The sequence below is a fragment of the Magallana gigas genome, chromosome 7 (genome assembly GCF_963853765.1).
Source record: "Magallana gigas chromosome 7, xbMagGiga1.1, whole genome shotgun sequence".
NCBI lineage: Eukaryota > Metazoa > Mollusca > Bivalvia > Ostreida > Ostreidae > Magallana > Magallana gigas.
This window is the reverse complement of record NC_088859.1, coordinates 42,015,592-42,087,680: the sequence shown is the minus strand read 5'-3', so window position 1 is coordinate 42,087,680 and position 72,089 is coordinate 42,015,592. Positions and strand designations below refer to the sequence as shown.

At 33.2% G+C, this 72,089-nt stretch overlaps 5 protein-coding genes, 1 long non-coding RNA gene and 1 other non-coding gene across 10 annotated transcripts in view; 3 read left to right on the top strand and 4 right to left on the bottom strand.

Moving 5' to 3' along the window:
* Positions 1-4,054: 4,054 nt before the first annotated feature.
* LOC105319692 (uncharacterized) lies at positions 4,055-9,060 on the top strand. 2 transcript variants are annotated; one of them, XR_010708079.1, is made up of 2 exons: positions 4,055-4,179; positions 8,856-9,060. It is a non-coding gene; the product is annotated as an uncharacterized protein (transcript). The 2 variants fall into 2 exon arrangements; XR_010708080.1 differs by having other exon boundaries at positions 4,061-4,191.
* An 8,244-nt stretch (positions 9,061-17,304) lies between these two features.
* LOC105319691 (bone morphogenetic protein 3) lies at positions 17,305-25,782 on the bottom strand. Its single transcript, XM_011417318.4, has 3 exons — positions 25,111-25,782; positions 19,479-20,401; positions 17,305-18,766 (listed from the first exon to the last, which is right to left on the bottom strand). The coding sequence occupies exons 1-3, from the start codon at positions 25,385-25,387 to the stop codon at positions 18,575-18,577; spliced, it is 1,392 nt and encodes a 463-aa protein (XP_011415620.3). The 5' UTR covers positions 25,388-25,782; the 3' UTR covers positions 17,305-18,574.
* Positions 25,783-36,412: 10,630 nt separating this feature from the next.
* On the bottom strand, positions 36,413-58,771 carry LOC105319690 (calponin homology domain-containing protein DDB_G0272472). Of its 3 annotated transcripts, none has more exons than XM_011417317.4 (15): positions 58,618-58,771; positions 56,847-56,912; positions 55,331-55,498; positions 54,855-55,047; positions 54,489-54,597; positions 51,791-51,888; positions 51,426-51,505; positions 50,201-50,309; positions 49,945-50,042; positions 49,700-49,774; positions 49,456-49,556; positions 49,153-49,280; positions 45,926-46,081; positions 43,848-44,075; positions 36,413-38,445 (listed from the first exon to the last, which is right to left on the bottom strand). In XM_011417317.4, the coding sequence occupies exons 3-15, from the start codon at positions 55,474-55,476 to the stop codon at positions 38,293-38,295; spliced, it is 1,674 nt and encodes a 557-aa protein (XP_011415619.1). In that variant the 5' UTR covers positions 55,477-55,498; positions 56,847-56,912; positions 58,618-58,771; the 3' UTR covers positions 36,413-38,292. The 3 variants fall into 3 exon arrangements, with proteins under 3 accessions (XP_011415619.1, XP_011415617.1, XP_011415618.1); XM_011417315.4 differs by lacking the exon at positions 51,426-51,505 and adding an exon at positions 51,279-51,358; XM_011417316.4 differs by lacking the exon at positions 51,426-51,505 and adding an exon at positions 51,279-51,358 and having other exon boundaries at positions 58,635-58,718.
* Positions 58,772-59,063: 292 nt separating this feature from the next.
* Positions 59,064-62,020, top strand: LOC105319689 (Uncharacterized protein C4orf22-like protein). Its single transcript, XM_011417313.4, has 6 exons — positions 59,064-59,221; positions 60,513-60,646; positions 60,760-60,850; positions 61,028-61,170; positions 61,509-61,638; positions 61,798-62,020. Exons 1-6 carry the CDS (start codon positions 59,114-59,116, stop codon positions 61,894-61,896), a joined length of 705 nt encoding a protein of 234 aa, XP_011415615.1. The 5' UTR covers positions 59,064-59,113; the 3' UTR covers positions 61,897-62,020.
* Positions 62,021-62,822: 802 nt separating this feature from the next.
* LOC105319688 (meprin A subunit beta) lies at positions 62,823-66,318 on the bottom strand. Its single transcript, XM_011417312.4, has 9 exons — positions 66,187-66,318; positions 66,021-66,099; positions 65,568-65,706; positions 65,196-65,371; positions 64,742-65,047; positions 64,592-64,612; positions 64,293-64,433; positions 63,132-63,376; positions 62,823-62,942 (listed from the first exon to the last, which is right to left on the bottom strand). The coding sequence occupies exons 2-9, from the start codon at positions 66,085-66,087 to the stop codon at positions 62,859-62,861; spliced, it is 1,179 nt and encodes a 392-aa protein (XP_011415614.3). The 5' UTR covers positions 66,088-66,099; positions 66,187-66,318; the 3' UTR covers positions 62,823-62,858.
* Positions 66,319-66,381: 63 nt separating this feature from the next.
* Positions 66,382-66,821, bottom strand: LOC136270093 (uncharacterized). The gene is made up of 3 exons (XR_010707770.1): positions 66,713-66,821; positions 66,570-66,582; positions 66,382-66,415 (listed from the first exon to the last, which is right to left on the bottom strand). It is a non-coding gene; the product is annotated as an uncharacterized lncRNA (long non-coding RNA).
* A 3,562-nt stretch (positions 66,822-70,383) lies between these two features.
* Positions 70,384-72,089, top strand: part of LOC105319686 (astacin) — a 4,344-nt gene continuing 2,638 nt past the window's right edge. The window contains exons 1-5 of the mRNA XM_011417310.4: positions 70,384-70,476; positions 70,763-70,775; positions 70,882-70,914; positions 71,196-71,242; positions 71,468-71,546. Coding sequence (XP_011415612.2) covers positions 70,420-70,476; positions 70,763-70,775; positions 70,882-70,914; positions 71,196-71,242; positions 71,468-71,546 — 229 coding nt within the window. The 5' untranslated portion in view covers positions 70,384-70,419. The remainder of the gene's footprint in view (positions 70,477-70,762; positions 70,776-70,881; positions 70,915-71,195; positions 71,243-71,467; positions 71,547-72,089) is intronic.

The window sequence follows — 72,089 nt, the reverse complement described above, 5'->3', positions numbered from 1 at the left end:
AATTTTCCTCATTTAAGTGGTAACTTTGTCTCAAAGTAAATACCCTATTCTTAAAGGGTGTTGCTAAAACGCGGAACGGAAAACGGAACGGAAAGCGGAACGGAAAACGGAAAATATCATATCACGTTTATTGCTTTAAAAGGGTATAGACTAGCCAGAAACGATTTACTTTGTATCATGTATTCATATCTAATGAATGATTATCAACATGTGGCCGCCTTATTGATATTTTTATGAAAATCTATCAAATAAAGCATTGTATTCAATTGGCTTTAGTTGAGTACGAAACGGAAAAAATCAAATGTACTGTGGTTTCATTAATTTTCGTGGGTATCAATTTTCGTGGATTTTCTAAAAACCACAGTTTCAAGGATACGTAATTTCGTCGGCAATGATCCTATCAACACAAAATGTTAGTTGATATTGAACTTCAATGAACATTTAATTTCGTGGATCAACTTAACAACGAAATCCACAAAAATTGGTATTCAACGAATATTGATAAAACCACAGTATACAAATTGTGAAATATTAACATGATTAAACGAGTAAATATGCTAAAAATATTTTACTTATTTTTCTTACATGGTATTGCTGGCATATCAGCGTAACGTACGGAGTTAGTGAAATCGTTTCATGTGTTTTTTGAGTATTTTTATATATGTTGTATATACTTTGAACATTGAATTTCCGGTGTTCTATACGATCTTAAATCAAACAGACGATATAGTATCATTGAGATGGAAAAAAAACCCGTACGACTGACGACATTCAAAATTTAAATACATTTAACATTAATATACCCGGTACCTAGTAAAACTAGTATTTTTAGCAATGCAAATTTGTTTACGTTAGCATTACTTAGCAAGCAGTTGTTCATTCCTGCAGCTATATACATATGATCCGAAGAGAGAGCTCTAGACGTTGCCTGGTTAGATTTTCCGATTATAAATTGGGCCTATAGTCTGTGGATCTCAAAATATTCATGCAGTACCTTTAGACAAATTTAAAAAAAATACACATACCTGTAAAAAATGCAGTTGAAATAGATGAAACGGGAAATATCAAACAAAACGTAATTGACGCATTATCATTTGTTTATCGGAAAATTCACAGGATCGAAAACATATTTCTTACGGAGATTTATAATGGTAAAATGTTGAAATCTTTTCTCTATTTGAAAATCACTAAGAAGACACTACTCAATTTTTCAACGTTATAATTTGGGTCTGTTGAAATGCAAAACCCCGTAGACGTCTTTATTTTTAGCCATGTTTTGAAACCAGCTGGTGAGCTAGCGAGGACGTTTTAAAGAGGAATTATTAGCATTTTTTATTCTCTATGAAAGAAAAACGCTTGAACCCTGAGGTATAATATATAAATGTCAAGTTATTCAGCAAAACGTGCATGGATCAAGGATATTTTGGGACAGAATATACTAGTCAATGCATGTACTGTTAATTTTGAGGAAATAGCTATTCTTGAATAAATAATCTAATATTGCTAATCTTTCAAAAAAAATTTGAAAATTACATAAATTATATCGTTTTTAGCATGATTAACAAATCTATCAAGTAAATAACATTAGATAAGATTTTCTGTTTTCCGTTCCGTTCCGCTTTCCGTTCCGTTTTCCGTTCTGCGTTTTAGCAACACCCATTCTTAAAATGGGCCTGTAAAACCACAAGATATATTTGTCTATGGAGGTACATTGCAGATATATTTTCATTGAAATATGATGTAAATTTTCTTAATGTAAGACAATTCCTTTTTTGGACCCTTATCCCACTTCTAAAAGAATTTCTATAAACTTATAGAAGTAAAATATACCCCATAAAACAAACATGGGACAGGTATAGAGATGTATATCAAATTTTAAAAAGGATTGTTTTGAAGTGACATTTATTTTTTTCTATGAAATTATAACGTCAGTGTGTCTCCATAGACGCAGGAGTTCTAAGTATAAACTGGACTTTTCTTGTTCTAAAAATAGATCCCATACCGACTGATAAAAATATGATACCCTATTTTGAGGCAAAGTTACAACTTAAAGCTGACATGAATTCATAAATACGCATTATTTCCCTTTTATCTCCGACTACCGCCATATTAGTTGTCGATTTCTATCGTTCTGCTCATCGCTACACACCCCCTATATAAGGCCGAGAACCCTCGTCATGCTTCACCGCATTCAGGAATTTCATGCACCCGAACGCGTTACCTTGGACGAAAAGACTTGTAAAAACGCGTTTAGAACAAAAATAATATGACAACCACTTCACTGGCAAGATATATTCAATAAACGACGAAACAAGACTGACTGAAATCCAGGCGCAGATACTTCAAAAATTTCTCGATAATTGTAAACCATTTTCCTGTATATGTTATTATATCGCACATGCGCAAACCACACACTGTGGCAGATCGAGCAATGTCAATTATCGCATGGATTTTATAAACGGGGAGTTTTTGTAGGAACGGATGGAAACGTTTGTTACTTTCTTGGATTTACTATCATTTAGCTACTGTGTTGGATGTAGTGTCGCAGGAGTTTTCTAAAGATGCAGACGCTATGCACTCTGTATGAACGACACACGTGTTCGATGTGCATGCGAAGTAAGGCAGCACTGTCTGTGCAAAATAATACGGATACCTTGGACATCCTTTTACAGAATAAATATATTTTGTATTTCATTGATTGTTGTTTTCTTTATTCTTCATCACTACATTTTACTACAATTTGTAGTTCATGCATTCAGAAGTCCGTGCAACGTGAATGCCTCGATCGAAAGCAACCGACCGTAACTTTCTCAACCGGTATATATACCCCAGTGGCAGTAGAGGAGCGATCGAAACTAATATGGCGACCAAATGCTTTTATGAATTTATGTCAGCTTTAATTAAATGAGCAAAATTCAAACTTTTTCTCAACAAATGGGTGTGGAGAGGACATTAATGAACCCCCTTTTTATTTTTTCTAGATTTTTAAATCTTCAAAATAAGTCTGTACCTGTGCAGTTCGACAGCTGTTCTAAGTGATTATACATTTTGAATCTTGCACATTAATGTTGTAAATTTACCTCAAAATATGGTACCCCTTTTTCATCAGTCAGCATGGGATTTATTTTTAGAACAAGAAAATTCAAGTCTATTCTTAGAACTCCTGTATCTATGGGGACACATTAACGTTTTAATTTCATAGAAAAAAAAATAAATGTCCATTAAAAACAATTCATGTTGGATTTGATATGCATCTTTATACCTATCCTATGTTGGTTTTCTTGAGGTTTTTTTCTTCAGTTTTATGAGTATAAATTAAAGTAAATTCTTTTTAGAAGTGAGGTAGGGGTCCGAAAAAGTGATAATCTTAAATTTAATAAGTATACATTATATTTCAATGAAAATATATCTTCAATGTACCTCCATAGATAGAGACAAATATATCCTGTGGGAAATAATAGTTTTTTAGGCCCACTTTAAGAATAGGGTGCCCTCATTTAAGACAAAGTTACAACTTAAATAAGCAATCTCAGACCTTTTTCTCAACCAACCAATAAGTGTAGAGAGGACACCAATGAATCCCATTCATATTTTTGCAGATATTAAATCTTCAAAATAAGTCTTTAGCTACGTAGTTCGACAGCTGTTCTAAGTGATTAAAAAGGCATTGTCCTGTTCTTGTTTGCATACTTTTCAAACAAAATGACATGTAGGACTTCATATTTATTGCTTTTGAATCTTTTGGCAACATTTTTTACCAGTTTAGGGCTGAAACAAGCCAGTTCAAGGAATGTTTACACTCTTATTCTCAAATGTACAAGATGGCCGCACATCCCCCATACTAATATCTTGTTTTCGTTGCATTGAGGATCTCTCATTTTGGTCATTTTAATTTTCATTGACCAAAATAACGATAAACACAAACAAACATATTTAGCGTTTTTATAAAAAAAAAATCTTTAATACCAGCCACAAATGTACCTGTACATTATCTACATTATCTGACAAAGACAACCACGCCTGTGGTAGGGGTATCGGATGGTGTAGACCAAAATTTTCCACGAGAGCACTTGGACTGGGATGACCCCGTATTATGTAGGTCCTATTACTGCTGTACGCCTGGGAGGGGAAGGGGAAGCAGAGGAGGATCCAAAGGAAAACAAGGGAGCAGGAGAAGAGGTTAATATTAAAGTACGCTAAAAGCATTTGATTGAATAACGTGATAACTGATTCTGACCTAATAAATCAAATGCAAAATTTTGTGGTTTTTTTTATTCCACTTGCAAATACACATCCATCTCGAATCATAGAAATTTTTAGATATTGACTTTATTTTTTAATAGAGACAGTCCTATATTATAAATAGGTAGCTACTGTGCAATACACGGTAGTCATTATAAAGTTCATTTAATATGGACATTTTCTCCATAACGATTGAAGCGTTAGGTTGCTTGACGGGGTTGTTCCTCTTTCTATTTGATACTGCAGATTTTTCGCTCAGTTTAACTGTTTTTCCCATTGTTTCTACTGATTTACTCCCACACTTGCCTGTATTTTCTACAACACACTTTGTACCTCTTTGTAAAGAAAGCTTTATAATTTGATCAACAAAATTGTAAAATGGAAAGCATTACCAAAATGCAAAAATTGCAGATAAACAGAGACATGCGATGTGTTCTCTGTACTCTAAAATAACCTGTACTTTAGTTATCTCAGGATTCTAATGTAAAATACATATTCTTATATCTGTCAGATTTTGACATGGAAGTGGTTGTTAAACAATAACGCCAGAAAATGCACTAAAGTCCTTTTTCTCCGAAACAGATTTGAATGTCATTATGTAATTGGGAACATCTTTATTAACTAACCATCTAAATTTTAATAGAGTACCTGTTTTGTATTCTGCTATAACAGTTTTTCTTGACTCTTACTATGTACCAGTGTTATCACCAGAATATCTTAAATATACCTTGATTTTATCTACACTCGATTCTACTTTACCATATTTATTTTGTTTAAGAAAATGACACAGTATTTAATAATAGTGTGCTAAAATCTCTATTCTCTATATAGTATATGGAATTGATATTCTACCAGAATGAAGTGCAGCTGTACGTATATGCTTCATGCATGATTGAGTGTTGATGCCAATGACTTTCATGGCATCACTTCCATATTGCCAATAGTTACAAGAGTCCGACTGTCTGGCGTTGCCTTTCAGCAATTCCTAAACTTTTCTTTAACACCCATCTTGTTCCACTTATAATTTATGGTACCTTTTTAAAAATAAGAAATTGAATTTTTTACAGAATGAGCTATTACGTATAACCTGCCGATGATTTTAAATTATACTGAATATTGTACTAATCGTTGATTAAAAATAATTAAAATGACAACATTGCATCATACCGACACAACCTTAAAGAAATTTGGATACTCAATCCTTCACAGCACCAATAGTACTTTACACCAGCCTATGAAGTGGCACAGAACTGTTTTGGTGCAAGTTACCATAGCGAGGAGTTTTACAAGACTTCAAACACTTGTCTATAGAATTTCCTATTTCAGCACAAATGCTCCATGATTGCTCTTTAAAAGATCGAGCATCCATTTCAAAAGAAAATTGCCAAAAAAAGTATTAAAATAATGGTAAACATATTTGTAAAAGTTTAACTTTTCATATTTCCACATAGTAACATGTATAGGAGGCACATTATCCAAAATTTCCAATTAACGATTGATCAAAATTAATGATGTTTATAATCAAATTATTTACAGGTCTTGAGCCACCCCATATTTACAAACCTAAGCTGGCTACAAGAGGTTGCCAGGCGTTTTCCTTAAATTCTAATATACAGTATTATTTTGGATTGGGGATCTTCTTTTTCAGTAATATATGGTGTTTGAGAGATGAACAGCCACAAGTGTCAAACAACCACAATATTAGCACATTGAGTTTAATCAATTTCAGATATACAAATGAACCCACAGATGTACCGTGCATATTAAAGATATTCGAAATACATGATAACGACAAACTAAACTAAAATAGTCTTACTTCAGGAATAAAAAAAATGTCCATAAAAAAGAAGAAGATAGAATCTAGTTTTTAACATGGTTTTCGCAAATAACAACTAAAATGAATCATTGTGATAAACGAAAACAACCCAAGAAATATTAAAAGTACGACAGCCCAGTTTTAGACCTAACTGCCCACATTTGCTAATCCAGCATGAGTGTGCCCTTTTGCGTCATGTTTGTGACAGAGAGTATAGATAAATTACTTATCTACGTGTCCGCTCTTCGTCCGACAAAAAAACTTCCTTTTACATCGTCTGGTATTTCTGGATTTTTTCCCATCGTTCCATCTTCACATAAGGTACAACTGTGCTCTGCACAGTGGAATGCTTTAACGTGCCCTGTCCCCGTACGTAAACGAAAATCGTTTTAAGCTACATCGTTCGTATCAAATATTGACATAATGTCTTTTAATTTCATTCAAGTTTTATATAAGAATATGCCGGTATATTACTGAAGTCTTTGATATATCACAGTTTTTCGACTTAAAGGTTACTAAAACACTTTAAGTTACCTTAAATCATGTGTCTTAAGAGAGAATTTCAACTCATTAAAAATCTTCATTGTATTTCAACAAATCATTTAAACACCTAATTCATCAATTTTAATGTTTAATCGCATGAAATGTCAAGTATATCCCCAACCAACCCACTTAAATGTTTTGCTGTATAAAAAGTTATTTCCCTCTATCTGGTTTTACTTTTTGAATGTTAATTATACCCATTTTTGAAATCAATTTATGATAAGTTTTTTGTACATTATATAGTCTGGACATTCACTTTATCTTTGAAAGTCAATGTTTTATATATTTACGTAAAAGGACATTTGATTTATGTAAAATTTACCTGCACTTTACTTAAGGGTACACGGGAGGATTATTTTAAGGGTTATTTTAAGGTTTTACAAATGACATTCTCATGCTACAATTTACAAATATCCATGATATGTCTGTAGCAAGGCAAATCCCTTCACTGAAACCACTTTTAAGTGAAATTGTAAGAAATTTAAAATATTTTACATCTTGCAGGTATCTTTAAAATTAACACACATTCTCTGGGATAGGTTTATATGTAAAACATTGGTGCTTCAACAAAGTGATTCTAAAATTAAACACTTGATTATACTAGTCTACGATAACTATTTACTAACCCTTTTATGTCCACTGATTTTAATTTATCAGCTACGAATTAACCTGTGTACTTGGTGCAAATATATTGTTTACGACTACCGTTTAAAAATATAATAGGGCAGCCGGCAGACAACCATTGTGACGTCAGTGAGTGGAGCCAACTAATTATAGTACAGGTATTTGTAGGTGTTTTCATACAATTTTCAAGGACCATATTGACAGTTGACGAGAGAAAACATCAATATGATTTTAAAAAGTGATCGGAAATATTATTTGACACGTAAGGACAAGACAATTTCATTAAGTGTACATTATATAGTGTTTACTTAGCTTAGCAATAGTCTGTTATAGATCAGGTAATTACCACGAATTGCTCTCTGCTGAAGAAAACAACTTCTTAAAGTTTGGTCCGTATTTCGAGTTCTGTTAATAGATTAGACGTGAAGGATTACCAACGATGAAACATATCCGTGTGGTTATAAGTCAACTGATCCTGTTATATCAACAAAGCTTTGTTTGATCAATCAATCAAATTTTCTGGTGCTTAATTTTTCCAAACCTTCACCAATTGTCTATATTATTATTATTATCTGTAAATGTGTAATTTACTTCGACCCCACTTAAAACATTAAATGTTAAATCAATTTGTGAGTAAACTAAAATACAAAATTATGATTATGAGGATGCAATGTTGGTCGAAATCGTTTAACGGGAACTCGTTTAAAGCTCTAATTTGAAACACATAAAAGTTTTACTTTTAAAGTGAGTATAATTGAGTAGAAAAAATAATAGCATTATTGTGGGTCAGATTTTAAGTTCACGGTCAAACCAATTAATTAAAAAAATTAATAAACTTCAAAATGTATCAAGATATGTGTTTTATGTCTTTTAATTTTCAATTCACATTGAAAACTACGAAGACAGTTTGGGACACAATCCTATAATACATAAGCTTTCTATTGTAAGGTCAGACAAACATAAGCGATTCTAATCTTGGGTTGTGGGAGGGCAACATTCATAATCTTAATTTGGGTTTTGAAATTGTGCTATGGTTAAGATAATAGTTTTTCATACAGCTGCCCCCCAAAAAATGGGATGCTTATTTAAATTGATAGCCAATGCATACCATTAACACAGATATTAGGTTTTACTAACCCGTTTTTGTGTTTTCTACAGACCTTAGGGCACTGGTTAAAAAATTTAAAATCCCCTTTATACTTGTATAAAATCTTTTTTACTTAATGAAGACGGACTGCACGACAGTCGGATTTTTAACGTGACGTTATTTAGGAATGAAAGTAATTTATATCAGTGAGAGTTATCTTTCTTTTAAGAGGGTCAATGAACCTTAAGGAGGTTCTCTCCCTCTGAACAAGGCGTCAGGCAGGACAGCTGACAATTCGCTGACGCTAATACTACATGTTATTAGACACAAATCACCACAATTGACACGCGTACATATGTGTATTTTGAGCCGCTAGTTCTAGAGTTTCTATAATTACAAGTAATTGTTGTAGGTGAACCAAATTCAATATGTTTAGATAAGGCAAAAGAGTATGTTGTGGTTATGTCTGAACGAAAGAAAGTCGTGGAAACTACGTATCTGCATTGATAATGTTTGTAATTACACTGTGCCATTTGTTTCTAGGGAACCTTTACTATCTGGAATTCTCTGGAAGAAATGTAACATCAAAGACCCAGAGTTTACTACCGTGTCTCTCACCGACTTCATTTTGACTGCTCGTTTGACAGGTGTCGAGAAATGACCGGGAATTCAATGAAAGCCGGTGAATGTACCAGTTGACAAGACTTTTCCTTCGACTGCTAAGACCCCAGGGGTTGGTGGTTACCATTTATCAGATGGGAAAAAGAGAGAGAAACCTTACTCAGTTTGTTCACGGCCTTTTCTAATTTAATTGACAGATTTAATTCATTGTTCATATTGTTGATGCCAAACAACACTCCAATAGCTTAAGACCTTGAATCCTGGAACATTAAACCAGCAAACACATTCGCCTGTTTGCTCGTTTGAATGAATAATACGAACATTTGTGCAAACCTGCAAATAAACAATTTAATAAATGATGTATGTGGTAAAACCTGGCAGAAAACACATGCAAACATACAAATCAACATTGAATTAACTGGCCTTCAATCAGGTATACATGGGAACTTAGAGGGATAACAGCTGGATATCTTAAACAAGGTGCGATAAAAACTCTGCGAACCAGAGATGAATTATTTTACACTCTCTGCAGATAACGTCTGAAGCCCTCTGATCATGCTACCGTCTGACAAATGTTGAAAGTGATGTTATGTCAATCAAAAATCTCTCACTTTAAGCTTCCTTTCTGTAAAACAACATACTCAGCTTCAGCAAAGTATCTTCTGTTCTTTTGTTCCTAACTGCGTGAGAAGATTCATTGAAAAATCTCATAAACTTACTTTACATGTATTTTGCACACTTATATACCGGTAGTCATTTGACTTTTGTTTTAGAGTTTAAAAAAACACGTTATTTTTCAAAAAACATCTAGTTTCTTTTAGCAAGGACTTTGAGTTAAATTGTTAGTGAAACCATGCCCGCTGTAGTACTACATGACAATTCGCTATGGAAATCGTACCGTCCACTGTGACATGTTTTATTTCTTTAATAAAATCTGCTACATATGTCAAATGGCAGATTTTTTTAAAGAAATAAAATATGTCACACTGGACAGTACCTTAGTTTATAAACATTAACGCACCTAATGCAAAAATATCTCATCAAATTCATATTCTAAGCTTTAGATTTTGTTCGTCCTCACAATATAAAAGTCACAGCATTATAAAGCTATAAATCTGAGAAAAAATCTATTATAAGATGAAAAACTTTAATTGAACAAATTATCCAAAAGTGATATAAGCAGTAGATAGTTTTAAAAGAGAAATGATTTTTCTTATGTTATAAAATGCCTTTTTGATAATCATTATCATTATCACAATTCCGTCCAAAGAAACTCTATAGGAATCCTTTTCAGACACCTCGTTTTAATCTAATCATTACGTGTAGACTTTTAGTCCAGACATATTAATTTCAATTTGCAATGTAAAATAAACAGTGAAAAGGTTCATGTGCATTATCACTTTGTCTGTGTACCATTTACCTGATGCCCAAGAGCGGAGATTAACTTAACGCCAGAAGACGAATGCAATCTTTTTTATTTTGTGCGCAAACGTGCACGGATGTAATCTTAATGACATGATTATGAGCAAATAAACTCTCACTCTTAATCCGCTTCTGTTTAACACGATTACCAGCGTTTTCAATTCACTCGTTGACTTGGAAAATACGGAATTTTGTCGTCCAACTTTCAACGTAAAATGTTCTCTATCAAACGGCAAAACTCAATGATCAAAGGCCAAAATAAATGTCTACATACCTTTTCGCTTAGTGACTTGTGGCAAAGATTACGAGATATTTTGGTAAGGTTTATCCCTGTCAATCACTGCTATAAGAATGAAAAATTATGTATAATTCCATTATCTTTATTAAAAGATAGGTGGAAATGCTACTCGCCAGATTAAGCTTGTGTTTATGGTAACACAAAATAAATTAAAAGTACCATTGGTATATATTCAATTACTAAGAAATTCTACGAACCTCGATGTTCTCAGCAAATGATGCCATTGCTTTCTAGCTTAAAAAATGTTCCTTAAGGTGACAATTTTAAATACAATTAAAGCCTTGCATATATCAATGTCGTTAAATTAAAGTAGGAAATGAGGGAGTTCTTATTCTCCATTTTAAAGGGTATATATAATTGGATTACAAAAACATGGAGCAATATTCAAATTCCTGGGGAACAAATGATACTATCGAACCTACTTCAGTAGCTGATGACGCAATACTCTATATATTTCATACAAATTGTGTCTTTGTAAATCTACAATTTGTGGGGGGAAAAAGATGGTCTCTGCTGTCGTGCTAGTACCACTAGAAGACAAGATAAAATTGTAAATGAAATATCGAAGAGCGAATCCGGAGAACCCAACTTCTATCCGCATAACTACCAAACTGAATGCCAAACATTTGCTGAATTGGTAGAGCTTAAGGGATTAGCGGATTTTCTACATTTAGACATCAGCGATGTTTACACAAGAGTTAGTCTGTATGTTAACATTCCGACACTCTATCCATGCTCTCTCAAATCTACGACAGAAGGCAAACTTAAATTAATGGGAATTAGCAATTTGCGTACATAGTTTCTATTGATGAATATTTAATTAATCAATGAAATAGCAAACAAACGATTATACCATCTTAAAAGCGCCAATACGAGTAAGTCAATTTTATAACATGTTTCTTTTAATGTGCAAATGTTTACTATTTCGAAAAATTTCTGCGCAAAGAATGAAGTCAGCAAGCATGCTGAAACGTGATCTGCAATAGTATATACTGAACATGTTTTGTACTTATAAACATTAAATTACCCCCGCTCAAATTGAAATAAAAACCCAACATATTTAAAACAAAATAGTCTTCAAACAGAATGTTTAAGAGGTAAATTAAAAAAAACATTCCTGAAAGATCCATTATTGTATTTTGTGTCGTGAAGTCAGCACTACCACAGAAAGTAGTTACACATTCCTGCTAGTGACTGCGAAGACAACGCGAAAATGGAAAAAAAGGTCTATCAATTATTATGTCAAGAACGGTCAAGGGATTAACTCGAATATTGTTTTGAACTAACTGCACTCTTTCGCTTTGTTTGTAATTCCGTACAATACCTTGTTAAAGGATTATCAGAACATGGCTTTGTTTCTTCTCTTTCCATGGCGAACAATACACGTCAAATAGATGAAGAATTAGCCAGCTTATACTGTTAGCCCTAACACCATGGAATTCAGTTTCAAGTTTCTGTCACTGTGATATTAGGTTTGGCACTGTGGTGACAGTTAATTTTCTCATCCCGTTGTCTTAGGAAATATGTGGCATTGCATTACAGCCCAGTGGGTGGTAGAATGAATGCTAGGTATTGTAAATTATCGTCAAAATGTCATCGGCGTTACCAAAAAGGACTTATATCTATCGAAGTGATCGGTTTTGCGTTACAAAACTATATTTTAGTACACATAGACATATCATTTAAAATTACTAAGTTTCCGAATCTTATCCTTTTGCAGTTTTCCCAAATTGAGGACATGTTCAGTAAAATAATACAATGGTTCACAGCTAATTTATTGCATTTAATCAGAGCCAATGAGTTAAACGAGATATCTTTATAGTATATTAATATAGTATCCAATTCTTTAAAGTGCATCATTGATTATTTTAAAAAGACGTTTAACTGCTCTTGAAAGTAAAATATTTTGCCTCGCACGCAAGGTATTACTAAGAAAAGGATTAGGCCAAAACCTAATATGTACAAACAATATTAAACATTTTGTGTACTTTAGAGTAGCCACACACTACAAATGATGAGACGACGTTAAAATAGAGTCTCTAACAGGTGCTATTTCTCACTCATTGTGTTTACTATAGAAAGGTTGTACCAGTTTGGTTAATTTCGTTATGTAAGTAGCAGACAAAGGAAAAGAAGGTTCATGTGAATATGCTTGCTTCGCGCTTAGCTGTGGGTAAACATTAACTTTCCACTTTTAAGTTTCATTGATTTTTTATGTTTTGACAGAAACGTTAAAATTTAGAATTGAAAATAACCATTAAAATTTTCATTGCATAACAGTAATGCTTTTTCTATTCTGTTTTCAGTTCAAAATAGTCATTTCAACACATTTTCTTTTCTCTTTTTTACAAATAAATCGTGAAATATTTTATATTCTTAATCATATATATTATGTATCAAATATATTATAATGTCAATTGCATGTATTATCATAATAAATATTGTATCAGAAAAAATAACAATAATAATTCAGTGTTATATCTATCAAATTCTAAGACATGTTAGGCATGATATAGGCATTTTAATCAAGCATTAACTTCATGATGATTTTAGAAACAAGTCTTTAACTGTTAGAACACAATTTTATACAAAGAAAGAAATACTTCATAAGTGGATTATATTAAATGTTTTTGGGGTTTTTGTGCTTGGTTTTCTTTTTATGTCAGTCTCAAAGCATTCATAATGGTTAACAAGAAAATATTGGTGTACCATCAATTGTCGCTCGGGAAATATATTCAGTAATTACTTTGATCTTATGATACATGTAATACGTGTAATATTTTCGGTTGACATTGTTGAAAATAAGTATTGTGTAAAAATTGTGTAAATATACAAAACACATTTATGTCTTTCCTATAAAATTGAAAGACAAAAGCATTACGTATAATGGTTAAAAAGTAAAATTCATAGATTTTTTTCTAACCCATTATATGTTCTTTTTGGTATATATAAGTGTAATCCACAGGGAACAAAAAGAGTAAATGGCATTCTTGGTAAACTTTGGAATAAATTTGATACTGAAATCGGGTAGAATAAATTACAAATTCGATCAAAACCAACATATTTAATTGGTATACGATATAGTTATCATTACCCAAAGTTGTTCCTTTTGTACAAACGAAACAGCGGTAATCCGTGGCTCCAATTTTCAACCTATTACGACCTTCAATGTATTCATTTACTCCATTCCCATCAGATTAAAGCATATCTGTAAAGGGAACGTTACGAATTTCTTTAATCATGGTGACTTAACAAAAAACTGCCTTTACGAGTTTTGATGCGGTATTTAGAAAACACCCAGTCAAGAGAGATGGCAAGTGGTTCCAGAACGAGGTCAGTGATTTATTTCTCTGATAGTCTTCCGGTGGTATTGACGTTTTATTACTCATAATCAAAATGAAATTGACAAGTGATAACGGGGACTTCTGTAAGTTTCGGGAAGTAAAATGCCTCAACCTCAAGGTTGGTCTGACTGTGCAGCGCATGTCCGACAAACAAAGGGTACCAATATCAAGGTCGTTGAAATCAATGCAAAAGAATACTGGGTGATCCCTTAAAATTCAATATACCGGTATATAATATATTTGCAGAATAGGATTGGTGCAAGTCGAATTTTTGTAAAGAGTGATGAATTTGCTATGAAAATACATTCCTTCATAATGTTGTAAATATATATTAAACATCCACAAAAGTTAGGATAGTTATGTTCAACCATTTTTCAGATACAGCCAGTTGTTGATAGTTGCATTATAAAATCATATTTGATATAGTGGGAATGTTTGGTGATGAAAACATACGACTTGTTGCATATACATATATCAACGCAAACCATGAGAGATCGTATGCATGTCATAATTGTTGAGAGCAATCTTTATTCTTCTTCTGTGGGTGGAATCTTCTTTGTTCATGGGGGACCAATGTTCGTGGCTTTCATGGGTGTTATCCTTGCATTTACATCTCCATGAACGTATATACAAGCATTTGTTTAATATAAATTTACGAAATAGAACTTGCTACCAACGAAATTAAGTCCCCACAGACCAGGAAATGTTTGACTACCCACGAACATTGACCCCCGGGAATAAAAATGATTCAAAAGTATTTACTGGATTTTTGTTTTTGAAATTAATTCAGAATTATTGTGTAGTTTAATTGAAACGATTATCTTTGTTATACGATGTAATGTGGATAAAACTGTAAAAATATTTCATATACATTAATGTATTAATATCTGAGTTTAATTTGTGATATTACCGACGTTGTTTTTACTTTTTATTGAAGGATTAAAGTTATGTATACATATATAAGAAAAATCAAATATATTACAGAAGAATGTATAGAATTTAAAGAATGGTAATTAATTCGTTCTTTTCTTTAATAAAAGGGCTTTAAAGTGGATTAGTTATTTATATCACTGTGGTTTTAGCTTTTTAATCCTTTCAAGCTAAATTCACTAGAATCTATATATCTCATCTTTTTAGCCCATGATTCTGAAGTTGTATTGAAATGTCATAATTTTTTTTCTGAAAGATCTGTGATTTTATTTTGGAGCAAAGATAATCAGCGACATGTATGTCAGAATGGGGAAGCAGGGTAGGAACTATTACAGATAAAAACGAATTATATTGCAATTAGATGGAAATCCCTTGACTGGCGTTGGTTTGCGTCATTTGTTGTTTAATTACTCGGAAACGCTACATTAATTCAACTTAAGATAAAATACCTTATTTCATTTCAGATGGCGTCGAAGAATCTGTGTTTGTTGGCTAATAGTTCAGAAGGATTGTAAGATATTTCTCGAATCTTTTTTTTTTTTAGACACAAGTTCAAAAATGAACATAGTTAACGACCTCGTGATTAAATATTCTCGATTTTGATGTTGGTACATTTCAAGGGGATTTAATTTTACGGTCATTGAAAGTATTTTATTCCTTTCGATGTTAACAGTGATTTCAAACAGTATGCATTCACTATGGCGTATTATTCGGAATAGTCGTAAACATAAGTGTTATTTTAAAAAAGAATAATGTTATATGTACATGTACTGTATTCAGGATTATTTTTCGCCCTTCTACGCTTGCGAACGGTTTAGTCCTGTTTCGCCAAGACACAGTTTGAAATAAACACTCTTTTCAGTTTTGAATTCGCCCAATTACTGACAACGAGGACGATAGGGCCTGAAAGGATAGGGAACGAATATTTCTCTGTATACAGTATTTCATGGTTTTAGTAGTCAGGTTTAATTGTTTTTCTAAAGGTGACTGGACAGGTTATCAATTTTGTGTACTTGATATATATCAGTATCTGACAGATGTCAGTTGTCCTCAGCTATCAGAGTGTCAAATATTGGATCCTTTCACTTTCCAGGAGGTTTCCCATGAACCGAATTAAGAAATCAAGTATAGTATTATTACATGGACGATCTATCCGAATTATTAATACTAACAATTTTGTTGGGATCCTAGGTGTCCGGGTTATCGGGGATCCACTGTAGTATGAATTGGAAGGAAGATGTCGTTCCGCGTATAATTTAAATAGTAATACTTTAATATTGAAAACATAAAACTATAATATTGAAGATAAAACACAGCTCTTAACGTAACAGTCTTCCCCAGAGATCTAGCATTGTTGGTTTTCATATCGACAGAAACTTGCAATAGTTTCTATATTGATGAAAATTCACATGTTTTATTGTAGTATTGCTCCGGTTAATTCACGTCCAACCAAAGCTTTGATGAATAAATCATAAAATTTAAATCAAATTTTATAAAAACAAGTACCTTGATTTTTCATGATTAATGTATTTACATTTTATATTTTATGGTATTTCGAACGAGAAATTGCCTTCCTTTGTCTTACTCATCAGCAGTATGTTAGAAGTTCGTTAAATTTTTTAATCGATCAGCAGATGAAAACGGATCAATTAGACACTTAAAATTAGCAGTTTTGTCATCAATATTGAGGTAATAATGCTGGAATCAAAACAACTTTAGTGATTTATAAGGCATATCGTTGTGAATGCCATTTGATCACTCTTTCAACACAAAATAATGCACTTTAATCAAAAAGTTCCATAACATAACACTATCTAATGAGAATTCTGGGTCAGTTATGCCGCTTTCATCATGCAATAAGTCAATTTGAATTGCCGGTTTTAATGAAACGCCCTTGACTGGTAATTTATTTGATTTTCTTTCAGTAGTGTCGATTTTTTATAGCATCAGTATAAAGTGTAAATCATGTTTTTCGTTCGAGTGTTGCTCCCTGCTTGTAACTTGAGCGGATTGGATTGGCAGAAAAAATACTCTACAATCAATAGAAACTTACAAACTGTGAAATTAACAGCACATTGCGGTTACTTATTTTATATTTGTCAATATTCCAATACACGCATTTAATCAAATTTCGTCGAGTCTTGACAAACATCTAGGTCAAATATCAACAGCATTTTTTGTTTGCATAGCAAAGTATAGAAAGTATAGCCGCATCTGGGTACATAGTGGCATCGCATAATGAAGCGAGTAGTCTTCAAAAACTCAATCAGTTAGTTCAGTCTGTCGATGATTCGCTCTTACAAAAAAAATGCTGACTTCTTCGATACCTTTCCATGAATATGCATATCTATCGTTAGATTACAAGATGACACGATGATTTTACAACAATTGTTTAATAACATGGCAATTAAAAGATCAAAGTTAACTATTATATGTACAATAAAAAATAACACAACAAATTGCATGGATATTCTTGTCCCATTTAGAGTCATTTACTAACAGCCTGGAAATGAACCATGCTAACTTCATTAATGTAACAATAAAAGAAAATACTTGGTTTGTTCCTAGCGAATGTTAGCGCAAAAATACAACCTGCAAATGGTGTTAATGATCAATTTATTGATGACAATGAGGAAATGTTATATTATGATAAATAAATAGTGAGACAGGTGCGATGGAGAAAATTACCTGAAAATGACAAGACAGGTGAAAACTAGCGACAAAAAAATGCACGATAAATGTACGAAATTGTTCCAAAACATTGATAATAATATACACTGCATTGCATGGTTTGGGGGGGAAATCCTGAGAAAATTTGGATTTTCTGAAGCTTGATAAATAGCCGAGTGTTTAATTTGCCCTACAATTATCATATAGACGGCGTTTGTATTGTAAGCCTAAAGTGCAAAGAGAATTCTCGAATCTGGATTTTTGATAGCAAGATTTTCATATAAACATTTTAGTTTTATTCAACCAATATCTTATAAGCGTTGTTTCAAGAAATTTGTAGAAAATATGTTTTCCTGAGTTTTCTGGATATTATGGAGAATCTTAACATAACTTTCATTCGTCGTGCAACCAAGTAATATAAAACATAGGAATTTCCACAATACTGCACTGGACTACGAGTAGTGCAAACACTGAACATTACTCAAAAATAGGATTCCCAACACTGTTACTTATACATCTATATTCGCTAAAGATGTAGCGTCTCTTTTCAACGTCCCGTATCTCTCGGCTGGCTAGCTTTGAAGATGAGGTAGATTTCGCATACACACTGGCACTTACAGAAATTATACTGAAAAATCCCTGCGGTCCACTTCCTCGGAGAACAACTTATTTCAAGGACAATGGCCTGCTAGTTTATATACCGAACGCAATGTTCACCAGTTCGAATCTGGTATTAACTCAGCAACCTTTAAAAAAATGTTTCAAGTTGCATTGCAAACTGCAAATTGGTAATGGATGAACCTCTCCACCAGCCTTTCATCAAATGTATCAAAGTTTTGAAAGGTCGGCGGTTGGCGATCGGTTTGTTAATGGAGAAACCGACAAAGTCAAACTCGGATGGAATCATAAGACATTGAATATGCAGAATATTCTAGAATCTGTTCCCATCGAATCAACGACATGTCATTTTTTGGAATCTACCTGCATGCACACGAGTTAACTGTCATGCTTGGATAGTTTTTCAGCACAACATTTCTATTTTCATCAAAGTATAGAAGCGTTATAGAGGACAGAGAATCTGGGACACAGCACGGGGCTGGGACGTCGGTGTAGATCCCAATGGCGTGGACCATACTCTGAATGGTTGCGTGGTTCGATGGCTTCAGCCTCTGCAAAGAAATTCAGAATCATATAGAAAATTCGTTTATGAAATCTCTAATTACAAAAAACATTACTTCGTCCTCCTTTTCTTGATTTTACTTTAATGCAAGATACAGTGATTTTTACGAACTTTTTTCAATTGGAATCGGTCACGCAATTTACCAATTTATAAAGACCTTGAAAATTTGGTAAAATACAAATGTGAACGTCTAAATCTTGACAGACTTTAGAGGCGTAAAGATTTTATAAGCCGATTGTACACGATGTTGGGCTTTCACTTTCGGGGTTGTAAACAAGAGAAACAAATTAGAATTTAAAAGTAAACAAAAGTTTCCCAACCACCGATTCTAAGTGCTATCTATAATAAACACTTTGATCAGATTTCGTCCATCAAGGACCCCGTGTCCTTTCTATCAGATAAGGCAAGACACTGGTGCCATGCTTTGCTGACACGCTTTGAACATTTTACTTTACATTTCAGATTACAAATCGAAACGAGGGTTGGAGAATTCACGTTCTCTTAATAGAAAGGTGATTTATCGATCAAAGAAAGCAAAAATATTTTTTCAAAGTAACGTTTGGACAATTTACTACCTAACAGTTTATAATGTATCCAATACTCAAACAGATTGTCTACTTTGGTCACCAATGAATACGGGGCTTTGTATCGCTACATGCTATCCATAGTCGGGAACGATTAGACGGTATCAAATGTCTTACCTGGGTAAGTGGAAATGGACACGACCCCGCACAGTAATGAGCTTCAAATGATTTTGGTGATATGATCCAGTCTCCCCATCCAATGTCTGCAAAATCTACGATCAGCTTCTGACGACCACACAGTTGGCCATGTTTTCCCTCCGTAGCCATATTTTGCTGCACATCTTTCCATTCTTTCGGAAACACTTTATTCCTTCGTCTGTTTTTCCTCCGCCTGTTTTTCCGTTTCCTATTCTTCTTCCTTTTTCCTTTTCCTGGATATGGTATTAGTCTTGAACCAGAATTTTTATTTCGATTTTGTCTTCGGGTTTGGAGAATTCCTGGATGCGTTTGAGGAATGTTAAACTTTCTTTCTATGCGTTGATAATCTACTGGATTCTCCGGAATTTCATTGTCGTATATTGATCTCTTGTCTCTTAGTTTGACCCCAGCCACCTCGTCCGGTATCATTTTTTTAACCGTTTCTTTTTTAACTGGGGCGTCACTTTTGATTTTGTCTGCTAGAGAATCTAACTGGTCAAAACGATTTTCTTGAGTATCGTTAGTGTAAACAATTAAAAATGGCATGGAATGATGGCGGATGAATTTTTTTAAAGCAATGTCTTTCAATTTTCCATTTTGTTTCTCTGTTTTAAAATTCAAAGCAAATAAATGGGGAACCCTTCTTCTAGCTGCAAGACAACTGTCAATGGCTTCTGTTACGTCATACCACTGCCAACCAAAAGACTCGGCCCGCATCGTTATCTTTCCTTCCTCCGACATGTAATGAGGGGCGACCTCATACATTTTCAATTCTATGTCTTTTTTATGATTGAACCGCTTTGGTTTTCGTTTGTACAAATGAATTTCTGCGCTCAAAAGCTGTTCTGTTCGACTAACTGAGGATAGGTTGAATACAAACATAGTCTCTCCGTTGACCACAGCTGAAAAAGGGAGGAAAAAGCATGTTTAGTTTTCGAATAAATTGCAACATGTGACTTTAAAAAACCCCGAGAAAACACTTTATCCCTTTATCAAGGTGCGTTTCAAAATATGAACCGTTTAAAGATTTGCGCTAGTAAGTTTTATCAAACAGCTTTGATGTTCTTAATTTCAATTTGTCATTCCAGATATAAATGGAAGCTTTTTACTAGATGTATAAAAGTAAAGGAGAATTGTGAACAGTTTCAGATTAGAATTCAATATAAAAAAACATTAAAGGTTCGACCAAAGTCATTTGATCTCACATTAAATCCGATTTAATTTACCCTGAAAATACTAAATGAAAATTTATGTGCAATTTGACAAATATTTTCAACATCGTTGAATTTTCGGCATGATCTATCAAAACGTTATGGCAGTGCGCTAGAGGTGTGTTTTCAATAAGCAATAAGGATTTTTTAAAGCCCTGATGATGAAGTCAGTCAATTTAATGTGATAAGTCTCTGATTGCTGTTCCAGCAACAGGGGACACTTTTAGAGAGCAACACCGTGTGAGTTGCTTTTGTTAGGTTTGCAGAGATTCTTGTCAAAAGACTGGCGGCACCCTGTAATTGCCCGTTTCTACCTTTTGGAGGCTTTTTGGCATGTTGTGAGGTTGTTAAAACATCCTAGGTGATTTTCGGTACAAAGGTCACTAATTTTCAAACAGTTGAAGAACGAATTTGAACCCAGGAAATCGCGTCCGCTAACCACGGTTCTACCATGCCTTTTTAATCAAACAGCAAGTCATGCCCCGTCCTCAACATGAAATTGATATTTTTCGAGATCGTCGTAGCTGATGGCGACTGTACAGATTTCTTGTTTACCAACGGACAGGTCGTGCACACTTTTACCTATTGTTTTGAAGAATTTTTATTGTTGCCATCGCGTTTCTTGACGATAGGGAGGAATTTGAAACTGAATGCTTTTGGAAAAAAATGTTGACACCTCTTCCGAGAGGGCATGCACGCATAATAGATGTTGCTCAATTTCATGCCTGATTGTCGACATTTTATTCCTTTTTAAAGCCTCAACCTTTGTCTCGTATCTTGAAATTAAGTATTTGTGTTCACCGGTTATTTTTTATAACAAATACATGTTGAACTTTAAGTGTAAATGTTTCATAGGCATTTAGAGTATCTCTTCTCTGTCGCGTTCCAGACATTACTTTAACAGAAAAGTTGCAATGTAAGGCAATCTTTTTAATGCGAAAAGCATAACACTTATTTTTTTTTCCATTGATTAATTTTGCGAATTCTTGTACACCAATATTGTAAAGGAATGATGGATTAAAAAAAGAAATAATTACGCCCGGAAGTTCAAATCTGCGCCACTTTTGTTGCACGGCTAGTCGGTGGTTCGGGGATTTCTTACATCATTGGTGCCCCAATGTCCGGCGGTCTATTTCCTCAGTTGTGTTCGACAGTAACTGTTTTAATTGTACGTAAATCTACATAGTTAAATTGTAGTGAAGCACTATTTGGGTTTAGGTGCCTATTAAGAAGAGTCGCTCCAGAGAGAAGTGACATGCGATTAAAAAGAGATAAACATCTGCGGCGTAATCCCCTTACATTTGAATTGCTATAAAATCTGGGACACTTAGTCTACCGAATGATAAAATATTATTGTTATTGTCTAATCAATCGTTCCATCGACTGGATATAAAACGCCAATGAATGCGGAAAAGGACGAACATTTAGGTCATATTCGATGGAGTCACTTGCAAAAGTTTAAAACAAAATATTGTTGTAAAACTGTCCGTTTTACATAGCGGGGATTGTTTTTTCTTATCAATCGAAGCGTGTTCTCTTCTGAACGCATTCCTTTCACAGATCAGTCAAATCAAGCGAGCGGTCATTACGAGCATACGTACCATCCGGACTGACCACTCGTGTTGGCGCCATCTGTGACAGGGGTATCTGCGCTGTCAGCTGATTAAGTATTTATGTATCGTAATATTTATCTGATTTACAAAGTCATAGGCTCTAAGCTTATCGACCTCACTAAAACTTTCAAACAAAAATAAAAGGGCCGAAGAAAATTTACATTAACAGCTCGACCTTGTTTCAAAAGGTAACTTCAAATGGACGAGACTCGCTGTCCTCTAAGTTTGCAGACGGGAGTTAAAGTTTATTGGGGGTGGTTTTGATAGGACTTTTATTGACAGGGGTCGTTATGAATGGGATTTTTGATTTATACTCCAAAAAGAGCCCCATGGTACCCTCAAAACTCGAGTAAAATTGCTTAAGATCGCGGAACAAACAAAACGACCAAACAGTGTTTCCCTCAACAAAGTAGACAGTGGGGTTCATTATCAATTAAATTATTCACGATAAAAAGGACCATAAGTTTCGAAGACGTGCTGCAGCGAGGGTGGCGACGTGAATGCAGACAACAGGATTCTTTTACCAAACGACACAATTTCCACCCACCGCCATTTGTACCAGAAGGTAAACAATCCAGACCTTACAGAAAAGCAACGGAACAAAAGTGGAGACAGGAAATTGGTAGATGTGGAAAAAAAGGTCTCCAAAGATGTATATAGCAGACTAGCGAATACTCGACAGGTATTAGAACTGTTAAAAACCAGCGCCTAAGAAAGAGACCTGGCGACTGGAGTTCTGCAATGAGAAGCCAGAAAGAATTGGTCCCGTTTGCTCGTGGTCTTTTATTTAAAATATGGGAGTGAAAACGAGTTATATTGATCTATTTGTTGTCAAAAATATCTGTACATACAAAGAGAAATAATAAAATGGTATATACAGGGCACAGACAGTTTATTTGCAGAGGCGCGGTTTGAGAGACAGAGAAATGTCAAGTCATAAATACTTCAGATTTAAGTCCGCAATGCCGCTGGTAACTAAATAGACACCAATAATTGTGTACGTTTTAAGTGGCTAATAAAACAACAATACATTTGCCTATCTTATGTCGGTTTTAATTTTCCTGACTGCTATTTATTTTAAAAAATGCGCTTTCGTGAGTTTCTAATAAAATTTTTTTTTACAGTTTTTCTTTCTTCATATTCAGATATATGTATATGTAGGCCTAATTTATTTTATGTCCTTTTTTATTTCAAAAAGCCAGATATTTTTTTTATTGATAAGATATCAAATATAGTTAAGCATTTGCAGCATTGTTCCTGCTGACAGCGATTAAAGGGTTTCTCTCAATATAAACAAGAATTTGGGAATTAGGATATTCAGTAATTCGGCGACCTGTAATTGGTAGATAGGCATCAATTGTACAAGGTCCCGATATGCCAATAAACTCATGGGTGGTATATATATCACAGAGAAAATATCAATGACATCTGGTTTCTGCCTTTGACTGTATAAACTTGCTTATCGATATTCTTGTTTATAGACTGTAAACTAATCGTTTGTTGTGTGTTATAAAACAATTAGCAAGATTATAGATCGACTCTTGCGGCTTTTTGACCGAAGGGCTTGCCTTCGTTAGCACACGGCTGTCAGCTAGTTTATGTACGACATAATTTCATTTAGGACATCTCGTTACCCCCGCCATTGTCGACAGGTTGTACACCTTGCACGGGCAACAATACTGGAAATTGATTATGTTAGAGAATACCCACAGGTTTCACCCCGCGGGAGGCGAAACAGGACTCGGTACACCTCACACGATTTATCTTAATTATGGTGCCACTAACGCAAGGTGCCATCACGTATGTCTCAGTTCTCCTGCGATTTGTAATAAACTTTTTTGTGTTGTATAGAAAGCACTTGGTTAAAACTTGGTTTCAGTCGTTTCTTCAGTTCAAGGCAAATCCGTGAGAAAAAAAAGTGAGCATAGGATGTAAACCTGTACTGTCTATTAGCTTTCTTTGATTTATCTTTTCTGCACTGGTTTCAAACCACTGTTTTATTAACTCAGAGAAAATTAAGAGTCCATTGATAGTGGAGGTTGAGAATTTATCGCGACGCGTCTACCATTAAGGTTTGGAGCCTGCCACCATACGCCAAAACTAACATTCACATTTTTACCAATCAAACAGAGTGTTTTACAAGCCAGCCCAAGAAAATTAGGCGCCAAAAGACAAGTGCCCTTTTTCCATTTCATTGTTAAAACCCGTAGTAATATTACCTTCCGAGTTTATGTATATTTACCTCAAAAGAAGTGAATTACGAGAAAGTAGCAAAACATTTTAGCAAATAGGTAGATTTTATGATAAACAATCAAAAATAAGAACGCCCACAAAAATGACACTGATTGGAAATAATTTGGCGCAAAAATAATTTGTTCGGTTAATAAGTGTACCGACTTTAACCTTAGTTGAACAGGTGCAGTTTGAATGGGTGTCTTTCACAAGATACGGGGGCCATTGGGTCTCGGTTCATTGTCACTCAAATAGATTTATTACAAATCTAATGAGTAGTTCTGTCATTGTGAAAAATCATTTTTGACATCAATACTAAATTATAACACACGTAAAGATATCTAAAGAGTGTAATTAGAGATATGTCCATTTAGTGTCGAATCATTTTCAATAAGTAAAAAGTACCCCTGCAGTTTATTATTATGTACCATAATTTGTAAATAAGCAATCATCGTTAAAATTTCACTTTTTTGTTATAAGACATGTTTATGAGTTTGGCTTATCGGAAATGATTTCTGTTTTGTTTTTTTAAACACTTTCTTGGATTTTCCTTACCTATTTCAGCGTGGATGCTTCTGACAGTGTTTCCAGATAAGTGTCCTTTGGAGATTCGATTGTTTTTAAACTTCTCGTACAAATCCATCATATACTGGGGCGCCTGTTCCGATAAGACATTGGGAACTGTCTGTAGTTTCTGATAGCGATCCGGAGATTCTTGAAATCCCAGCAACGTTCGAACGGCCTCGTGAAGAAGCACGTTTTTCTGATCAGCTTTTCCAAAAGTCACACCAAGAAAGGTGCACATAAAATACACTAAGTTACAAAATCTCATGGTTAATTAGAGGCAGTATTTTTTGTAAATTAATCCAACAATTTCTTGAGAATCTGGTTATAAATATCGATGGATAATTGATGCATTCAAATGCTTATCCGTAACGTTCCTTGATATAAAATCGAAGCCACAATATTTTCATCTTCTAAAATACTATAACTGTATAAGCACTCTCCTCAGGTAAATTCATGTCGCAAGTTGTTTAAAAATCCTTTGGATAAGAGACTCATGGAAACGCACTTCTAATAACGCATTGTGTTTAAGTCTTACTCCAAAAATGAACAAAAAGCAACTTTACACATCTAAATGATATAAACAAACAGCGTTGTTCTTTTATTCAAAAAATCGCTTTAGATTGGGTACAATCCTTACGAAAAAGATATGTCAATAGCTTGACAAGAAAGCCCCGCCCCTTACTCTATCGAGCGTGCGCAACCAGCGGTGATTTATCAATTTTTAAATTGACGTCCTTTCATTCATACCTACATTCGCTGGAAAGCTTGATGTTCAGCAGAAATTGAGGGTAGTTTGTGTGTGTGATTCGATTTGTTTAGGTAATCTGCTTGTAATCCCGTTGATGGGTTCGGGACGGGTTTTCTGTTGCATTCATTGAAAGCTGACATCTTCAATGAGTGATAAAGGCCTTAAATTTTATCGCAGGGATCAGAGCGCTCTCAAGAGCAATTGTATACCCGGTTGCGTGATACAATACGAGTTTTCACAATTTATTTTTTGTTTTTTTTATTTTTTTAAGGAAGCATATGAAAATTCTGTGGTCATTATAGATTTAAAAAATCTTGTTGTGAACAAACAAATGGTTTGTTGTCGTCCACGCTCTGTTGTACCTACTAAGGGATTGTTCCGTCTAATACACGGATTTGTATTGTCCCTTTAGCAATAACACAGATCGGAGCCGATCGGAACAGTAAGCAAAAGTTACAGTGGAACGGTTAGCCACGAGGCACTGCGATAACAATTAGCGGCAACTAAGCCGTTTACATGGAAGAGAAAAGACTTTGCTAAACGGGTAGTGTGTGGTATTTATTGCTATGCTGAGGGCGGTTTAACTTGTAACTGATTAGCTAATGAAAGTCAAGTACTAAACTGGTCGCCAGCAGCCAATTAGCGCTCCCGTGCCTTTGTCAAAGTTAAGGTGATTGGCTCCAGTGGTCTGGACCGCTCTGCCCGGTAGGGTCCGGTTTTTGTTCATTTATACCCTTGGTGTATTCAAGTAGAGGTTATTTCAGGCAATATTGCAACTGTTCATGTAACGAAGTTACTGACCCATGAGGTAGCAAATACTACTGGTAGTCCACAACGTAAAACATAAGTGCACTGTAAAGCAAAGCATTAGTGGTCCTGTATAGAATGAACACTTTCATATTCTGAATTCATCTTTTATTTAATCGTTTTATATAAAATCATTTATCAACCCTACATCCCCCTTAAATTTTGATTCAAATAATCATCTGAAAATATTGAGACTTAATCGTTTTATTTTTATATTACAAATAACGTAAATTATTGCATTCGAGAAAAATATTGAAGAAACTGTTTGACTTCATTAATCATGTTATTAGTTAAAATGATGAATGTGTTGAATAATTTCCTTTGATCACAGAACACTTCAATAATGACAATTCATAACTGTGCGAGGCACCTGTTCATACTGAGCTATAGCTTAAAAACAATATATATCATTCCGTGTGTTTAGCTTATGAAGAAATTACCAAACAATGAAGCAATGAGTGACAGACCCTTGTATATCTGTGCGATATCATGATATTAAGATCTACCAGATGTTCGGTAAACAATTGTAGGTTCGTTGGGTAGGTGAGGGGAGTTCCATGTATTTTTTCTTTCTTTCTGAACTCGTTGGACTGAATTCTAGAATAGTATTGTTTATAAAATTAGTTTATGCTAGTACACTTTGTATCTGTTGATTTCCAAATGGGTGGTGCTTTTGAGCGGTTAATCAATGTTTAGAATTTATTCAAACGTAATTCATCAGAATATTGCTTTGTAGTTAATTTAAAATCCTAGGTGATAGATAGAATTCTGTTTCTAGTATGAGTAAGACCATAAGTTGGTCATTACGCATCTTAAAAATAAAAAAAGGTGTCACTTTTGTTAATTTATCATATTTTTCATGAATGCAAATATCACAGGGATAAAAGCTCACAAATGTGAATAATATTATGAAAGTATTTCAAAAAAAAAAATTTTTATTTTGGTCAATAGTTTATCTTTTGAAATTTGTGAAGAAACATTTAAAGCAATATGAGCTGTATTTTTTAGAATTTTATTTTGCTGCTAAAACCTGCTAGCATGATAAGTCTGCATATAACTTAAACTTTTATGATAAATAAGATTTGAAAACATCATTAATTTTTGTCAAAGGAAATATTTCTCTTCTAAGGAATATATATATAGCAAATCAATTTTTGTACAGGACGACAATAATTCAATTTTGCTACAAAAAAAGGCTTCTAAACGGCCTTTTCCACAAAAATATTGCTAACAGAAATTTAAGAACCATGATATTTTTGTCATTTTAGTAGAAAAGAACATTTTAGTAAAAAAAAAATCAACATGAAAAATGCAGCTCATATTGGCCTATAATCAGATTAATTAAAATCAATAGAGGATTAAAACTACTATTTATGCCCTCATTGATGTGAAATTGTCTTTATTACAATCATCGAGTCTTCGACATTGATATAAAAAATGTAAGAAATTTGTCGCGTTTATTTTTTTTGAAAAGAATGTCAGTAAAACTTTATCTAACTTTAATGATGTACATGCAATGGCCAAAAACTACATGTAACAGTGACCAAGAAAAGCGTCAGTGGTGCATTTCGGTTGCTTCTATAGCATGGAATGTGTCCCTTTCATCAAAGCGTTGTTGACTGTTCCTTGCACTTTAGCTTAAGAAGACTTCTGGTACCAGTTTTTGTAAAACTTTCTGAAAATGTGAGAACGCCTATGTCATTCCAAATGTCGAACACTACAAACGTATGGCGAGAATTTGTTTCTTGGAACAGTTACAAGAGCCATCAAATTCATGAACTCTTGGTTTGTACTATTTTTCCGGTTAGAACCATTTTAACAAAACCTTGGACTTTCAGTAGGACATGATTATCCATTTCTTTCGTCAAAACAAGTTAAAAACGACGCTGTTTTCAAGCGCAATATACACCGATTGTGTACTAGTCTTAGCTCAAAATCCAGAAAAATCTTGCTTATTTCAAAGAGCCATATCTGAGGACCAGCAATGAAATAGACAGGCCTACGTCATAATGCCGTTTGACACAGCTACCCAAAATCCAAGCTCTTGTTAAAATGGTTCTATTTTATTTTTTATTATTTTTTATTTTCACTTTTTGACACATATCACCGACAAAAGGTTAACTCAGTTGCAACTTTTTTTTTATATTACGCCGCACACCCAACAATGAATGGTTCTTGTGAGAAAAAAAAACCGAATTTATTATGGATTCACAAAATAGGAGTTACTCTGAAACTATTGTGGTCTATTTCAAATAATTTACCAGTCGTATATGATTGAACGAGCACTTCTGAGAACTTCTCATGACCAAGAAAATAAAACCAGTTATTAAAGCAGAAGATATATAATACAGACCCTGTTGTTCATTATGATAACTTTTCAGTTAGTCTACAGTATTCATCATAAAGAGACAGGTGGTAATTTCATAGACGAAAGCACTGGTCAAACAGCCATCAGAGGCCGCCAATACCCAGTAGTTTACTGTAAGATTTATAACGGGATTCAAGAAATGATTGAGAATGGGACTGTAATTAGCTTAAATACACGTACATGTATACTGACTTTTTTCTTAGCAAAAAAATACAAAAGTATATTTTGATTTCATTTATATGTTATCAAATGTTTACTCTTGCGCATAGATGATATTAATAGTTTTCCAATCGTTTTCTGAATATTATCACCTCAGCAGAAGGTAACGCCGTAAATACCTGGAGCACGAAGGGTGGAAATAGAGGATGAGACGTGAAAATATAGTATAGTAGACAGAATAAATGACGACAGACATATCCAGACTCTGTCGCGATCTGATAATTGCCAATCCAGGAAACCAGCCCCGATGGAGAACAAGATTCCGGCGTCAATGAAATTCATAAATGTCACAGAGGAATTATTAAGCGTGCCACTGATGAATATCGCCGCTTGTACTACACGGGATACCCGATTCGCCGTTTTATCACGTGACCGACAGACTGCACCCGATTTGCATAAAACATTATACTTCCGCCGGAAAAGAGATCGTCTGACCGAGCGATCTGATATCCAACTTCAAACAAACGGGTAACTATTTCGCGAAGAAGTTTTAGAAATTAAATCGCTACAATACCTTATTGTTATATTTGATAATATCTGAGGGGAATTAAAGTTATCAAATATTGGATCTTATGTATGGACTTTTTAACCAGATGACCATGACAGCGTATAGTTAGATATGCTGCTTCTTCGATCTGATTCATTGTAAAATGTGTGAAAATCAATTTGCGGGTTTTTTTTATTTTATCATCAAAGAATTTGTCTAAAGCGATGACTCATATAATGTTTTATTGTCAAACACACCTGCCTCTTCTATTTAGCGTTATCTGTTGTTTTTCTTTATGGTACATCATGCATGTTAAGTGAAAACCATTAAATGAATGAAAACTAAAGGTTAGCTACGGCCAAAATATCATACGATTAGATTTTACCATTTATGTAAACTGCAGTTTTGGAGGTTGAACATGTGTCGAATTTTATTCACACCCACGCGATAATTATATTTCAGTGTGTATATGTTACCGCACGTAAGTCGAATAATATGCTGACTTAACGAATGAAATCAAATAATTAATAAATAAGGGAATGTCCTTATTTAGTCATTTATCATTTTTTAAAAATAAAATGACTGTATACTTACTTATATTTGGTAAACTAATTAATTAGTTAAACATTTTTACATGTACTGGAAAGTTTTCAGCACCTTGTCAATTTGATCAGCTTGGACAACCAAGGCATAGTTACATGTTCTATTCTTCAGAGTATACAGCCATGCTGAAGAAATTTTTGTTGTTACATGTACAAATAGTAAGCTGTTAAAACTAAATTACTTGTAGAAGTAAAAGTAAATAGAAAATAATTTGTAAATTATATTTGGAAAACAAAATCGGTGATAAATTTCATTTTTTGTTGAATGATCCATTCATTTTGCAATCCAGGAATCACTACCTATCAGTGCATTGCTATCTATATATTCGAATACATTCTTAAAAGTCCGTAAGCTCATTGTGTAATAGTAAATGTAATACATTACTATGTTCTAGTCTTTCTCCCGCATGCTTATATTAGCTACAGGTCAGAAAACTGGATTGCAAGTAGGTTTTTTTAATTAATAAATTCATTGTCAATTAAATTTCGCAAATAATGTTAAACTAAATGAATTGAAACTTCTGAGGGTTTCACCGAAACTTCTGTACGATAATGGTTCACGAGAATTTTGTAATTTTGTCTGTGTGTGTAATGTCACAATCACTAATGCCCGATTATTTCCCCAGATTTTGAGGACAATTACAAGATATACATTATCGTGGACGTGTAATACGTAATGTAGACGGAAACATCATTGTACACGTCACAAGTTGCAACCATTTGAAGTACTGCCGTAAAACGTCCCGCCATCTTGTATCAGAAAAAAATACAAGAAAATGATGAATGGGCACCTGTTTACCTGACGACAGTGACGGCTAACAAAATATTCATAATTATTTCGTACGTATATAACACCATTCAGCATGAGACAAGGGCGACATGACAGTATGTCAAGGCTCGACATAATATGTTTATAATCAATAATCAGCTTTTGATATCCAGAATGTGTTGGTTGTCGTAAAGCAGTCTTCTTGCGATCGTCGTAAAATAATTTCTTCGAGGGGGACACTAATTTTCACTGCGCTGTTTAAACCTTATCACTGGAATTCATTACAGCATTTTACAATAGCTTAATCCATGGTGAGCAAATATTTAGAAACGCACTTTAACTGTTTGTTGTGAAACATCCATTACGATTAGACCTGAGATACATTTGATTTCATGCTGATTGTATGTACAGTGTATTGAGAGAGATGTTGAAAAAGTGTAAAATAAACTAATCGGTTAATGGGATTTACATGAACTATTTGTAAATAGCTTAAGAAAGGCAATTAATTTCAAAATTTTGATAACAGGTGTCAAGAAATAGACCAGAATGAAAATAAATCGGTTTCTCCATTTATGATGACAATAGTGTTTGAGCCGCTCAACAAACTGTCCAAAGTTCTTAACATTTATTTTTTAAATTTTATCTATTTTGTTTATTTTTTTTTGTTTATATATATATGTAAGTTAATCAATAAGAGCCAAAGAATCTCGATTATTTTTTAAAAAATCTAATAAGAAAAAACATCAGCCTGAGCTCATTGACGAATACATGGCGAGCTTGGATTCAGATGAAGAACATGGTTTACAAAATATATTTATATAAATGCTGATTTGTTTACGACAAAAACATATGTTATTTCAATATCTGGTTGTGATTAGGATCAACACTTCAATATCGAGACTAGTATTCTAGCCAGTACAATGGCAAAGATAATTCTGGCCACTCGGTGTCTGAACGAGCCCTGTGTTCTATAGATAAAAAAGGTGGGGCTAGTCGACGAAAAAAGAGATTGTTTTTGTGCGTTGTTATCTAATAGCCACACGATGAAAACGACTTAAGTATCCCCAGTCGTCTTTCAAGTTTGCGAATTTGTTGATTCGACGATTGATAGGAGACCAGCCAATGGTACACGACGCCTGCTGGATACGGCTTCTTTACCTCAACCTTTGATTAAAGAAATGACACGAAAAGGACCCCTTCGCTCCTTCTAGAATATCCGACCTTAACTTGAAATTAGTTAGCTAAGTCGTAAACATCGAAAGGAGATTCGATGAATATCTGAGAAGAAATAGGCCTCTTGAGTGTTCTCATTAACCAAGTAATACCTATCATTTTAGTGCCTTACATGACGATTTGCGATTCCTTTTTTGGGCCACGCTTATTAACTGAGATGGTCCAAAAGCAATGACAGAGTTGACTTGCGGTCTTGTTCGCGGAAATCCAAACCCTTCTTGGTGCCGTTATTAATATGCCCACCTACAAAGATCTTTAGATACTCGATACACTAGTTTGAACTATTAGAAATAATTTTGCGGTAAACTCGTTAAATTATCATATAGAATTATGTCACTGTAATTAAAAAAGGCAAGCCGTGTTTATTTAGGGGCGTCTTTAGGAGCCAGTGTTGCAATGTCGGTTCTATTCAATGTCAGTGACCCAAGAGTCAACGGAAGTTTTGTGAAACCACAAGTCGCTCTGTAAAGACATAATAGGAGAGAGGGTTACACATGTGTTTTACGTTTATTTATTGAAATGCATTGCAACATAAAAGACGTACCATTTTCAAAACAAATAATTATTAAAAGTTTTAAATATAATGATCATAAAAATAATTTTGAAGACATATACATAAATTGAATGAAACACAAGGGAGAGAATAAACAACGGATACTCAATGAAGATGACGACATAAATGATAAATTAGATGACGTAGAGGATAGACAATGAGAACAAACGAAGACAAACTATAAGATAAAACAGAAAATAGCCAATGACAAGTGAATAAGATGACAGGTAAAAGGTAGAGGTAAAGGTAGGGGTTTATAGTCTTGCTCGCAAAGTACATTGCCTCGCACGACTTCTACATGTTACCCCCTGGCGAGACCCTTACAATCCATAGCATCCTCGACTACCTGGGGAGCATACACGCAGAGCTGCCAAATTACGGCACCAATGCTTTACATTTATACATGTGCCAGGTACCCATTTTAAACCCTGAGTTGAGACAGTGCTTTAGTAGAGTAAAGTAACTTGCCCAAGGTTACAATGTTACCGCGATAGCGAGAGACCAGACTCGAACCCGAGGCTTTCGTGTCCAAATTGGTCGACGCTATATATCAAATCAATCGCAACTTCTCGGGCCTTTCCGGCAGGCTCGGAAAGTATGAACATTACCGGATGTTAGTATATTATACAAAATGGAGTCGCTTCCCATTAAAATAAGTATCGGCTAGACAAGCTTCTGTGTTATATTTTAGGGTATATCGTTTACTTTATTGAAGTCTAGCTTACATCTCAACAGATCGTAAAAAGTGTTGTATTTATATCAAGTTTTATTAAAAGGGGGGTTGTTATGGATGCCTAGGTAATACATTCGAGGTGTTTTTCCGAACCTGCCGGAAAGGCCCGAGAAGTTGCGATTGTATATCAAATGCGCCAACACCTCTACATAATGTAGAAAATACATGTAGCCGAAAACAATAAAAGAAATATAATGTAGAAAAAAACAAATGAAAAAGATAGATGAGAGTTCTGATATAATTATCTCAGAATATTTACATTTTCAACTGCCGTTGTCTCTGATAACATTACGAATCAATTTTGAACCCTAAAACCCAATAACTTCATAAAACATGAGTAACACAAAATGGACGTGTCTTGTAGCATAACCTAAATACGGTATTAGCTGCGCCGCGTAGTAATACATAGCATGTGCTACATAAAAAATAGTGGCTTAAAATAATGTTGTTTTAAAGTGTACAAATTAGAAATAATATAAATATAAGTAATAAGGAATCATTCTTTGGATATTATGAAGTGATAATTTCGGTCGGAGCGTGGTCAAATCTATCATAACCCTTCGGGCTTTATAGGATTTGACCACGTCCCGACCGAAATTGATACCTCATAAAACTCAAAGAATGATTCCTTAAATAATAAAAACAAGACTGCAATCAATTTAAAGAAAAGGGATTAATTCTTTTTACTCCCATGGGGTTATGAATTCAAGTTGGTCACGTGATTACTGACGACATAATAGAGGGGATAGTCAGACATTTAAAAAAAATGTATGAATAATTACATTAAGAAGAGGATACTCGAATGCATGAAATAGATGGATATAATATATATAGAAATGAAATATATGATAGGTAATTACATGAAGAAAAGGTTGAATCAGAAAATAGTAATAGATGTAAACATTTTGTCATATGTCCAAGTAAACTGAAATATTGAAAAATAATGTTATCAACATTTGATTGGTATTCATTTTGGATGCGATTATTTAAAGACACAGGGAATGCAAACAAAACGTGTATGTATACCGAAAATCAAATACTGTCTTTTTGGCACTAACGACCTTGACCTACACTGACGAAAAGTTTAAATTTCTAGGAGCGAAAATAAGCTTTAAAGATGAGTATGATATTTGGTATATACATGTATATGAAATATAACATTTAAAACCCCAACAGAGTCAGACTTATAATAATTAATAAAAAAAAAAAACTTACTGCGAACTCTCTTGGGTTTTCTTTTAGTTTACTGTGTAATTTTCTTTTTATAACAATTTTTACAGAACTTCCGGGTTGGAGAAATCGGGGTTAGGGTTAGGCTTATTCAAATATCATCTTACTGAGAAATGAAAAAAAACCCCAGATATTGCTAAGATATAAACAAAATATGGACAACTTGGTTACTTATTTATACACATAGTTTACATAGACTTCAGATAAGAGGCGTGCCCTTTGGGATTTTACAGCAATAAGGAATTACATGTTTTTTTCATGTGGATTTCGTATCTGACAACTAGAACTGTGAAAAAATAAATGTTCTCTCCAGAGAATGGTTATTCAGGAAAAGCACTTCGTGTCTTCCAAACAACGTGTTGACAGGAAGGGCCCTCGAACTGTGAGCAAACAATCCTTGCGTGTGGAGACCGAGCAGGGCCGGATTCCGAGTGGACCATCTGGTTACCAAGCTGCTCGTCCATTGGCCAAGCAATGAGGAGCCGACAGCACGGACGAGCTGATCACGATGTGGACAGCGGAGAAACGCGGGGACACGCCCCCCTCACATGGGTTCCCTTTCACACCCCTAAAACAAAGAAAAATCTGGGTCTCCCTGTTTGTACGACGAGATTATTGGTTTTTGTCAAATAAAGAGAAACCTGTGCCTTGTTCATCTATAGATCATTTATTCTCGGGCCCCACCCACCCATTGACACCAGTGTGATGTCAACTTTGAACAGTCGTCCAGGACATGGGGTCAAGTCCACCATAACCGCACTGGACACTGGACGACGAGGGTGCTTCAAAGTGTTTGTCATTGACATAAATAATTTGTAATGTTTGTTCAAATATCCCGTCGCCTAATCTAAAGCTGATATGCCATTTTATGACATATTTACATATACAAGCGTGTTTATTGGCCATTTCCCTGTCGACTCGTCCAAAATCAGCGAGACCTTCAATAAAATCTAACTTTCATTTCTTTTAGGTGATATTTATCTCTTTTCCGAGAACGCTGTTATAGAATGGTCTTCAAGTATTTGAGCATAATTATGTTTATATAAACACACGAAAAAATATCAAATCTTCAAAAATCAAAGAAACTGGCCTGAAAAAAGGCTAAGCTTATGAAAATCTACATCTGAATCCATAAAATCTTTTTTTATTAAAAATGTTTTGTTTTTTTTAAAAAAAACGTCGTTTGTTAACTTGAAAACTCCTAAGTTCGAAGTCGTACAGTCGATATCTGTTTAAAACCGATGGAAATATTGATGCCAAAAGGAAAGAACAGCCAATTCATGCTGTTTAAATTATGTATCTTAGTGTAATAATCGAGTCAATGCAAAAATCACATTAAACATAACTAAACAAAATCTTTTCCCTTATATTGCATCATCTAATTTTGCTCTTAGGTTTTGTACAAATGTCAGATACACCACTGTTTACGATTCATCGGTGTTCTTCAATAACGACATCATCGTAAGGTTGAGTCATTTTATTCATATTAAAGGTAAAATGTACGTATCAAGTCAAATGTATTAGAAATATATTAATCAAAAGATTGTTGTGTTCCATTTAATGCTCACATCCAAGAGTAACAAAAAAACTTTGACATAAATAAATCATAAAAACGTAATTACTGTGTTTTGTAAAACATCACAGATAACATTTGCCTTAAGAGTGAAGGCCCAAGACAGATCTAGTTTATGTTGGCACATGACACGGAGGCACGTACGAATTGAAAATATACAGACAAAAATCTCCATCAGCGTAAATCACAATACAGCTTTGTATACATACAGGAAAAGACTTCAAAAATATAGGTCCCTCTATGCATTCTTTTTGTAGATACAAAACTTACAAGATAAAAGACTTGTAAACACAAAGAAAAAATGGATAATATTACTCGAGAATGACATGAATCAAATATTCTGCGAAGCAGACTGAATATAGCACAGACCATGGTAAAAAAAAAAAAAGAAGCCAGAAAGATGTATGATTATTAAGACCAGCTCCGAGGTATTTTCAGCTACTAATAATACTGCGATCATAACAAACGTAATTTCACTCTGAAAATTATAGCCAGTACCACGTAAAGTTATGTGTATTTGAGATCCGTGCAAACATTTTCAATAGTTTTGTTTTTTACCATAAAAAACTACTAAATTTTGATGCTTAAAAATCTAAATTTTGTAATGCTAGTGTACTTTCAGAGATCTGAAAGATAAATACCAAATCCTTCCAGTAGCGTACAAATTCACATATCAGTCTGTCACCGGCTTGGCATCAACGTATCCAGGGTTTATGCCTTTGTAATACCTTACTATATATTCCACTATTGTCCTATACGGGACATATACCTAATCCAGAAAACATTTTAATGTCGTCTCCCTGGTGCATTTCATAGAGTTATATTAAGATCTGTTAACCCATCAAAATTCTCCCTGGCCAAAAATTACAAAAATTACGAAAACAGCCTTTTGAGACAAAAATGAATTGAGGTATACATGTATGTATAAAGTTTAAAGATTGAATTGAAAACGTTACAAACATGTATCCTTAGTTTGAATTCCAGGCCTGTTTAGCACCAAATTGGTTCCAAACATGTAAACACACAACTGCATAACTGACAGACAAACGGTCCAACTATTACAGTAATATCTCTACTTGAAGGTGTTTTTTCTCACAATTTTATCCTTCTCAATTTTCTTTCTCCATACACTTAGTTACAAATCTTTAAAACTTTGCATTCAGAATTGGGCAACAAGCCTGCAAAACTGTCAAAGATCAAGTACAATTGTCACAAACAGACAATCCCTGCAACTCAAGTTCCCAACATTTCACACTCTCCTGTCAAAAAAGGTAATTATTTCAGTACAGCCATATAACAAAATTTACATGCTTTACAATTATAGCAAGATGTGGTGAATATAATACTTATATCATTAGCAGCGAAGTAGCATAATAATTAAGCAAACGTTTGTCAAATTTCAACATCTTCTCAAGATGGATATGTGTGAAACAGCACAACTTCTCACTTTGATCAATTTACAAAATTATATGCCTCTGAACTTGAAACTGATACTGGATTGAAATTCTGTTTCGACTAGAAAGAAATTACCTTATACAGATTCTGTGCTTCTTCAGTAAAAATGTTATAAAATACTTATTGTTAGAATTTACATAATAAAAAACCTGCAAGATTTTGAACCATGCTTAAGTGAAATGGGTACATAAATTACACATAATGTTTTTTTCATACATCTGTTAAAACACTCAGATGACCCTGCACCTTTCAACAAAACACTTCTCTGACCCAGCCTTGTCTGCAGACAGTGGGGATACCATCCTAATGAAATCGTAAGCAAAATGCTTGCAGGACACTGTCACACTTTTGAATGAATCATGGGGCAGTCAATATACAGTTTCTAGCAGTATATCAGTAAGATTCAGTAGCTATATCTGTTTTGGCCCCTATTTTCAGGAGGCGGTTGTGCTCTCTTTCATGCTCGATCAAGATGTGTTTGTCCTCTTTCAAAATCTGTCGATGTTTCTGCAATTTCTCATAACTTTCCTCTCTCTGGGAATGCACCTAAAAAACAAAGAAACAGACTTAAATGTAACAATATTCAGAAGTAGGACAGGTACATTTGCCAAGTAGGTATGTCCAATATAGTTTGGGTTGTCAAAATTAAGTTACCAAGCACTAGTTTCAGCAGTTCAAATAATACAGGAATCATTTAATAAGACTTATTTTTAAAAAAATAGTAAACTTTTCATATGTTTAACACTGCATTACAAACAATTTCTAAAAGGTATCAGAACATGCAGAGCTTTAAATATGTAGATCCACATTTCTTACTGTATATAGATCTATTTAAACAGTTCACAGACTGTATATAGCTATAGATTTGCTCCATATAATGTATCAAAACTCTGAGAACAAAAAAAACACACAAGAAATATTCCTTCAATGGGCTCAGATAACAAAATATTGTGTCACTACATAATTTCTTACAAACCCATATTAATGTCTTCAGTCTCATTCACTCAAACTTCTTATTCAGAAAGGATTTCCTTTTCAATTTCCTATTCAGTTAAAACTTTAATACCTCACTTTGAAGTTTTGATTTTCTTTGAAACTGTTAAAGTGGTACTTAACTTTTTTAATCTTTTATAAACATGATATAATCGCTAACTAAATACGTATGTGCTACAGAAAAATCAAGTTGAATGAAGGATATTGAAATTATGCTAATATATTGAAGCAAATTCTGAATGGATTGAGAAATTTATGGCTTTAAGTTGGCAGTGTGTCTTCAATGAATTAAAAATTTTATAATGAAGCAAATCCCAGTCAGCTAATTGTTCCGTGGCACTGTGTCATTTCTGGAACAATCTGACAATAACTGTTGATCTAACCATTTCCCTTCATAAATTTTCATCGAGTTCACAAAAAAGTGAGATAAACAATGTCCTAGTATTATATGTTAGAGCAATTCATTTCTCAGTTTGAATGTGATTTAATGCAGTACATGTAAAACTTACACAAAACATTTGAACATTACAATATTACCCTATATTTTCATTTTTTTTTTTAAATCAAAAATGCCTTTCCAAACTAATAGTTTAAACAGCATAAAATGCTATTAAACCCCATGTGTCCCTATAGACGGATGTCATTAGACCTTGTGTCTAGGTTCAGGGATAAGACTTGTAGGGTTAGGCAGGTTCTTATAGACTACACTTGCTGATAAGCTGTAATTGTCCATGTTTCTTGGGTACAGGGGGAAAGTACAGAGTTGTTACTGTGATCATTTCAAGTATGTGACCTGCTTTTCTATAGCTTGAGTGATCTTCTACAACTTGTTGCTGCCATAATCTATAAATTACAATACATTATACTGAGTTTATCACACTTCAGAACAAAATCCCCTCTTATCATAAATTTACAATTTCCAAGTTATTACCCACTTATTCTTCCAGTAAATGAATTAAACATCATAAATTACTCTAAATGTTTTAAAATAGGTTCACCGAAGATAAAGTTAAACCTTGGGATTTGTAAAAATCTTTTTACAAATAGTTTTTTGGCGTTTTATCAGTGCATACCATCTATATATTTACGCAAATTCTTTTTTCTTTTTTTCCCCCATTCCTTTTTGAAATTGTATATCTTTATACTGAAAAGTATCTTTTTTAAAACTCGAATAACAAAGAAAAACATATTTCTGAACAAATTTCCTTATTACTGATGATTTAATTTTACACGTCAGGATTATACCATCCACAATCAGCATTAAACAAAAAACAAAATCCCTTTGCTCTTCATCATCCCTTTGATTTTTTTTCTTGAAAGCGCCAGTTTTATTACTTTATTAATATACAAATAAACCTGCCTTGACTTTGATGAGTGAGGAATTAGCTAGGAGATAAATCATAAATCATGTCATAAACTTCAATGGATGATTGCTTTTATTTCTGTCTAGGTGTGTTAAAAATATGAAGGGAAATGGCAACAATGATTTTTATTACTTTCTATATCAAGTCGCTTCAAAATTTACTTCAATCGCTTACATGCATGAAGATATTTAATATCAGAATGATTTAAAGAAATGTTTTACTTTTTTTTCTAAAATTGAAGCGATACAATCTGAAGGGAAATTAAGAAAAGTGCATGACTTCTCCCTTTGGAGATTGAGAAGCATTGGAAGGGTATGGCTGGTATATGTGTGTACAGCTCTACGCTGATGGTCGGCAATTATCACATCCTTCCCATATCCCTGAATAGTGGCAGGGATAATAAACCCCAGGTACTTTTAGTCCTGTGATCTCAATTTGGAAATGAGATTATATGCTGAATAAACACATCATTAGTTTTTGTATTTGTATATCTAAACGAAAAAATATTTCATAAAGGAAAATAGCAAAATGTAATTATCATTGCGGAGCTGGGAATCTTTTTAATCAATGGAATTTCTAACAAAAACAGTGATTATACATAACTTATCTCTATTTAATGTTTGCTGAATTTCTAGGTAATCCCCACCCTATAATTTAAACCACTTGACGCCATATGTAATTTGAATTTTAGATACAATTATGGTACAAGCAACTAACTTCTCCACTTATTTTGAGTTATTCCTAGGCTGATATCAAAAAAGAAGCATAAAAAATTCTGACATATTTATCATGGAAAACAGACTTATTCTTTCACATGTATTTACAAATAAGCTTTTTAACAAAGGTACCATACATATTAGATGCTCTGGAGAATATTGATAATCATTGAAATTCCCCACCCATTTAGAACCAATCAAGCTTAAGGTTATACAAAGAAAAATTTCTACATGTATTAAATAATTGGAATGATGTATAACTGTGCCTTACTGTTTGTATATACAATCGAATTACACAAATGAGAGAGAGCATTGCTCAATCCTTTTGGCAGCATGTATATGTGATCAGATAAAAAAAAAAGAAAAAAGAAAAAAAAAACTATGTGTGAAAATCATACAAGCACATGATAAGAGCTTTACATAAATCTTATGTTACTATCGCTCTCAACAGCACAGGTGCACTGCCAGTAGCAAAATAACGTAACAAAATAAAGAGACGATCTGAAATTCAATCACTTATTTAATTGTCTAATTATCATACATTTGAAAGTTGTGAAAAAGATGAATGAACGTTAAGTTTGTTTTCTTCACAGCAGTATACGGTTCATTATTATGGAAATATTCTGATCCCATGATTACGATCTCCGATGTTACACATTCAAGTTTTATGTTCTGTCACAAAGCCCACTGCTTTGTACGATACTTGATGAGATACTCCTAAACACCTGTTGTATCTTATTTTCAAGGCAGTTTCATTGTTATCTTGTGAAAAGTAGAAATAAAGTGATAATGAATTGATAAAAGAAGTTCTTGTCACCATTTGGAATACCTTTTCCAGCTCAGAATACAATATATTGTCATTCAATATTCATGCAAATTGTGTATTTACATTACATCTAAATCTGTGTCAACTGAAAATCCTTTTTATTTTTTTGTTTGTTTGTTAATTTGAAAAAAGTACACAAAGTAAGTCCGTAAAAAAAACCCAACCACCCAAGTAATCAAAATACTAATAATGAGAATTTAAATAATTACATGAATAAAAAATAAAATGTAAATGATAATTAATTAGAGCCTTTTCAATATGTGATCTGTAGAAATTTTTATGTTCAATGAAAATTCTTTATAACAAAACTACTTAAATTTCAGTGTTAGTGATACCAAATAGAGAATCTTGATGAGAAAATGTAAATCTTGCCTTAAATTTAATTTATGTGACACTTTGCTTTTTATTCTTAGCACTCTGACAATAGTAAAATTGACTGTGTGTTAGGTTTTATGATATCCTTTAATAGATTTTGATACCAAAATCTTCACCTACTGTATAAATGCTTATAGACATGGATACCTTCCATCAAAATACCACACATTTACGTACAAGCGTTTTGTTCTGTTAAGAGAAGGGAGTATATAGCCATTGAGGACTTGATTTACTGTTGGTGAGAGGGGGATTAGATGTTCCCATCTCCCACAGTTAAACACAATGTACTCCCATATATCGTTGAAACATATATGGATATGGAAGCTGAAAAATTTCCAAAAATGCAGATAAAAAAGGTGTTTGTCCTGTTATTTCATGAACTTTAGAGACCCAAGTTGAATGTTATCATATTTAGCTGTATTTTCCCCCCATTCTTCAAACAACTTGAACATAGTTTTTTGATTGGACAAGATGGCGTGATATAGTATCTCATTGTGAAAGATCAGCTAAAAAATCATTAACAGTTCAACATAGGGCATAAGATAGAAATCACAGCATGAACACTGAAATTTAAGACTAAGCCTTGGCTAGTATCATATGTGCTAATTGTTATCCAATTTCAAAGAACCCCATAAAGATTTAATTAAAAAGTTTGTTTTTCCTTTAAAGCTAGAATTTGACACTTTCGTTCTGTAAACTCCAAATAACGTGAGACAGATACGTATGTCCAGGACTTTTGTATTGCTTCTATCACTTTGTGATCATGGCTTTATAAGAAAACCTGAGCTGATGGCTTCGATAACCCGGCTACTTGTGAAGTTCTTTTTTCAGCATGGACAATTACCCCCGTGGGGACTGCACTATTAGCACCCCCACAGGAAAAGAAGAACTTAAAAACACCAACCACAATGTCCATCATAGAGGTAGTATTTGCTTATTCCCAATTATTACCCTTAATCTAGAGTCCCCTGGTAACTTTCTATCCCCTGATTTTCATAAAGGGAGATAAAAAGGACAAAAGAGGACTCCTTTAATTACATAATAATAACATTTCTTGCCTTGAAAAATGTACATTTTAAGAGATAATTAAACTTAAATGATCACTTAATGTGTTCAAATGCAGAATTTATGATAGTTTCTTCCAACATTTCTTACATATTGTTCTGAATTCTTTCCATGATGATTAACACAGACACAAGAGTCAATGGCACTTCATAAAAGTCTACAGAAGATTACCCCCATGTACTTGATCAACCCCGATACTACAGGCATATCACTGACTTCTACCGACTTCCAAATGGATTAACAAGAAACCAATAAGCCACACAACACAGAGCAGTAATCTCCAAGCAAATCACCACAGCAGGAACTTAATTCCACACTGATAAAGTTATTCCCTGTGGTATTTTGCTGTAAGTAACTAGCAATGTATTTGTATTAAATTATAAAAAAAAAAACCCAGATTCTAACAGGCCCCCAAATTTTATTCCCATGCAGATTTTCATGTACATCTGTGATCTAATTTTCCTTGTAAAATACATCCTTAACAATCAGTCAAAAATAAAAGGCTTTCAGTTTTGAATATTTTCTAAAATTCTGTGAAAAGTAACTTATTATATAAACACTTCTTATCAATGACTTGCAACATTCTTCTACGTGGTGTTTCAATCTCACCTTGTCTAGCTCAGCTTTTTCTCTGATGAGTGTCTGCTCAAGTTCCTTTTCTTCCTTGTGAGTCTGAGCGAGCTCATTTTTAACTCGGACAGCATTCTTCCTCTTGAGCTCAGCCAGTTGTTGTTGCATTCGTCTCACAGTTTGTTCTTGCTTTTGTCTCGCATACTCAGCATTTCTCATTTTATTGTACAGCGAGTGTTCCATCTCATCACCTTTTGTCACCATTTTCTGTTAAAATGATAAGGCCAAATAATACAGATGAACTGTAAACTAAACTTTGTTCACAACATTTTTATTTCGCAATTTACCAGTGGTTATACTTGGTTTGCAGAAACAAATTTTCTTGACTGAAGATTTAATCTAAACCAATGTTTCAAAGCAAAAAAAAATCTTCTTGCTTTAACCTTGTAAAAATGTTTTGGTTCACAGTATATATATTTTTTAGTCTAAGAAACATTTCTCATTTACCTAACAATAAAGAAATTTATTTACAAACTGGACCAAAGAAACAGTTTGCATAGTTTGCACCAACATTTTTAATATATATATATAGTGAGATGAATTCTTGCTAACTCTTAGAGTTCAACCATTTTTTATAAACTTTATAAAGCAGAATGATTCACGAATCAAATATTTTTATACAGCTTTAAAGTAGATCCAGTGTTCTGTGACGTCACTCTTTTTTGTAAAACTTTGAATTCTTTAAAAATTGTGCAAGATAGTTTTATTTATTTTATGTGAATATAATCACATGGATGTAATTAGATTTATTGGTAGGTTCAAGATATTTTCGCACTTAATTTTATACTAAATTTCCAAATTTGTATATATTTTATCTATGCAAAGGGGAAATAACTCTTTTTCTGACTTTTCTCTTAGTTGTATGTCTAAATGCTATAGTTTTTCTTATTCCAACGATTAATTTTAAAATATTTTTGTAATTTTAGTTTTCTGATAAAGTTGACATTAAAATTAAACAAGAAAAACAAGTTTCTGCCAACAAGATTTTACTTTTAACAAAAACAAAATACATTTTTCTAATGCTAAAATATGCTTTAGTTTATGTTTATCTGGCATCTCAAAAAGTGTGATGACATGTATATTTTTTCTAACAATTGATGACATTTAAGTCTACTAAGTTGAATTCAGTTCGGTTTTTCAACTTTCCTCAGAGAATTTTACGAGTATGGAGCTACCTTAATTGCATTAACATTTTGAGTAACAATCAAAATATGTTGTGCCTTTGACAAGAAAAGCATGTGAATGTCCTTTATCATTAAAGTGTTTAGTCGAGATTCAATTGAATTATTGAGCTATGGATATTAACTTTGCTTAGAGGATGGTACCGAATATGGCAGTCACCGTTTCTAACGAATATTGTTCCACATTTTTGTAGATCTATATCGTACAATGGGATATATGTGCAATTGACAATGTTTTATCAATTAGGAAATATTGACATTTTTGTTGAAAATCTGAAGGTTCAATCAAAATCCCTTATCTTTCAAAAACATTTAAATATGGGCACTGAACAATGGAGTGGTCATGCTGTGAAAATTAACAAATGGTATCCTTATGTCAAGAATATAAGAGCAAATTTCCCAACAATTAAAAAGAAATGCTGAATAATACCCTTTTCAAGTAAAAACATCTCTGGGTTAGAAAGCCTTTTTGTCCCATTTTTGTATTATTATTTTTTCCTCTGAAATTGTCAATCATTAGAGAATATTTGAATGGAGTTCTTGTTGAGACCACCTATGAAGATTATACAGGGCTGAAAATTTGTGAATAAGGATACCTTTACCCTGTACAAGTTTCTCCTTACAAAAGCCTCACCACATTCAAATCTTATATTTTTAAACAAACAACTGACCTTACTCTATTTCATTTTATAACTCCATAAAGAAATAAATATGGCCTTAACCCAGATTAAGCAGGTAGAGAAATGAGTGATATGGATTGCATGTAAAAACTTAAGAATCAAGACAACTTTTTTTAAAATCATATTTTTTCATAAATGTGATAACAAAAAGGATGCATTTCTTTGCACTTGTACTCTCTCTCTCTCTCTCTCATACCTGGAAAAATTTGAGGGAATCTTCATGTTCTAAACGCTGCTTTTCAGTAAATCTTTTCTTAAACCTGGATTGGCAGACTTCTTCATGTTGAGCACCTTTTTCTTTTCTGGCTTTTAATGACGAATTCATTAGATGTATTCTTCTCAAATTATGAGTCTGAAATTTAAAAAGAAAATGTGATATGGAATTGTTCTTTTTAAAGGCATCTTTTTAAAGAATATTAAATGGTAAGCTAAAGTATCAAAATGCTCAGCAGACAGACTAAGATCATTAAGTTGACATAAATGGTACTCTGAAATCTATAAATGAATGCAGTATAATTTCCAGAAATAGATTTATAGAAAAGAAAGATTTCAATTACAGTGTAATAACTGGTTATCATGCAGATACTTGTTTTGTTCAGAAACTTCAAATACATGTATTTGTAAATTTTGAGAAACTTTGATGAAATCCCATTCATCTTTTCTAAATGGTAAAGAATGTCTTGTCATACAATAAATGGATCTGAATCGGATTTTACTGATGACCTAAAAAGTTTCTCTCAGTAAACAAGCACTTATCTAACACATAAAACCTTGGCATGTGAAAAGGTTGAAATCATTTATTGAACCGTCTAATTCCACCTGAATTGTGAATGAATTTTTATTCTACATGATGACAATATCATCCTTGACTGTATTAAATAGGAAAGCTGCAGCAAGACGCTATACATGGGTAAGGCAACACAGAAGTTGTCCTCATTTCAAAGTCATTTGTAGCAAAAGTGGGACCAAGTAAGGCTCAATATAAATTGTACATAAATGCAGTTGAGTGTAAATTAATTGCGAAATGAATTTGTCGAACATGAAGTTTTAAATCCTTTGCTTATCTGATGTTCAAGTCAGGGCAATATAAAACTGATTTTGTGCTTGTGAATGCCAGGTCTACATAGAAACCGACCACAAACCCTGAACAGAAAAATGTCAGAATAACAAACAAGCAACCCGTCCTGTTTTGTCATATCATCTCTGCCTAAATTGACATTAACACATGTTTTGTTACAAATTGAAGGAATGGTCACAAGAAATGATCAATTTTGCTATTTATTTTGTGTCAAGTTCTAAGTGCAACCTTGAGTGTAAAAGAGGTTATGTTATCAGCTTAAAAATGATATCTGGAAAATAATAAGACGGGGTCAGTTTATAACAAAGACCTTTCAATTGAATTTTTTTTTCAAACTCTCATTCAAAACCATGCACTGTCAAATACCTCCTTTGAACCCTTGTACTATGGTATTACATATGTAAATTTGTTCTCATACAGATACTTATCCTTAAAATAGTTGTACTCCATTTCAAGGTGGTGAACAATATGTGTAGCATGCAAAAAGCTTGAATTTATAGATATAAATAAATCATTATTGGCTTATGGATTATTATCACGATCAGACATATCAAATAAATGCTAGTTTTTGCATTATAAATAATCATATACACATCATGTTTGTCATCTCTACCAATTAGCTATGACATCAAATTGTCAGGCATTGAACACAACAAAAATCTTAAATCTCTGATTACCAAAAATTCAGGCAATCATAACCAAACACTAGCAGTAAGAGAAAGGGCCATGTGTGTAGGACCAAGCTTAATCTTCAAAGATTTCAGAGCCTTGACTGTTAGATGCCTTATCTAGACAAATGAGAGTAATTATCATTCACAGAAGTGTAGGTAGTCTGTCTAATGGGCATCCATTTATGATTACCACCCGATAGAATTACAAAATCCACTGCACCTGTGGGCTGGCGAAAACACAACTTGACTTTTCATTTTACAGAGAAAAAAGAAGGAGATGGTACCTAGGATAATGAACAAAAGTTCCCAATGATCAGAAAGCCTTCGTGATTTGGACATGTGACTCCTTTTAACTCGGTGCTTTAACCCTGGTTTTAAATCTAAATGCACCAAATGCCTAATCCAGTCACACAGGGCTGCTAATTAGAGCTTTTGTGTGTCCCCGTTCATGGTCCATAGTACAACACAATTTCAAAGAGACCATACATCTGGGAAGTTTGCATTATTTATGTTTTCAACAAATTCAAGGTGAGACCGAATAGTAACAAAATCAATGCTCTCCTTGACTAGTACCGGTACATTTTCTAATTATCACTATTATTATGAAATCTACACTGTGAATGACCACATTTAAAAAAACATTAAAGTTAAATATATCACAATCTAAACTCATGCTTAGAAACATTGAAGAGTGGTACATTAATGTACGAAAATCATCATTCATGTTAAGACAACATTTCATTAACATTTTACTTCCCCCATTACTGTACATTAAATGTGACTCAGGGTAACACGCTGTTATCAAATTCAGTTTTACAGAGGTGGGGGGTCTTGATGAATTCAGAAATAAACTTTCTAATTTGAGTTTCATTTTTTTCTTTTTTTTATCATTTAATTCACCATCATGAAATTACATGTCTTCATGCTAAAGAAAAAAGCATTCATGTTTAAACAATAACTGATTAATCTTCAAAAGAGTGATTTAAGGGAATTTGAGCAACGTTTATCTGGATTCCTACACAATCCACCAGGAAAACAGATAATATCACACATTTTTACCTGTCATGCTTATAACTATACAGTAGACTAGCTACCAGTCATTCATTACTTCACTTTTTTAAAATTAATACAAATGATAATCCAACATAACAGAGAATGCTGGACCTTCAGACCCAACACAACAATGTCATGCACAGTGGTACCTGGCTCAGTTGGCACCAGACTTTTACATTTCTACATTATAGACAGTTACAGAAGTATGTGCATGCCACCTCATTAACTTAATGAAAGATTGAACAGTTCAAGTATAACAAGATATATAAATTGAAGATCTTTGGACCTCATGCAGTTATAATATGACATGCATAGTAATGGGAAATGTCAATTACCGGGCCGGAATATCCACACCATCTGTCCAAACCAATATATATTGATACATTTGTACATAATATAATATATACATAAAATGAAATGCAATAAATATAGTAACAATTCTCTTTTAGCAAGTATGCTGATAAAAAAAACTATATAGTTCGGAATATCCATTTATATTTTAAGTGCTGAAGGCAATGCAATGAAAATAATATTAAAATCAACAATATCTTATAAAGCTATTCATAAACTGTGCAAGCAACCCTTTTGTCCACCTTACTCAAAAGACAAAGGCACACATACCTCCACATTTTTATCAATCTGTTTCGCTTTAAGGTCCATTTCTGCATATTCAGCGGCTTCATTTAACTGCTTCTGTATGCTAGAGTTGTCTACCAGTCGGAATTGAGTATCTGTTAGATGTCTTTGTTCTGTCAACAAAAGAAGAAATATCACACATTTACAAGAACTTGTTTCTGATATGAAAAGTTATGACAATTTTCCAACATTAAAAAAAAAGTTTAAAAGGAGACATACAACTTTGACAAAATTAAAGCCAGTCACAGGTGAAGTCATATGGAGTGTTTCATGAAAGATAACTCTTACCGTCACGTTTCTTAATGTCAAGATGAGATTTATTAACAGCTAAGTCTGCACTGAGTTTTCGTTTAGTTGATTCTGCTGCTTTTGTATCTCCATCACTTCTCCTGTTTAAAAAAAACAACCCCAAAATATATGAATTATTTGCTACTGCAGACTGCAGAGCTTCAAGACGCTTAATCAGTAAGTCTTGGTACTTATGGTATATTTATGACATGTCAAGGCAATTAAGGCATGTAAGTATACTTACATTAATTTATTTTCCACTGTTCTCTCAGCAGTCAAATCCTCTTGGATTTTATTAGTTTGATCCTTTCTTCTCTCTCTGCAAATAGATGACAGAAAAGTAGTTATCAAAGGCAAAATTTATATTTGATCTTTTCGAACAAAAAAAACTGGCATTACTTCTAATCCTGTATACTTATTTAATCTAAAATTCATAACCAGAATCAAATTTATGAAATATCTCTTGTAAACTAAAATGTTAATTTTTACCTTTCCGTATCAAATTTTTGTTTTCTCCCTTTTTGGGCCTCCATGTTTAGCTTGATTGAAAGATCAGCTAACTCTTGCTTTAATCGAAACTGCTCCTCCTGTAGCAATGAAATAGCGATCAATTTTATATCATTATTACAGTACATGTATTACAGTCCTAGTACTTAATTATAAGTTAAGAAAAAGCTCTGTGAAATGATTAAAAGAAACAATAACTTTTATTAATAAATGTCTAAAATATGACACTAAGGCATACCTCTTTCTTTTTCATTTTGACTTCATAGTCGGTACTTAATCTCATAACCTCGGTCCTCTTCAGATCCAGCTCACTCATCTTGGCCTTGTATTGTCTGGACAAGTCAGACCTGAGGGAGCAGCCCAAAATAGTACATGTACTCAACAAACAATACCACAAATGATAGCCTCATTATACATGTATTTAATAATAAAATAATATCACAAATGATTGCTGTGTATGGTACAACCTTTAATCACATAAAAAATTTTATATGGTGCAGAATGCTAACTGATTTCTTTACATTAAAAGCATTAAATACTTTATGCATGGATAATCGATATAATAATAAAGACTTTTTTCATCAAACTGATAAATGGAATCAAAAAGGAATTCAGGTAATAATAGTATGTTGGTTACCAGCTAGAATATATGTGTACACAAATTTCAATGCTATTTTGGGGATATAACTACATGTTATAAAAACATGACTGTCTTTCATCATTTTCACTGCTAAGAAATTGATTGTTAAGCTATATGGTCTACAAGGGGTACAATCTCACATTAATATGATTCTATGCAACAGAGGTTGTTAGTCAAAATTCAGTTTAATTGGGAATACATGAAGGGCATGGTAAAATTCAATACCAATTTGATTTATATGCTATGAATCACATTGCTAGATTATTTAGACATTTCAACTCTTTTACAATTGCTTTTTACTCACTAGTAAAGTAGCTGACTTATGTCATACTATATCAAACACATCATTGCTATGATTCTAACCTGCCTGATTTCTTGGTTTTGGTTTTTCTATCAATTTAAGATGATGAAAACGGATGAAATGGTGTAAGAGATCAGAGATTTCACAATTCATTGATGGTCATATAAATGATGTAAAATAGAAAATATGACACTTAACTGAGCAATGAAACATATAGATATATATATATATATTCACAAAAAATTATGAATCATATCTAAAAAAAGATATAGTACACAATTCAAAACTTTTTGGGAAGTGAATTAAGGTCTTGTGCCAAAAGTATAATATTTTTCTGTGGAAGACCTTCACCTTAACTTGATATTACAAACTTACTTTGCAAGTTGATTTTTTCTATCCTGATCTTTGAAAGACTGGTAAGCATGTACATTATTCTGCGTACGAGTCTTTATTAACTGAAATTTCAATTGCATAATGACAATAGTTGTTAGTTAAAACATTGACATGCATTTGGACACTTACGAGTGCAGAAATGCCTTTCTACTCTCTCGTTTATACTCTTGATTTTGCATGACTGTTTTCATAGTCCGCTCTTTAGTCCTCTAGAAAGAAGAAACAAAAAAAACCATGCAAACAGAATTTTTTTTGGTTTGTTGACAGGTATATCATCCATTTTGGTAAATTGACAGCTGAAAAAAATGGGGACCAACCATCACAGATATACTATTTTAATATTTTTTTTTAAATTGTATTGAATAGAAACTAGTAAAACACTTGGATTTCAAAACAAGATAATGCTAAGATTGTAAACAAAATATCTTGAGTTTGTACTTTTTGTCTGTCAGTAGGAAGAAAGCAAACTCCCATATTTTTACAGCTGAACTTACCTCCTCTTTCTTATGAATGTGGTCTCTTCTTAGCACAGTATATTTTTCCAGACCTTGACTAAGTTTCTTTTCCTCTGCCATCCTCTTCTTATTTATAGCTGTAAAATATCAAATGTTCTTTTCTTTATTCAGCAGGTAAATGCTGGTGCAGTTTTGTACCCAATCCCTCTTCAGTAAATTTTTTTCTCAGTTATTACAGTACTGTAAATATATGTTCGAGGTGTACAGTATGAAAAACTGGGTGAATCTTGTTTGGATGGAAATAGCAAACATAGGTAATCATAGATTACTAAGCTCACCGAGACGGAGCATCACCCTTATGAGACATCACCTTCATAAGACCACCTTTATCATTTTATATGAAAATCATACTTTATGATCTTGGATATTCATGGATTCTGTTTTGACAAAATATCGTATATCATCTGATAAATTTTTTTTATGATAATCATATGTTCATATGTTAATCAATACAATGATATAAAATTAAATATTGCATCATGTCATATTTATAATATATATCATATAATACAATTAAATACCGTAATAAACAATAATGAGATATGATATTGTAACGTATGATATGACATTGTATTGTTTTATACCTTATTGTATTTGATCACATAATACAATATCATAAAATATAATACAATATATATAATTTGATTCCAACATTGTATCTTATCAAATGATACAATATTATGTGATAAAGTAAAATATTATAAAATACATTATTATATTATACATATTGAATCATATGACACAATAATATATATTACAATATCATATTATACAATTTTATGTGATATGATAATATATCATATAAACCAATATCATATCATACAATATCGTATGATACAATATTATATAATATTACAATATCATATAATACAATTTCATATGATATAATTCTATATTACAGAAACCAATATCATATTATACAATATTGTCTGATACAATATTAAAGAATATACAATATTGTATCATAGGATACAATATAATATTTTGCAATATCTTATGTAATTGTATCATGTGATAAAATAAAAATTAAAAATTCAATATAATATTATACAATATTGTATCATCATATACAATTCTATACATCACAATATCATATCATAAAATATCAAAAAAATTGATACAATATCATATCGTAATGTATAACTTTTTATAATATAACATATGATATCATATTGTATCATATCAAACAATATTGTTTCATATCATACAATACTATATCATAGGAATCATGTTATATCATTTATCAACAAACATATCTATCTATGGAGCAGGTTTGAGTAAGGTAGGAGATTTCTTTAGCATCCTTGATAATGGAGATCAGGCTCTGCATCTGAAGCAACCTCTGCGTTTAATTTATAATAAAGTTAAATCAACTATGCAAGCTATCATCTATAAAACATGTGACCTGTTCCAAAAAACTAAACCTCATCCAGCATCCGAAACCTATGGCTCAGATTCAGCATTTAAGCGCATCAGGTGCATTGGTATCATAAGACACATCATCCATGCAAGTTTGGTGAAGTTTGGACCAGTAATAACTAAGATATCATCATTAGAGGGCACTAGCAATTTAAACCTTAACTTCCTCCAGCATCCGCAACCTATGGCTCAGATTCAGCATCCATGCCTGTCAGGTGCATCTGTATCATAAGACACACCATCCATTCAAGTTTGGTGAAGTAGGGACCAGTAATAACTAAGATTTATTTTTTAGCATCCTTGATAATGGAGATCAAGCTCTGCATCTGAAGCTACCTCTGCGATTCATTCATATAACAGTTAAATCAACTATGCAAATTTGAAAAAGTACTATCATCTATTAAACATGTGACCTGTTCCAAAAAACTTAACTTTATCCAGCATCCGAAACCTATGGCTCAGACTCAGCATTCAAGCCTGTCAAGTGCATCAGTATCATAAGACGCACCATCCATGGAAGTCTGGTGAAGTAAGGACAAGTAATAACTAAGATATCATCATCAGAGGGCACCTGCAACAAAAACTTTAACCAGCTCTAAAAACCTTAACCTCTTCCAGTATCCGAAACCTATGGCTCAGATTCAGCATTCAAGCTTGTCAGGTGCATCAGTATCATAAGACCCATCATCTATACAAGTTTGGTGAAGTTAGGACCAGTAGTAACTTAGATATTGCTATCAATGGGCACCTGCAACAAAAACTTTAACCTGCTCCAAAAACCTTAACCTCCTCCAGCATCCGAAACCTATAGCTCAGATTCAGCACTTAAGCCTGTCTGGTGCATCAGTATCATAAGACACACCATCCATGCAAGTTTGGTGAAGTAAGGACCAGCAGTAACTAAGATATTGCTATCAAAGGACACCTGCAACAAAAACTTTAACCTGGTCCAACAACCTTTTCTTCCTCCAGCATCTGAAATTTAGGACCCAGATTCAGCATCCAAGTCTTTCAAGTCCATAAGTAGGTCCAGATGCATCATCCATGCAAGTTTAGTGAAGATAGGACAAGTAATAGCTTAGATACAGGACCTGCAACAAAAACTTTAACCAGGTCCGGACGCCGACGCCGACGCCGACGCCACCGCCGACGCCGACGCCGAGGGTATAGCATAAGCTCTCCTTGACTTCGTCTCGGTGAGCTAAAAAGGCAAATATAATCCAGCATACAGTATAGGAGTATTACATAAAGACCTTACCATTTTCAAAGTCCCTCAGAGTGTGTCTGACGGCCCGCTGGTTCTTTATGATGTCACCCTCTGTTCTCTTCAGTTCTCTCTCCTCTTGTTTGTGTTGCCACATATGATCCTAAATAATACAGAGATTTAGGAATGATATTCAGTTGCTGAAATTTTCTGTAATCTTATGCATAAATCTTTATAACTACCGGTAACTAATAAACTTGACCTAAAAATATATTGATACCTATAGTCATTCAAAATTTGAAAATATACTTCCACGAGAAATACTGATTGCTACAGTGCCTAGATCATGTCATAAATGTTCTCAATTAAACAAACATTTCTTTTTCAATCAAAGAAGAAGCTGCAAGCATATTTATGTACCTCTATCACTTTAATTCTTCGGTCATAATCCTTTTTGTCTTGGTGAATACGGGAAGTAAGGGAGACCACTGAGGGTTGCCCAGCAACACTTGCTGCCCTCCGCCTTCCAGTGGCATCTTTTTTCAGAAGAAATGAATGAGAGTATCTGTTGGAATCCAAGAAGCCATCCGGCCCTACTTTTCTCTCCTGGTCTCTATAACAGAAATTCAAATCATTTGAATTATAGTACATGTACCAGTAATCAATTATATGAAAGGAGTACATACAAAACAAATCAAAATCTAAATTGAGAGAAGACTTCATTACTGAGCAAGCACACAAATATTCATGCATTCATTTTTACCAATTCATAATCTACAATTTATGTTTTCATCAAAGAAAAGACTGAGTCTCTTCATAATTAACTTTGATAAGTAAAAGATGTTTTATCATTTATTTACAAATGTATCATACAATCGATTAAACGACAAACGTACTTGAGGAAAGCGGCATAATCCTTAGAAGTTGTTCTCTGAATGTCTTCGTCTCCTTTCAGTGGAGGAGCACTGCCTGGTCTGCAGATTGCATTGTATCTACTATGTATCAGAGCATTCCTCTCAAATGGGAGGTCTGTGAGAACCATCTTTTCCCTTTCTTAATTTGATCTAAAAATGAAAAATACCAGATGCAGGTTTTGATTATTTCTGTAGAACTCCTAATTATTGCGAGGAATTAATATCCGCGTAAAATCGCAAGAAACAAACCTCGCAGAAATAAAAATCTCGCATTTATTTTTCAGACATATGTAAACTAAATGAAACTACGCTAATAATTTCGTGTTCACGATTTTATCTTCTCATGATTTGATGAAAACTGGTTGAAATGCGGAATTAAGTACTCGCGTAAAATAAGGAATCTACAGTATGTCCATTATGTATTTAAAAAAAATATGTTACAATAAAACCATGTGATACTATTTCTGATTTACCATTCAATGAAACTGGTTTGTGGCAACCCACTTTGAAAAAATTACGCACTTTGAAAAATTTTTTTAGTATCGACACTCTTAACGCACTTTGAAAAAATATTTTTATAATCACAATTTAAATAATTTTATTATCACAAATTCTGGAACTGAATTTCTAATTTGTTTATAGTATGGATGGGGGGGGGGGGGGGGAATGGGGGTTAACCAAATATACAGGTCAAATACCAGTGCATCATTTAATTGGTTACAAGAATAAGGTCCCTTGTCACTCATTTTGCTTCCAAAACATATGATATTCAGTAACTTTGGGTAAACATTTAAGATCGGAAAAAGAAATATGCTCTGTAAAAGTACATGCAGTGTTATTGAAAAAATGAGCTGGCCGAACAATAATTTCTTCATTGGTATGTTAAAGAATCTATGTGTTTCAATAGTAACCCTCTTTTCGTATTCTAATCAAATAAATCACTTCAATAAAATAATATTAACATTAACGAACATTAAATTATTATAAACTTAAAAATAAGCATTAGGATGTGGATTAATTTTCTCGCACTGATCTAAAAGATCATATTGTTTTTGATAAACAGAACTAAGGTATCCTTTTTCACATCATATTTGCAATAAGCCAGTTGAAATATATTATACATTGATCTCCATTATTCATATCTATAATCATATTCGTTCGGGCATAGCCCAATATACTAGATAAGAAGTAAATTTGCTGCATACTCAAAAAAGGAAAATGCAGTTGCTAATAAGAGATGAAATTTATATCATATTTGGAAAATTCAAACCTCGCGAATTTAAACAATCATTTATTGTATATAAAACTATCAACTATTTTGACTAAACCCTGAACATTTTTTTTCAAAGTGCATTAATATCGACAATATCAACGCACTTTGAAAAAAAAAAAATTTTTCAAAGTGCCTTGACTTGGTCCCAAAATTAACACACTTTGAAAATTTTTTTTAAAGTGCGTTGTAACACTGGTTAATGTAAGTTAGAGGAATTAAACTCACCTAAATAAGAACTAACACTCCTTGGAATTGGCTGATCCTAGGGTAAACTACTTAGTGAAGTGTAGCCTATAAAAAAGGAAGAAATGATATACAAATGTTAAGAGAACCGAAAGAATTATTTGCACTTATAGAATTGTATAAGGGTTGTTTGGAAATTACTGAGACATTTACCTTTACTCCCTTGTGAAAAAAGATAAATCATTGAAATTTCACCAGAAAGTAAACCAGTATGTCTTTAATTAAAGTAAAAATTTTGAAGTTAATGATATCATTTGTTCATTCCTGGCAAGCTAACAAACTTGTCTACATCTAATGACCCTGAGCACTCAAAAATTACACTACTTCACTTTATATCAGTAGTAAAATATCCAAGAATTTTTTTGGAATCGAAAATTTGTAATGAATGTGTCAAAAATAAGATTATGTAGTCTTAATAAGCACAAATTTCTGTGCACCGTAAATTGCAACTTTTGATCACATATGGAACGCTTGCAGGTCGGCCATCCGATATTTTTCAGACTGGGAGCTACAGACCTGCAGCTTAAATGTAGGTGTAACAAGATGGGACAAATAATGATAGACCAGACTGGGATTAAACTTGGGCTCCTGAATCACTAGTCAGGTGTACTTCCAACTGAGCTATCTTGTGTCTTTCGTATATCCAGTCTGGTCCATCATTACTTTTCCCATCCTGTTACCGAATATCTGGTTTTATTTGCGTGTCACAAAATTTGCAAAAATGGTGGAAATCTTAACATTTTAGATTTGTGTCAGTCATTTTTTGCAATTTAATAAGTTTATTATAGAAAATGATAAAGAATTTAATTCTGCATATTCAATTATTTGCTATTTAAAAGAGTTCGTGAAAAATCGCAAAAATTAGATCATCATGAAAATTACCAGATATATGGCATATCTGGTACTGTGCTAACCCCTGGAACTAACAGGTTAAAACTCCTGACAGGGGAAAGAACCTGAGAATGTTGATCTTTGAGGGCAAAAATCATTAATAAAGGGAGGAATGCGACAGTCAGACTGGTGGTTTAATCACTAATGCCAGATAGCTCAGCACCTGACTTGAGATTCAGAGGCCACAGGTTTGAATTCCAGTCATGAGTATCATTATTTTTCCCATCCAATTTCATTTGATCCTAATCACACACATGAAACGGAATAAGAGAATTAATGACAGACCAAACAGGGATTAACTAAAATGTACACTGGCCCCTGATTCTCTACGTTAGATAGATGTTCTACCAACTGAGATATCAGACGCTGGTTATTGAGCTGGTCTGACCACCACAAAGGTAAAAACTGAAGACAATATCAATGTATCTACAAACAAATAAAACACCAAAACATCATAGAACTTTGCAAAAAACTTGAGTAAGTTAGATTAAAGAAATAGACTGTTTCTTGTTTGTTTTTCATGATCAACTTGTCAGAAACTTTGCTTATCTTTTACAAACAGTTCTGGAATGTTGAATATCATCTGGCATATCAAAAAGAATCAGACAATTTAGAATTGCTTCGTGTTGAAGGGGCATACATTCTACCCAAGGCTGATTATCAACCTTCGATATTAAATTTCATTATTTATCATTGATTTCAGAAATATTATTGGTGGTCAAAACTCAAAGTATCACAACAGCATCAGTACTTACACATACCGACAAAAGGGCACCTGTTCAACAGTTCAAAGTGCTTCTCTAAAGTTTTACAAAATGCAAATTTCACACATACTTTGTAAATGTATAGCAATATAATCTACCTGTAAAACTGGCTTACAATGTCAACTCCATCAGCACGTACAGCTTGAAAGTCATCAAAGATTAAATACTGTCATTCATTCTCATACGTAGGCCGCCATTATTGTTGTCTAGGATACTCACGTCTCGAACGGTGAGAGTTGGGTAAGAAATAATTTTTTCATATTCAAAATTTTATACCGACGAATAAACAAATAGGAGAAATTCTTATTTCTTTATCAAGACATATATTTAAAAAAAAATTTTTAAAAATCTTTGTAGAATAATTTCCCATAGAAACTATATTCATACGCATATTCCAGAATCTTTTTGTTATGGATTAATGCAAAGGTCTAATTTGTTTAGAACTGTTTAAAACATTTAGAATAAGAATAAAAAATAATCATTAAGTTTTATAAATCTCAGATATTGGCTTTTAACAAAAGCATTGCATATCTTGTGGCGCATTACATTTTGCAGCGGAGTGATTGACATTGCGTAATAAGGCATGTAAACAACATGGAGGAAGAAGTACCCAGTGGAAGCGACAATATTGTTGCAGAGTTTGCTTCATATGAGGAGTTTCTTGACTCTCATATCAAACCGATTGATTTGTTTTATTTAGAGGTAAATTGCTGTTTTAATTTTCTTTTAGTTTATTTAACGTGTGTTAAATGCGGACAGAAAGTTTCAGCTAGAGAGGAAATTCTAGTTAAAGTAAATTTAACATCCCGGGTATTACTTTGTTATTTTAAATTTATAAGTTTGAATTTTATTAAGAATAAAATTAGGCAATAATACAATCTGTGTGTTTTTGTGCAGACGTGATCCAAATGACACTATGCACACCGAAAAGTATCTCAGTCTGTATTAATGATGACAATAAGTATATAATATACTCTGTCCCAAGTTTTTGCTTCCCGCAATTTTTGCTTGATATTTTGATAATCATAAAATCTTTGTGCTCAAACTACGTTCATCCACTAATATGAAAAATGTCCAGATTATCTGTGTTGAAACGCCCCCTCTACTAGCTGCTTCTGGTTTCAATACACATCCAAAAATAGAAAGTCTATGGGGATTTTGCATTGTATCAGCCATTAATAAGCCTGGATGATAACGTTGAAAAGTTGTGCGAGATATCCTAAGTACTTCCAAATGGAGAAAAGATGTAAGCATTTCCTATTATAAATCTCCGTAAGAAATTTGTTTTTGTTCCTGTGAACTTTTATGAGTGAAAAATGATAATTGTTCAATTAAGATATCTTGAATAGATTCCCTTTTATCGATTTCAACTGTATTTCTTTCACAGATATATGTATTTTTGTTAAAAATCATCAAAAAGTGATGGAAGCAATAACTTAGGACAGACTATTATGGGATAGCAACTTCCACATTTGCCATGTTTACTTCCCAAACTATTACATGAGTCTTGACAAGTTTTTAAAACTCTGTTCAATCCCAGTAAAACATATTGTTTTCATTAGATTATTTATTTCTTCTTGTTAAAAGGCATAGGTTTTTCATACATTTTTAATCATTTGTTGTAAACTAATTTAGATATAAAGAAAATAAACATCAAATTTTATGTAATCTGGGAAATAGGGCAAAATCAGGGCCGAGATCAAAACAACAGTGTGTTATTCTATATATATCTGGTAGCATCATAGTTATATGAAGTTAAAAATGACCAATAAAATCACGAACTGCGTGATTTTGGCAAGAATTGCCAATCTGATAATGTAAAACAAAATAAATGTACATTTGAAGATTTTCATCGATGCCCTTTCCAAGTATTATAAATGACATGTTTAAACATTGAAATCAGTTAAAATACATTATAAAAGTATAGAGTTTATATTTGTATATGTTTTTAAAACAGCTTTGGAATAAATAAACCATTCTTGTTTACATGAAGGATCAAGAACTAGCCAGACAAGTGATTGAGCTTGGATATAAAGGAAGTGGAGGAGAAGTGTTAAGAAGAGAAGAATTTGAAGCCAGAAAGCAAGCAGCTGAAGCGAGTAGACTGTCAAAGAGAAGTCAACAAAAGTATGATATGTAGATTTTTTCACAGTTCAGATTTTTGGTTGTTTTTATTTGTTTTATTCTTTCCATTTAATAATACATGTATAAACAAATATAAATTACTATTATTTCTGTAGGACTTTGGCAAGTTCTGGAAAAGATATTAAAGATCCATTTCTCAAAGCACTTGCTGAAAAAGAAGAAGCAAACAGAAGTGGAAAAATGACAGTAAGAGACAATTGAATATGACTTGTTTATCAGTGCGACTTCATTATTAGCTATATCCTTAAATCTACTTTTCTATTTGACATTACAAGGATATAGTTAATATACACTACATATTATTTTTTTTTAAAGAGAGAAAAAATAGCACAATTTATTGATTATTATTGTTTTAAATTATAGAGCGTTATATTCATCAGAGACTTCAATGCAAGGGGACAAGAAATCTCTGGATACATAGATTATGCTCATAGATTAAAGACAGAGGACTTTGAGCCATATTTTGCAGAGAAAAAGAAGCTTTTACCCAGACCGTCAGATTTAAGGTCAGTTCCATAGATATTGATATGTATATATTGTTCACAGCTTTATGGTTTATTTAAGATTGGAGTGTTAATAACGGTACAAATTTCCGCATTTATTTTCATTTGTACATGTATTACCTGTATTTGTAATGGTCAAAATTTAAACAGAGTGAGATTTGTAGAACTTTACGTTATGGGATAAATAAAACTAAATATGTGAAAAAGAGAGTTTTGTAAATATAAACCTGTGAACTTTGTAAAAAATTAAAGGTATTTTAAAATAATATTTTTAAGTCACATGAGTCACTCAATTTTTTTTATTTGTTTCATTTTGATAACCTGTAAATTTATGTTTGTAGTTTCTATAATTGGGAAACCCAGACCTCCACTTCAAATCCTTCTCCAAATTACCTGGTGATGGCACAGAATGCCACAGGTCTCATCTTCAAAAACAAAAGGGATAGAAAACAACTGATTGTTGATCCAAAGGTAATGTATTACTGGAATATACCATCAGCTAAAAAAACGAAACACTTCATAGCTTCTCTTTACATTATATAATTTTTTAATATCAAGTTTCATATATTACAATGTGGTGAAGAGCTGCATGAAAATCTATATAAGAGGCACATGTTTGGTTTTTTTCAGGCCCCAAACCCTGGAGATAATTCTTACCGCTATGTGATAGAGACTCCTAAGTATGTACAAGTTGTTATATATGATCACATCACCAGAAGAAAAACATAAATAAACTCTCCTGTGATATTGCTGTATTTTGATGTATCATGTTATTCCTTTTTGTTATACACATTTTGTATATACATGTATATGATTCAATACAATGAAAATAAACCACAATTATTTTACTTAATCAGAGTTGTTATAATTTTGTTTACAAATTAATTTATTTGTCTTTAGGAATAAGAAAGTCAACAAAATGCCTAGATATTTACTGACATCGTTATGGTTTTTTTAAATACATCAATACCAGAAATCGGAATGCAGTATATACAAAACACTTGAAAAATGCTGCTAGAATCCTTTGCTTCATTGTTGTAAATAAAAAAATTAAAAAAAATTACAGTATTTCTGTGAAGTTGATATGCAAGATATATTGCTCGACATCGAGCATTTCTAATAGATATGAAAGATTCTGAAAACATTTGTATCTTTTCTAAGACAAAATCAATCAAAAATAGTTTAGATAAAGCTACATTACGACAAAATTATCTCATAATTAAAAGAGGTCAATGCTGTTAAAATTGTTTCGTTATTAAAAGAAAATATATCTTTATAATGACAATTAACTTGTACTTACAATCTATTTTTTTGTAAATACGCAAAAGCAATGCTGTTACATCAAACAAATATGCATGGCATTTCTCCCAACAGCGAATCTATCACTCGAAAAATTTTCATCAGGTTGTCGTTGAATGAAGTCCATTTTCAAATACTAATCTGTCAAATTTTTTTTTTCGATTTTCATTGTAAATAATTGAAATTTTTAAGTACAATTAACTATGTAATCAAAGACAAGGGGCACTTGAGACATGAAACTGTATTTCTGCAGATTTAAGACTGCTTAACAGATTTCCAGTCCCACTGAGTCGGTGCATTATGGATTTAAAAAAAAAGTAAATCAATGAATTTAACTAATCAAATAATGCAAACTGTAATGTACAAAAACCTTTATTGTTTAATTAATTAGTTTAACAATGGCCAGGTGTTAAAGAAAGGTCATCAATGCCAATGTCACTCTTAGAACCATGTCCTGTGTGTCCTTCCACCACGATCTGCAAAATATACAATAAACACCTCAGTAAAAAAAAAAAAAATAGAAGTCTTATTTTGGTGGTTCTTGTGCTTTGGAAAGTAGCGAGCATTGCAGAAAAAGATAATTAAACTGCGTTATCGCAGTTTAATTATCAAAAAACAAACAGAACAAGCAGCTAGATCATTGTGTTACGGCCATTTATACTTACCTGGAAATGATGGTGGATGCTGATCTCCATCCTCACGTGATTCCAGTGATTTCCGAGGTCCCCTCTAAATGATTTGAGGGTGTGGCTATGTCCATGCTGGAAAACTTTAAAGCTTAGGGTACCTGAGTCGGTACCGTACATGTGGTAATAAGCGCTGAAACAGTAATGGCCGCTGGACTGGAGTGGAGAGATCAGCTGTGCTGTTCTGTCGGTATGAGATGAGGCCTCCAAATACAGGTAATTACCTACAAACAAAGATTGTATCTCACGATGCCATTCATTAATAAAAATACAGTACACTCTTAATGTAGCGTTACGGTACTGTAGGAAACTCGGGTTGACAAAAGTGAAACGTACAAAAAACGGCAGTTTACAAGTATAAATCTACTGAATTTCCCGTAAAAATCCTCAACTATTCTGTATTTACACAAAGGTGATGGTACATACATACCAGGCACGTAGCATCAAGGGGGGGGGGGGGGGGGGGGGGGGGGCTGGCCTCCCCACTTTTTCTCGCATCAACAAATTTTTTAAAATGTACATATAAAAAAATTGAATTATCATGGAGTTGGCTCCCCCACTTTTTTGGGAGTTTGTAAAAAATTGATATAAAAAGAAGGAAATGAGGAGTGAAATTGAAGTTATGTACTACGCCAGCACCCCCCCCCCCTTGTCAAGATTTTTTGGATGAGTCTGCCCCCCCCCCCTCCCCACTTTCAAAAACGATGCTACGTGCCTGCATACAGTAACAAAATTGTATAAAAATACAAAGTCTAACCAAGTTTTGACCATTTTTTTCCTTTAACTTCAACTATTCTGTGGATGTGATTATTGTAAAGTTATGAAGACCATGAAATGATCTATAGCAGTTGGTGATCTTATTATCATTATTTTATAGTTCATAGTATGTATCTGTTTCTGTGTGAATCAAGGAGCACTGGTGACCCGTATGTAGGCCTTGACTGTGTAGAACTGTTATCTTCAATATATAGATCAAAGCGTGACCAAGGTATAAGGACTGAACAGAAGAGTCTCAAAATTTGGGACAAAAAAAACTTACACAACATTTCCACCTTTCAGTTTATCTTCCTCTGCAATTTGATAGGTTGCATATCTCAGCAATAGTAGCAACGAGTTACTTATACTAATAAATAAAAATACCAGTAACATCGAGTGACGTATGATCGAAATCGGGCCCTGTGTAGTGACTGGGGGTTTTCCCATGGAAACGAGTCCAATCCAATGAGTCGGACGTAGACTGAGTCCATCCACAAAGTCCGTCCTCAAAAGTACAAGTAGCCGCTGGAGAAAACACAAGAATGCTTAGGAATACCCCAGTACAAAATAATGCTTTAATAGAATACACTCTTTATCAGCACTAACTAATAAATGTATTTACAGTAGACGGTATTACTAAAAGACCTTGTTCAAAAACTATTCATTATACGATGTTTACATACCCGGATTTGAAGGAAATGTACCTAAAATTGAAATATAAATGATTCAACAGATCTTCAATTGAGTTACAAAGCTCAAATGAATGACAACAGAAGTTTTTTTTTACATTTGAATTTGAATATATAGTACTAGTATTTAAGAAAGTATTATACCAGGGGCTCCAGTGTGTTCAGTCACGTGTACATCCGGGGCCTGGGTAGGTCCCGTGTGACTTCCGGAAGGTACAGCCGTCTTACGAGGAATGCATCCGTATCGTATTTTGATCTCCTCAATGTCGATGTCACTAAGGTGCGTTCGTTGCCCAATGGTCACCCCCGGTTGGAGGACTTCTATAGTGACCCTGTCTCTGTCAATGGCGAAGGAGTGAGCCGAGTAGTGCATCACGGAGTCGTAGTCGTACGGCTCGTTCAGTAGATCCATCTCCGACTCGTCGTGCTTCAGGAAGTTGTGCTGGTGAGCTGCAAGTGCACGGGGCATCATTTCACTGCACTCGATTTAGTGATACACGTAATACAGTGTATTTGTAATATTACATTAATACGTAGCATTATCAAAATCAATGTTATTGCGGAAACTACTCAGGACTAATAGTATACAATGTTTGACCTGATTGGACATTGTCCATATGTATTCTGACGTAATTGTCCCTGTCGTATCGACTCTGCTCGTGCCAGAATCCAAGAGTATGCAGAAGTTCGTGCATTACTCTTCCCTTTGAGTAACAACCATCGGACAGAGTCAAATCCTTTTCCTTTCCTGCATATCCGATGTTTGTGTGACATCTGCATAAAGGTTGAAAAATGAAAGTTAATAAACATAATGATTATTCCATTTGCATCTTTTGATCTTTTGATATGTAGAAACTCTCTGTACTCTTGAATAGAATCGTGTAGTATGTAGACCGTGGTTTGAGACATTTAGACAATGCACGCGTTTATATAAAACACATTTTTAAAAAAGAAAGAACAGCTTTTATACCCTGTTCCCTCGACAAATCTGATGTATGCTGTCTGAGAGGTTCTGGGCTTGAACTGCACGCATGTTTTTCCATTCACCATTGTTTTATCTGTGATGTACTGCATAGCATCTTTGAACAATTGAACTCGTGAAGGATGAGCTAAAAAGGAAGAAAACGCCAATCATCAGAATACTGTGCATCTCTGACAGATACATACACATGTATTTGAATTTGAACAGTGTGCGTAAAAACTTTTGCAAATTTTGCTATAACCACCATCTTTTTTTTAATGTGTAAATTGACTTGGTCGTTAAAAGTTGAACAGCTCTAAGCCAGTTGTAATAGAGCCTTATTTTGACAGTTCTTAGTCAGAAATATTGCAGTCTAATTTAGACAGTCTTTAATAAAGAAAGTTTTTTTTCTAAGCCTTAATGATGAAAAACATGCATAAAAGATGATAAGCGAGTAGTTACAAGTGTGGGGAGCGCCGATTTCGTAGTAGACAATTCCATTAGGCCATAAAGATCTGTGGTCACGCATAGAGTTTCTCAGCTGTGAAGAATGAATATAGACTGTTGAAATGTTTCATTGCTTCGCTATCAAAATATCAATAGGTTTGAAAATGTGATATCCACTTACAGTTGCGATTTCTTCTGGATCATTGTCAACATCTCCCTCATAGAGCCCTGTACATAAGACAAACAATTATTTCATTGCAATAATACTGATACGTTTGACTGAACTGACAAGCAATGTATACTAAATGATGAATAATTTTACACTCATCAGGGTATATTGATCACTATTTTTTTAAGCTGAGAAATCTAAAACTTACCTGGAACTTCCTCAGGGTAGTTGGGATCATAACCTATGTATCAAAATTAAACAGAAAAAAAACCATCATAGAAAACACACTTTCTTATAAGAAAAATCAGTTTACCAACTTTCCATTTATCAATTTTCCTAGTTGTTGATAATATAAAACCACTTTTTAAGTAGTATGGAGAGAATATCCTACTCACCAGGGACGTGACCCTGAAATATATGATAATACATTAGTTTATAAAATATACATATTAATAACTTTGAAATAAAATAAAATAAATTTCACATGAAGAGAAAAGATACATAGATGTTTGCGAGTTTAATTTAAATAGGCACCAACCGATTGAGGTCTAGCCCAAACAACAGAACAGAGAAATATGGAAGCTAGAATAATCCTCATCGCTGCCAACAGTCCCAAGACGAACGATTGTTCATATATTCAATGATAAATATATATTATAGTTATAATAAGATGTATGGAAGCTCCACTATGAAAGACCGTAAGAGTAAATTCAGATCAAGGCAAGCACAAATCAAGTTAAAACCTTTTTTTAAACTACGGTCAAACTTCGCTGTCTCGAACTAATTTAAACTGTTTTAAAACTTCATGACATCAAAGTATTTAAGATATCAAAGGTTGAATTACTTTTGAGTGGTTGTGGATTACAAATCATCTCGACATATCCATTTTATACGATATACAGTGTTCGAGATATCGAAGTTCAATTGTTCATACATATAACTGGTTATTTTTGTAATTTTTTATTAGAAGAATACATTTTTGTCTACAAAAACGGAATGAAATCAAAGCTTTATTTTAAATGTGCTCTAAAAAATAACTATCTAGAGTAATCGGTCCATAGCTGATAGGTTTAGCCAAGATCATAACATAAAGGTAAATGTTTTGATATGCCTTGGTTGGACGCCAGTGTTGAAGATCTTGCATGACTCTGTTAAACTCAAAATTCGTTTTATCAGTTTGCGTTCAAAGCCACACAAAATGTGTTTCATTGTGTTTTGTTTGTAGTTTATTTTCATAAGCTAATCAAGTAGTTTTGAGTTGAAACGAAATTTCTCTATTTATGAAAATTGATGTTTATTCCGTTTTTACATGTAAATGTACCACAATTGTGGTAGTTGATATTTAAATCAACATCTCTCTACAATTAATTGCTGAGGAAGTGTTGTAACCCGTGTACTTAATATTAATAACCTGAAACATAAAAAATTCTCTGAAAAAAAGTAATAGGATGCTGATTTTTTTATACAAACTATTAAAAACAAAAATGTTACCTAGAATGAAAATTAGAATAAAATATGTACAGCTTTAAGAACGAGAATCAAAATGCACTTTAAAATATGTAAAACAAATCTGTAAAACAAACCTTTCAAAATCATCGACACATCTGAAGTACGGTGATGCCACAGTGACATGCATCAGATGGAGTGGCCAGTTTACCGAGTATGCCCAGTCGGAGGAGGCGGGGGCTTAACCTATATAAGCCCAGTACTGCATGGCAAAACATCATTCTAGATTATTTATTTTATGATTAAATCAGTAATAATTTATTGGTTTCTATAGAATATTTAATATCAACTTACAAGGGCAAAACAGCGTATATAAATTCCTTAGAATATCTCGAAGACTCCCTCTTCGGATAAACTGTAACAAATAACACTGAATAAGCAATGATCCAACATTGGTGCAAAAATCGCCCCCGTAAATAATTTCACGATTCTGATTTCACTACTTTGTCAAGCACAAAACTATCATTATATACTTCACTCTCTTTGTCCAGGTATAAAAAAACATACTAAAAAGGTACATGGTTATGGGTAAATCGAAAAACAACAGAAACACGGAAATATCAAAAACTCTTTTCTAAAACATTTATCGATCTAACATCCATATAATTAAACAAATAGCAAATTAAACACTGGACATCTTAATACATCGGAATTATATTTACAATGTGATAGTTATACAGTTTCATTACAGCTATACTGGTTTCTATGCTTAAACCGATTATACTTTAATACTAACTTTCATACGTTCCAATCAGCCTATTACTATTACGACTTTACTATGCGACATTAAGAAAGTTGTGGATATTTATTACCAAACTTAATCAATTGGTTTGTTCACCCATTTACTTTTTTTTTACCTTTACAATCATATACATATGTAAATATGTTATTTTTCTTCATGTACCTCATGTACCATACGGCTCATGTATCAAGTATTTGAAATGGATTTTTATGTATTTCAACTATGACAATCAACGTTATTTCTTATTTCCTAACGATACAATGGGTAAATCTGAAGTTATTCACGCATATGTTTTCAGCTGTACTGTCTCTTTAAGATGGTGTTTATCGATCGATATGATATAACGAAGCGTTCTTGAATATTACAATCGCAATTTGTCAAAATAGTTAAAATCAGTAATTCTATTTAGTTCATTTCTGACTTAAATAACAAGTTTCGATCAAAATCGCAAACGCAATAATCACAGACCTTTCGGGTTTAGTTATTCACGGTCAAATTTAGTTCCTTAAAAGAAATTGAAAAGCTTGTCCCTATTTTGTCCAAGGGAAATCATTATACCCTTGAATCTTATTTTTCGATGGAATTTCATCTGAAAATGCCTAAGTAGACTCAAACTCAGATTTCAATCACTTTGTTTTCAAATTTCCAAACACTCTGCTACTCCAATCCCAATATAAAAAAAAATGAAACATTATTTCTTAATTAGACATTAAATCTGTCTTTTTTTATTGGTAATTGTAATGCCTCTATTCTTGTTTCCAACTTACCTATAGCTGTCCAATAAGTTAAGAGTTTTACCTTTCTCCGTCCATAATTTTAAGAGTGGAAAACTTTTATATCCAATATTTTATAGAATGGACACTTACAGGTAAAAATTATTTTTAAATTCAGAATTATTTTATCTTGTATAAAAGCAGAAAAGAACAAAGGGTTACATAACAAAAATTTAGGACATTTAAATCAGAATTACACTCATTTGTAGATCTACGGATTTTTGCATATATTGAATCGTACAAAAAAACGAAAAAGGTATTTATGGAATTGGAGAGGAATCTATACATGTTGTACTACTATATTAAAATAATAGACTCGAATTGTTTTTAGCTTTAATACCGTAAATCGGAAGAGTACTGTCTTTTCTTTTATATATTTTAAACATCATTGGTACTTGAAGATTACCAATTTGTTTTTATTTTTTCTCAATCAAGCTTCGTTAATTAATAATCAACGAAAATTCCTCAAAAAATTCCGGAAATCATCTGAATTTTTTGGATTTTACAATCTTGCGCATGCGCATTACATTCACGCTAAATCACATTCGGCAAACCTCGGCCGATTCCGTAACCTACATCAAATTAGATGAGATACGAATCTGCCGAGGCGTGCCGAAGGGCTAAATCACGGGAGGCTCTTTATTTTATGTTTCCACAATATCACATTTGCATGGATAAACTTGGAAACAATAAAAGAAATGCGTGTTAATTTCCATTGGAAATGGTTCTGTTCATTAAGAAAATACGGGAGATAACTCTATTACAGTGCATTTACTATAAAAAAAATCCCGAGAGTTTCGAATGTCAACATGGTGTGTAAAAAACGTTGTTGAAATATGTTGAATTCTCCAATTATAGAATTAAACTTTTTGAAGAAAGGTATTTACAGCTTCAAAATGTTTTGTTGTGAACAATTTGACTGTTATTTTCAATGCAACTTTATTAAATTTGTCCAAAATCGTTTTGGAGCGATTCTGCAATTTTCTGCTACATTACGGGTATAATTAGCGGCGGCATTTCAACAGTGGTGATGGCCTTTCCCGAGACACAGATAATTCTAACTCAGCAGAGTGTAGTGAAATTAATAGCCTCAAAAATTAAATTTGCTGAGCTTGAATATCAGTAGCATAAACTACATAAGTTACAATCAACGAGCTTCCATAGTTCTCAATATCTTGCTCAGGACAGTTGAATTTGGCACAATTCTGCAATACCTGCACAAGTATGCAGTTGTTCATATTGGGCTTGATGATAACCCTGGTCGGTGCCAGACCCCAGCCAGTAAGTGTAAGACTGTTGTTGCGCTTTAGGCTTTTGAAAATTCTTAGTTTCAAACCTTTTATTTGATTTTGGATTGTTTCCTTAAGAAAAGAAATCCCCACAGGACTGTAAGACTGAACTTTTTAAAAAGTGAAAAAACGAAGATGCGCAAAAATGATTAAATTATGGATTTTAGAATATTAGGACAATCTTGATGATGACCGAGACATTTTTGATGCCAAAATTCTTAAATTATTCTTGGATAAAAGTAACAAACTTTTGACTGTATATCATTTTTTTTTTCAAGGAAGTTCCAGTTGGTAAGACCCTAATCGTTTTTTTATGTAAAAAATATATATTTTCAAAATTAAATTATTATTTGAATTTCAATTTAAATGGACAAACTTTTCGTTGTTTTATTTCAAGGGTTTGATCCTGATTATCCCGAAGAAAACCCGGGTAAGAACACTTAAAGCACAATGTAATTTTTTTTATGCATCAAATATTGTTGATATAGCATACTATTACTTAATGCATCCTTTTCCCCCTTAAAACTAAATAAAGGCTGCATCTATTACCCGCGCGTTAAATTACATGTAACTTCTTTAATGAGAAATTTGAATTACTATTAAAACATTTTATCAAGAGTACGAAGCAATTACTTTCTACATTTTTTAAATTCATGTGGAATTGAATGAATTCATTTTGAATAGTTGTTGATCGTTACTTTGCTATTTCAGGTTTGTTTGAAGGGGATATCGAATTGAATCCCGAACAAGAATCCAACGTATGAATCAATTTGGTCGTATATTGAAGCTAATATATCAACTTTTAAATGTTTAAATTCTCTAATATAATGAACAATTTTAGTTCTGCTATCAATAATTCAATGTGATATTATTATCAGAATCTGATATAACTATTTATGAAAATGGAAACCCTTAAAATTAGAGAAATTGATAATTTATTACATATCTTTTAACATTGTTGTTCTATCTATAAATGTTTATAGCTAAGAAATGCAATTGGTGACACAAGGTACTTGTGGCCACATGGTGTGGTGCATTGGACAATAGACTCCCACCACGCAGGTAAATATATGAATAAGTATATTTACAAATGAACACTCAAAAGAGAAATGGGCTAGCTCTGAGTGGATCGTAAACCCTTCGCCAGCGAAAATGACCAATTTGACATTTATCTATAAGCTATATTTGCACATGATTACAAGGTGTCGATGTATAGTGAACACATAAATGCACATATAAACACTACAATCACGTACAAGAGTCGTTTAAGAGATACATGTATGTGCAAGTCAGTTCATACCGAAAATGCCCTCTCCCCTTCCCTACCCCCCCCCCCCCCCCCCCTCGTATTCAGTACCTCACTACATCTGTGGCACAAGGAGAATGTGTAGCGGCCTGGCATTCTAGTTCCAGAGGAACTACGTCGATTGTAATAGATTCTGTGGCTAGGATTTATGCATCATAAGTATCCTACGCAAACAGTCCTACAAAAAGTGCTCGATTGATGAAAGATCCATGAATTTAGGATCATCCTAAGATATTGGCGTTGTTTTGTGTTTAGAAATTTTATGTCGTATATGCTGTTGCGTTGTCTTCCTGTGGTGT

Excerpts from the sequence above, each read along its gene's own strand:
- LOC105319688 (XM_011417312.4), bottom strand. The coding sequence starts at position 66,087 with ATGCGTGACCACAGATCTTTATGGCCTAATGGAATTGTCTACTACGAA. Across the intron at positions 65,048-65,195 it reads TATGGACAATGTCCAATCAG|CTCACCAGCACAACTTCCTG; the intron begins GTCAAACATTGT and ends GTGCACTTGCAG. Across the intron at positions 64,613-64,741 it reads TGAACACACTGGAGCCCCTG|GTACATTTCCTTCAAATCCG; the intron begins GTATAATACTTT and ends TTTCAATTTTAG.
- LOC105319691 (XM_011417318.4), bottom strand. The coding sequence starts at position 25,387 with ATGAGATTTTGTAACTTAGTGTATTTTATGTGCACCTTTCTTGGTGTG. Across the intron at positions 20,402-25,110 it reads AAGCATCCACGCTGAAATAG|CTGTGGTCAACGGAGAGACT; the intron begins GTAAGGAAAATC and ends TCCCTTTTTCAG. Across the intron at positions 18,767-19,478 it reads GTCCATTTCCACTTACCCAG|AGGCTGAAGCCATCGAACCA; the intron begins GTAAGACATTTG and ends ATTTCTTTGCAG.
- LOC105319690 (XM_011417317.4), bottom strand. The coding sequence starts at position 55,476 with ATGGTTCTCACAGACCTCCCATTTGAGAGGAATGCTCTGATACATAGT. Across the intron at positions 54,598-54,854 it reads GAAGAATTAAAGTGATAGAG|GATCATATGTGGCAACACAA; the intron begins GTACATAAATAT and ends TGTATTATTTAG. Across the intron at positions 50,310-51,425 it reads AGAAAGGCATTTCTGCACTC|GTCTGACTTGTCCAGACAAT; the intron begins GTAAGTGTCCAA and ends CTGCTCCCTCAG.
- LOC105319689 (XM_011417313.4), top strand. The coding sequence starts at position 59,114 with ATGGAGGAAGAAGTACCCAGTGGAAGCGACAATATTGTTGCAGAGTTT. Across the intron at positions 59,222-60,512 it reads TTGATTTGTTTTATTTAGAG|GATCAAGAACTAGCCAGACA; the intron begins GTAAATTGCTGT and ends GTTTACATGAAG. Across the intron at positions 60,851-61,027 it reads ACAGAAGTGGAAAAATGACA|AGCGTTATATTCATCAGAGA; the intron begins GTAAGAGACAAT and ends TTTAAATTATAG.